General features: G+C 46.6%; 2 protein-coding genes and 1 non-coding gene across 3 annotated transcripts; 2 read left to right on the top strand and 1 right to left on the bottom strand.

The window, feature by feature from the left end:
• Positions 1 to 10,233: 10,233 nt before the first annotated feature.
• On the bottom strand, positions 10,234 to 10,305 carry TRNAT-CGU (transfer RNA threonine (anticodon CGU)). Its single transcript has one exon. It is a non-coding gene; the product is annotated as a tRNA-Thr (tRNA).
• Positions 10,306 to 18,074: 7,769 nt separating this feature from the next.
• LOC149352289 (complement inhibitor CirpT1-like) lies at positions 18,075 to 21,156 on the top strand. The gene is made up of 3 exons (XM_089577137.1): positions 18,075 to 18,177; positions 20,190 to 20,301; positions 21,033 to 21,156. Exons 1-3 carry the CDS (start codon positions 18,075 to 18,077, stop codon positions 21,154 to 21,156), a joined length of 339 nt encoding a protein of 112 aa, XP_089433263.1.
• Positions 21,157 to 34,726: 13,570 nt separating this feature from the next.
• Positions 34,727 to 65,826, top strand: LOC149352288 (luciferin 4-monooxygenase-like). The gene is made up of 10 exons (XM_089577136.1): positions 34,727 to 34,894; positions 37,978 to 38,185; positions 50,450 to 50,556; positions 53,586 to 53,797; positions 54,972 to 55,143; positions 56,052 to 56,223; positions 59,192 to 59,292; positions 62,886 to 63,030; positions 64,937 to 65,200; positions 65,702 to 65,826. The coding sequence occupies exons 1-10, from the start codon at positions 34,727 to 34,729 to the stop codon at positions 65,824 to 65,826; spliced, it is 1,674 nt and encodes a 557-aa protein (XP_089433262.1).
• Positions 65,827 to 71,573: the final 5,747 nt, after the last annotated feature.

The raw sequence follows: 71,573 nt of genomic DNA, 5'->3' as shown, positions 1-71,573 counted from the left end.
ATTTGTATTTATGCAGATGCGAGTTCGCTACCACAAACATTTGTGACACATGCGAGGAAGTTGAAACAATAGAACATTTTCTCCTCTCTTGTCGGCGGTTCACACTTCTGAGAAATACTTATCTGGAGGTCTCTATCTCTCTCGAGTTTAGGGCTCCATTTGTCACTCCCACTTCTTCTATAGTTCAATGCGAGCGCCAAGGGATTCGCGTTAAGTAGGGTTTGCGGATACCTTCACGACTACATTATTGCAACTGTAAGGTTATCTTGTTTACTGTGTTCAAAATTCTTCCGCATGTCTAAAAATATGTATTCTTCAAAATTGCTTTGTTTATTTTTATTTGTCAATGTTTTTTTTTTCTAGTCTCCGTCATTTCACTATTCTACATATCCGTCTCATGCCTCTCTTTTCCTCGCAATCGCCTCAGTAATTTTCCTTGACATTCACTTCCAAACCCTGGCCAATCCTCCCGCGTGGGTGTGCGCCATGTCTGTTGCGGTCTACAACATCAACAAGAGCAAGAGCTACGTGCAGAATACTTCTATTTTACGTTACTGCCCATCTCATATATTTCCCTATAGAGGCAGCTTCGAGAGACCCTGGAAGCACTGAGCTTTTGAAACGCCTTCGGGACATGCCAAAGAAACAGCCATTTCTTTTTCTTCTTCCTTTATTGCTGTTGTTTTTTCGAACGTAGAAAAAACTGATACCAAATTGATAGCAAGCTGAAAACCGCAGAGCATCCAGGACAGTCGATAGGGCGCCATACAGCGTTCTAAGTGCAAGTTTCGCCCCAGGCTCATTGCTTGTCCAGTCGGTTAATTAAATTTGGCTAATTGCGTATTTCGATGAAATTAAAAAAAACTTTGCTTTGTAGCGACCAAGAGACATGCCTTTGGTTGAGTCCTGCTAGAGTGCACTGGTATATTTTTAAATATTGACCAAGTTACGTGGGACGCGCCGTAAAAGACACCTTCATACGAATCGCCCGTCCTCTAGGCCTTTCATTTATAAAATTTTTAAATGGTGAAAACCGTTGCGACTCCTCTGATTCTGATCCTCAAACCGCTGTGCGCTACTGATATAATTCATCACACGTCGTTTTATTTATGCCGGCTTAATCCTTAAAATTATGAAGGTATCAAAGAAAAGAATCGTTACTTTCATATTATGGTAGCTAATATACCTACATTAAAACGCCAATATCAAAATTTTGTTAGTGACGCTAAAACTTCAAAAATCGGTACATCGCCAGTTGACAAGAATTATCATTTACTCCAAATTGTGCCGCTAGTCAGAGTAGCGTGAAAAATCAAATCAAAGACCTCGAACCAACTTGAAGGCTCAGAGACAGTGAACATTTTTTTGCGTAACACATGACCTCCTATTTTTCCCACATCACTTGTCGGAAAATGAGGGACGAGGAATTGCTGGATGCTGACTGGAAGTCGCACATTCGCTCCAACTTCTTCCCACAGCTTGCTCGCAGTGCCGTCAAACATTGCGTCCGGAAAGCTTCGGCTGCTACTTGATGCCCCTTCAAACTTTGTATGCAAGCTCCATGCAGTAAATAATACTCGGCATGCAGACAGTACGTTGCGAATTCACGACACTGGGCATTAAAGGGCTACTTAGCGGCTCGTACTATAAGCTAGGCCAATGTGACAATGTCCAGCCAAACAAACAACGATAAAGATGACGACGTAAATTGTTATGTCAGCGTGAGAAATCTAAACGAACTCCCGGAAGGTCTTCGTACTGCAAAAAGAAAGCACCTAAACGTGCCTGAAGCGCATTGAAATGTAGTTTTTGGAAGAAAGTGGACGATGAGTAAAATTCTCTTCAGTATCCTTCTGAACAATACCTCGCATGGAAGTTCTTCCTCGCTGTTCAGTAAGCTCAGCCTGCCGCATTGGCCCAATGGCTGTTTCGTTCGGTTGCTGATCGCGAATGCTGGTTCGATACCAGCCGCGAAGGCTGCATTTCGACGTAGGTGTCATCAAAACGATTTACGCCATCACTGTCATGCTCGGGGAGTTCAGGTGTAAAACTAGTGCGCGGGTGGCAACGCTGCTCGTGACGTTCCCCCGGTTCGGGTGAATCACGACAGCAGTTCTGGAACAACTCTGCGTTCGATTCACAGTAACCCTTTATTTTGAGAGAGGAGGAATAACCATATCCTTTACTGAGAAGGCCGCCTAGTCATGAGGAAACGCTTTTGTCCCAACACGCACCAACACGCAACGCGCATACCCGGCCCTTAGTGTTCTACGTACTGAAAACTAAAATCTTTCAGTCAAATTAAACTCAAGCTCAAGTTGCGTCACGGCTAAACAAAACACGGACTGTGTGATCTAACTGCAGTGGCGTTAGCAGTTTTAGAAATTTCGGACAGCAGAATACCACGGCTCGAGTGGGACACTGAAATGTTCACGTGTGCGTGCACGGTGTGATCGCGGAACCCAAACTGCATGTTAGCACACTTTGTTCTTAGAACCGTGTTCCATTTCCTTCTGGCACCACATGTATACACCTTGCTGCCTTGTCGCCGAGATAGAAGCACCCTTTCCAGGAGGTGCAGGTCGGCACTGAGGGAGGATGAGAAGTGGGTTTCATGGTTTCTTCTTTTATTTATTGTTCATTTATTTTTTTCATAATACATGCCAATGATTTGACTTAAGCAGGTGGGGCAATACATCAAAAAACACTAAAATCGAGAGGTTATACCACAAAACGACGATCTATTTTTATGCATACGCATGCCTGACGTACCCAAAGTGTGAGTTTCTTATTTAGGTAGCCGTCATCTTCGCGTCCTATGCGTGTGAAACCACGTTCAATTGCACAGAGAGCACGCCTGGGGGGGGGAGTTTGCTATCACCCACATCTCTGATTGAGACCGCGCACCGCCTACCGCGGCCGTATCAACGCAACGTCCTGTCTCGGCCAAGGACTGCAGACACAGCGGTGTTTGCGCTCTTTTGTGGGCCACACGCGATAGGACGACCGCCACCGCTCTCGTGCATGCACTGGGCGAAAGCGCGACGACGACCGGATCCGGGAAACCTGGCGCCTTAATTCTGCCGCCACGCGCCAGCCAGAACTTGCGCGCACCGGGTCTCTAAGCACAAAAACATCCCTGGTCGGTAACTGCGCAGGGTAGGAAAGATAAAGAGAGAGATTGTTGGCGAAGTAATGACTCGCATACTTCACCAAACTAAATACTTGAAAGAAAGGTGGTTAGTCGGGCAATCTGTCGGGTACACATCCATGCGAAGAAAACGGAGCGAAAAGACGGCGCAGAAACACACGAAACAGTTGGGTTGAGAGGACGAGGAGCAGTTTACCGCACTGGATTCGAATTACCGACTTCGAAAGAAAACTGGCAAACAATGGCACAGCCGTTTCACTGGACAAGTGTTTTAACCACGGACCTGTTGCTTTTCCGCAGGCACTGTTACCCGTACCGCTTCTACGACGCGGGCACTCTTCAAGGGGCGAAGAGGACACAGTACACGGCCCTGACTTCTAACTGCTTGTTACGCAGCTCGTGCGAGTGTTTTTACAATAGTAAAAAAATTACCAGGAAAACTTAAGGAACTTATGTGCGAGTGATGCGCAAGCATTGCCATTCTATTCTAATTCCATTCTAATTCTAATCCAATTGTATTTCCGCCGCCGTCGCGGTGGCTCAGTGGTTATGGTGCTCGGCTGCTGACACGGAAGATGCGGGTTCGATCCCGGCCGCGGAGGTGGAATTTCTATGGAGGCGAAATTCTAGAGGCCCGTGTACTGTGCGATGTCAGTGCAGGTTAAAGAACCCCAGGTGGTCGAAATTGCCGGAGCCCTTCACTACGGCGTCTCTCAAAGCCTGAGTCGCTTTGGGACGTTAAACCCCATGAACCAAACCAAACCAAACCAAACCAAACCAAACCAAACCAAACCAAACCAAACCAAACCAACCAATTGTATTTAAATTCTTTTTTAATTCGATTCCAAGTCTATTCTGATTATAGTCTGTTCTTTTGTAGTTTGTGCAGTTGTAAGCACTAGTACTGACTGTTATTGCTTGACATTTCGTATTTTCTCGCCTTTGATGTCGTCGCACCGTTTCGACCAATCGCGAGCTTTGTAACACAACTTTTTGGCCGACGCCGAGTTTTTGCATTGTTGCGCCACCTAATGCTTTAAAATAACGCTTTTTGTGTACGATAGGTCGACTAAGCACTTCTGTAAAATCGAGGCTTCGGAGCAACTCGTAAAACTGCACTCAAGGAGGTGATTTAGTCGCTTGATGAAATTAAATAAGGTGTGCTGATACGTTTATCACAGTGGCTTGTTTTATTTTCCTCTTTCGTAGTTTAAAATGACTCTTGGCCTCTTCTGCTGACGAACATGGATTTTCCAAACATACGGGTGAAAGACGTCGTGTTGTATATCTGTATTGTAATTTTTTTATTGTCTTTTTGAAATCATGCAATGTTTGCGTTAGTGCTAGTCGATTTTGTGTTGACCCTCATTTGTGTTGACCCTTTCTGAACTGACGAAATTTGTGACGTCGCAGCGTGCGTGCGCGCGTCCTAGTGTTGAGGTTCCGCGTGCATATCATTTATTGCTTATTACTCCCTCGTATCCTTATTTATTATTACTTATTTTATTGAGTCCTCTTGAATTGCTCATATTATTGTTTAATTATTTTTATTGTTTAGTGATGATTGATCGTGTGTTTATTGATTCATTGCCTGTTAGCAGTTATCAGCAGTCCACTCGGTTATTATTGTGGACCAGGTACGCGGCAGCTGGCCAGATAGCAAGAGAAATAGGAAAAAAAGTAAAAAAGACACTCCTGGTGCTGTAAAGATTTTTTTTTTTTTTGTAGGGAAGGAAAGACGCAGTAACTACTTCATTTCTGGGCAGACACCTCAACTGCGCCGCGAAGGAAGGGAGGAAGGAGGGAGTGAAGGATGAAAGAGAGAAAGAGGTGCTGTAGTGGAGGTCTCCGGAATAATTTCTTCCACCTGGGGATCTTTAACGTGCACTGACATCGCACAGCACACGGGCGCCTTGCTGACGGGGAAAAACTCTTACGGATTACAAATGCCAGCACACACGCACGGACGTGTCAGTAATTGAAGTTAATTCAAAGATAGTTACATGGAATCTTCCCTCAGATACTCAGTGCGGCGCTTGGTTGCATAATCAAGTCAGCAATGACACGGTGAAAAAACCAGCTTTTGAAATTTTCAGCGAACCTGACCTTCTCGAATTTTCCAATCATAGCAGCAACAACGTGGCACCAATAAGGAACCAGTGCGTAAATAATATCTTCTCAGAATTGTCGTGTGCAGCTTTACATCACTCCATTAAAGCATACTGCAATATCTCTCAGATGTTGGAACAATATTATTGCTGTTTTAAAGCTGTGTTAGGGCTTTTCTGGTGCTTTATAAAGTTAGCGATTCTGCTTGCCTTTCAAGTTTATAAGCATTGGAAAAGGGCAAAAAAATTTTCGGCAGAACGTTGCTTAAACGATACGTATTACACAGAGGCCCCAAAATAACATCTACCGCGGGGCCAACTAACAACAAGCACATTACGAGGTGTTAGAAAATGCAGCAAACAGTCCTAACATACTACATTGCTTAAATTTTCAAACTAGCAATAGAAACCAAACAGTCAAATGCAGTGAAGTCAAAGCAGTCAAGTTCCTCATGAAATGGCTGTTTAATGCTACTCTGAAGTGAATGTAAAGCCCACGATGATTTAGTTTCAAAGGACAGAGTGCTGTATTATGATATTCCAGCAAATTCAGTGGTAAATTTTTCGTAGTTCTAACGTTAGGTAGAAGAAAATTTTAGCGTTCGGAAAACCTTTTTTTTTATTCTTAAGGTCACCAATGTTCCCAATGGGAAATGAGGAATGAATGGAATAGAGCGATTTAATAATCAGTACATGATGAGCGATAGCTTGAAAGGAATTTTCCTTTCAAACGGTAAGATATTTCGTTGAAGGTAAAGTGGGGCACAGGGAGAGAGTAGTGGGCTAAATGTAGTCTAAATATGAAAGTATGCGTTGCCCCAGGCAAGCAGTAAGAGAGACGGCTATGACTATGAGCACACATATATATATATATATATATATATATATATATATATATATATATATATATATATATATATATATATATATATATATATATATATGACAGAAGCCAACAGCCACAGAAACCAAGGGGCACAGGGGATTTTTTTAAAGTTATTTATTTTGTGGTGTTGATCAATTTAGAATATTACTGAATATGTTATCGTTTAAAGATAATTGATTAGAAAAGCAGAAGAAAAACAACCACCTGCCGCCGGTGGGATATATATATATATATATATATATATATATATATATATATATATATATATATATATATATATATAGTAAGAACGTAGACCAACGTTTGAAACGCTTGAAACAATTTATTGACGTTTCGACCGTGGAACGGCCTTCGTCAGACTGTCTGGCCGTTCCACGGTCGAAACGTCAATAAATTGTTTCAAGCGTTTCAAACGTTGGTCTACGTTCTTACTGCTACATACCGTGCCAAGATTTCTTTTTTTTCTGGATTATATATATATATATATATATATATATATATATATATATATATATATATATATATATATATATATATATATATATATATATATATATATATATATAGGAAGGGGAATGAGGGTCTCGTTATAAATATGAAAGAAGCCAACAGCCACAGAAACCAAGGGGCACAGGGGATTTTTTTTTTAAATTAATTTATTTATTTTGTGGTGTTGATCAATTTAGAATATTACTGAACATGTCATCGCTTAAAGCTAATTGATTAGAAAAGCAGAAGAAAAAACAACCACTGCCGCCGGTGGGATCCGAACCCACGACCTCCGAATTACGCGTCCGGTGCTCTACCTCTGAGCTACGGCGACGGCTGTCAAATCTTCTGCTTTCGGGGGTATTTATGTTTACAAGTAACCTAACCTTGAGAGTGTTCATCAGCGCCACCCACGTTCATAAGCGGCGGACGTAGAACGTCCTGAGTAACCGCAGGTAGTGACGTAGAACGTCATCGAACGGAGAGGGTGGAAGCTGCGTGAGAACCCTCTTATGCTTCCTAAGGAGTCAAGGCTGCCAGAACCGAGGCCCTCGCTAAGCATTTAAGCAAACAAGGGAAGGGGAATGAGGGTCTCGTTATAAATATGAAAGAAGCCAACAGGGAAGCCAAAGGGCCTCGGTTCTGGCAGCCTTGACTCCTTAGGAAGCATAAGAGGGTTCTCACGCAGCTTCCACCGTCTCCGTTCGATGACGTTCTACGTCACTACCTGCGGTTACTCAGGACGTTCTACGTCCGCCGCTTATGAACGTGGGTGGCGCTGATGAACACTCTCAAGGTTAGGTTACTTGTAAACATAAATACCCCCGAAAGCAGAAGATTTGACAGCCGTCGCCGTAGCTCAGAGGTAGAGCACCGGACGCGTAATTCGGAGGTCGTGGGTTCGGATCCCACCAGCGGCAGTGGTTGTTTTTTCTTCTGCTTTTCTAATCAATTAGCTTTAAGCGATGACATGTTCAGTAATATTCTAAATTGATCAACACCACAAAATAAATAAATTAATTAAAAAAAAAATCCCCTGTGCCCCTTGGTTTCTGTGGCTGTAGGGCCTCGGTTCTGGCAGCCTTGACTCCTTAGGAAGCATAAGAGGGTTCTCACGCAGCTTCCACCCTCTCCGTTCGATGACGTTCTACGTCACTACCTGCGGTTACTCAGGACGTTCTACGTCCGCCGCTTATGAACGTGGGTGGCGCTGATGAACACTCTCAAGGTTAGGTTACTTGTAAACATAAATACCCCCGAAAGCAGAAGATTTGACAGCCGTCGCCGTAGCTCAGAGGTAGAGCACCGGACGCGTAATTCGGAGGTCGTGGGTTCGGATCCCACCGGCGGCAGTGGTTGTTTTTTCTTCTGCTTTTCTAATCAATTAGCTTTAAGCGATGACATGTTCAGTAATATTCTAAATTGATCAACACCACAAAATAAATAAATGAATTTAAAAAAAAAAATCCCCTGTGCCCCTTGGTTTCTGTGGCTGTTGGCTTCTTTCATATATATATATATATATATATATATATATATATATATATATATATATTTATTTATTTACAAAATACTGCGGACACTGAGTCCAAGCAGGGTGGGCGAACAAAGTCAATCAAGAGAAAAAAAAACGCAACATTTCAAAAAAGAACAACACAATATAGAAAAAATAATTGGTTAAAACTCTTGGGATAATGGTTTAACTAGCTCATTCCAATCTGTTATTGTGCGTGGAAAAAACGAAAACTTGTAAGTGTCTGTTCTAGCGAATATAGGAGTTAGAGAACTGGGATGGTGTTGACGAGTTTGTCTGGTTGGTGCCGGCGTTAAGTATGATGAGGGATCCAAACCAAGTTTGTTATGTAATAAAAGAGAAATAAATTCTAACCTAAGCTTTCTTCGCCGATGTTCAAGTAGTTCAATTTTATTAATCTCCATTAAAGTGGTGGGGGAGTCAGACCTTGCATATTTATTAAAGATAAACCTGACAGCTCTTCTCTGTATTCTCTCCAGATTTTTTACGTTAGATTTAGTATACGGGTCCCACACTATGCATGCATATTCGAGTTTAGGTCTAATTATTGAAGAATAACAAAGTAGCTTAATTTTAGAAGGAGCATTTTTTAGTTTATGTCTTAAGCAGCACAATTTCCTAAATGCCGCAGAGCAGATATTGTTTATGTGCAAGTTCCACGATAGATTGCTACTTATTGTTACTCCTAGGTATTTGTAGTTGGATACTTGTTGAAGAGGGAGAGAGCCTAATTTATATGTGTAGCTATGAAGTATGGTTTTTCGGGTTATCGGCATATATACACTTTTGTCAGCATTCAGAACCATGCCCCATATATATATATATATATATATATATAGATATATATAGATATATATATATATATATATGACAGAAGCCAACAGCCACAGAAACCAACGGGCGTAGGGGATTTTTTTTAATTAATAGGTATTTTTTATTTTGTGCTGTTGATCAATTTAGAATATTACTGAATATGTTATCGCTTGAAGCTAATTGATAGAATAGCAGAAGAAGAAACAACCACATGCCGCCGGTGGGATCCGAACCCACGACCTCCGAATTACGCGTCCGGTGCTCTACCTCTGAGCTACGGCGACGGCTGTCAAACCTTCTGCTTTCGCGGATATTTATGTTTACAAGTAACCTAAGCTTAAGAGTGTTCATCAGCGCCACCCACGTTCATAAGCGGCGGACGTAGAACGTCCTGAGTTACCGCAGGTGTGACGTAGAACGTCATCGAACTGAGAGCGTGGAAGCTGCGTGAGAACCCTCTTATGCTTCCTATGGCGTCAAGGCTGCCAGAACCGAGGCCCTCGCTAAGCAATTAAGCAAACAAGGGAAGGGGAATGAGGGGCTCGTTATAAATATGACAGAAGCCAACAGCCACAGAAACCAAGGGGCATAGGGGATTTTTTTTAATTAATATATATATATATATATATATATATATATATATATATATATATATATATTATTTTGTGGTGTTGATCAATTTAGAATATTACTGAATATGTTATCGCTTGAAGCTAATTGATAGAATAGCAGAAGAAGAAACAACCACATGCCGCCGGTGGGATCCGAACCCACGGCCTCCGAATTACGCGTCCGGTGCTCTACCTCTGAGCTACGGCGACGGCTGTCAAACCTTCTGCTTTCGCGGATATTTATGTTTACAAGTAACCTAAGCTTAAGAGTGTTCATCAGCGCCACCCACGTTCATAAGCGGCGGACGTAGAACGTTCTGAGTTACCGCAGGTGTGACGTAGAACGTCATCGAACTGAGAGCGTGGAAGCTGCGTGAGAACCCTCTTATGCTTCCTATGGCGTCAAGGCTGCCAGAACCGAGGCCCTCGCTAAGCAATTAAGCAAATAAGGGAAGGGGAATGAGGGGCTCGTTATAAATATGACAGAAGCCAACAGCCACAGAAACCAAGGGGCATAGGGGATTTTTTTTAATTAATATATATATATATTTTATTTTGTGGTGTTGATCAATTTAGAATATTACTGAATATGTTATCGCTTGAAGCTAATTGATAGAATAGCAGAAGAAGAAACAACCACATGCCGCCGGTGGGATCCGAACCCACGACCTCCGAATTACGAGTCCGGTGCTCTACCTCTGAGCTACGGCGACGGCTGTCAAACCTTCTGCTTTCGCGGATATTTATGTTTACAAGTAACCTAAGCTTGAGAGTGTTCATCAGCGCCACCCACGTTCATAAGCGGCGGACGTAGAACGTTCTGAGTTACCGCAGGTGTGACGTAGAACGTCATCGAACTGAGAGCGTGGAAGCTGCGTGAGAACCCTCTTATGCTTCCTATGGCGTCAAGGCTGCCAGAACCGAGGCCCTCGCTAAGCAATTCTCATATATATATGTTAGAAGGCACAGACAGGGAGGAGCGCTACTTCCAACTGTTTATTTTATGAAACCGCAAGTTCTTTATACAGTGGTCAAACGCTACTATGACACGGCAGAAGACTGCACGTGCGCGATGAAAAAATCAAGGGGCCGAGACTGACAGAAACCAGAAGACATGGGCAAGATTAATGTGCATTTAATTTGCAAGATATTAAATGTCAGACGCGCACCAACTAGCCCGATACGCCACTCTTCTCATAATGATGGATCCCGGCCGCGGCGGTCGAATTTCGATTGAGGCGAAATTCTAGAAGCCCGTGTACTGCGCGATGTCAGTGCACGTTAAAGAACTTCAGGTGGTCGAAATATCCGAAGCCCTTCACTACGGCGTCTCTCATAGCCTCAGTCGCTTTGGGACGTTAAACCTCCATAAACCAAACCAAACCAAACCAAACCAGCCCCATCTGGAACCCACTTCAGATATGCCTAATAAACGCACTCGAACCAATTCACAGCCGTGCCGTACGTTTCGTGCGTCATGCATACTCATATTCCATCGGCGTTTCATCTCTGAAGGAAAATTCCAGCCTTGCTAGCCTGTTCACCGCATTGCCAGCCTTTGTTTGCTGTACGAAATTCTTCACCGTTGACTCAATCCAGCACCTTACATTGTGCATCGCACCCACATATCTCAGCGCGCTGCGCATCCGTTTCAGATAACTCGGCCTGTTGCTGGCACAACACCGTTTTTAGGCTCTTTTTTTCCCCGAGCAATTGTGGAGCTGGAATGCCCTTCTCTATGAAGTCGCCACTATTGCATGCCCATCTTCATTGCTTGAAGCCATGAGAATCCATTTTTAAAAGCAATTACCTGTACCTCTTTTTTTTTTTTTCAAGTATCTGTAACCCCACCTCTTACGTAAACCTCCAGAAGGAGGTCTTGATGGAAAATAAAATGAAGTGAAAGGGCTCAAGACAGATCCTTGAACAACTCCCATGGCTTAGCAGACAATATTTGATTGTTTACTTGAATGATTTGTAATTAGAGAAATTAGCTTTGAATGAGTTGTAGAAGTGGACCACGAATTGCAAAGCATGTGAGTTTCTGCATGAGGATACAGTGGTGAATCGTGTCAAAGGCTTTGGTTAGATCGACAAATACTGATCTAAGGACAAAGGTTTTGTCAGTAGAGCGAGTTCAGTCGGAAATCTTTTACCGAAACGAGATTGGTGAGGTGAGGATAACTTGAATTTCGATAGATATGCTACGAGTCGCGTAGAGGTTAGTTTTTCGATAATTGTGCTGAAAAAAAGGGAGAATACAAATTCGATGGTAATTGGTGTTAAATTCACGATCACTTTTCTTAAAGGCAGGAATAATTTTGCCAACCTTTAGAACATTAGGAAACATGCCAGCGCAAAATATTTTGCTAATTTTAGCTGCCAAAATCGGTAATATAAAATAGGTCTTCTGCCTCAAGCCTATATTTAAAAGTGTGGATTGAAACTAAACCTGGACCGGTTGTTCCGAGAGAGAAAAATTGGTTTTTGCACTTCATCTGCTGATGCAAGTGGAACGAAAATTCACAACGGGACAGGTCAAGCAAAGATGGCTGCTCAGGGAGCTCTGCAGGCGTAGACAAGCGGTTACTGAAGACATTATAAATGTCATTAGGGCCAGCGTACGTGCACGTGTCGTCTTTAGCTTTAGTTATATGAAGTTGAAGTTAATTAGCTGACACTGGCCGCAGGTGCCGTTGGCATTTTTCACTTTTTGACTTTGATAGTAATCATGTTCTGCGCATTTTAACAGTGCTGAAAGCGCCTTAAAATACCCCCGGAACTTATGCCTAAAGGCAGTGTTAAATTTCTGCGACTTTTACACTTTTACACTTTTTATTTTTACGGTGTAAACTTGTTTTGCGTAGATTATTTTTCTTAGTTATGGCTGGCAGTAAGCGATTGGTCACCCTAGGATTTCGGGGCGATCAACATGGTGATGTGTCGCGTGTAGTACTTAATGCAGTCACGAGCTTTTGCTGAAAAAAAAATAGGAAGGGACACTTAAGCTCCGCCTTAAGAGTGCACTAAAGGGGAATCTGAACTCGTCTTTTTAGCGCGGGAACTCGATCTACACGTTGCGAGCATCCTTAGAAACTTCGAATTGTTGTCCTGTGTAGCCGATTTCTTTAATTTAAACCGGATTAAACGTCCCGGCTCCCGCCTTTTTTTGAACTCGCCGCAGACGGTAGGAGGAGTCGACTAACGCGTGGAGTGCCTTTCAAGCAGTCGCGTGGCGGTTTCGCTTTCGATTTATTTAGTTTTTTAGGTTTCCGTGAATAAATAGATGCAGTCAGAGACTACATAGCTAAAAATTAGGCCAACGGAAATAAAAATACGCGTGGACTCTTTGCTTTCGCCGATCACAACGTATCACTCCGCCGATGGCAGAGCGGCGAGCCGCCACGGGACTGGTTGAAAGGTTGGCTGACTCCTCCTACCGTCTGCGATGAGTTGAAAAAAAAAAGGTCGGAGCCGGGACGTTTAATCCGATTTAAATTAGGGAAATCGGCCGCACAGGACCGTAATTCAAGGTTTCTAAGAATTCTCGGAACCTGTAGATCGAGCTCCGCGGTAAAAATATGATGGTTTGGTTTATTGGAGTTTAACGTCCCAAAGCGACTGAGGCTATGAGAGACGCCGTAGTGAAGGGCTCCGGAAATTTAGACCACCTGGGGTTCTTTAACGTGCACTGACACCGCACAGCACACGGGCCTCTAGAATTTCACCTTCATCGAAATTCCTCTTTAGTGCACCTTTAAGGGTATGACGTAATATCTTGAGTGGGTTAACTCCCTTATATGAAGAAGGTCATTCTCTACCTTACATTCATGCATCCCTGGGAGCCCTCATACCACTCCTGGCGTAGTGGTGCAGCGGTTAAGCGATGCGCCACGGGCCCTGTGCGACCCAGGTTGCTCTTCCCGAGCGAGCAATCATTAATTTAACTGCCACGGTTTGGCAGTTTGCTCAGTATGCGGTGGGCAGGTTGTGATGACGCTGCAAGGTCACGTGACCCTAGGTGGCCCGCCTGCCTCCTTGGTTGCTCTCTTGGGACCACCTGCCAGAACCATGCCCGTAATTTTTCGCTCACAGCGCCGACGTCGACAACGCCGACACCGGTTTTTTCGGTGAACGGGGCCTTTAACGCTGTCGCGTTAATGAACTGCAGGCTTTGCTAGGGCAGGGTTCAGTATAATGGGAGTCCAGCCAACAGTACGAATCATCATGACAATTTCATCAGAGTTAAATAATTGTTTAGTGAATGATTTACGATTACAAGGCTTTGCAGAACCAGTGAGTGTAAAAATAGGATAGTTATCGGTGATAGGGCGCACAATCACGCCAGCAGAATGATCCAAGGCAATATCAGAAAGGGCATGGCCACTGAAAGCGCTATGACCGGGTGGCTCACACCTTTTTGGTATACCAGACTATCCGGAAGCTGCCGCGTGGGCTGTGAATGGAAGGCTTCGCTTTGATTTCGACCAACTTGGCTTCTTTACCATGCACTGCCATAGGACAGCACACGGACAGCCGCCGAGGCCGAAATTCGATCTCGCAACCCGTCGAACGCTATGACGACTGAGTCAGCGCGGCAGGTCATAAGCGCTGAAAAGAAAAAAAAATTGCAAGCAAATTTTGTTATTTACTTACCTTGCTTAGAGATTGGCACCTTATGCTTCGAGACTGGAGAAAACGCATAATGGCGATTTGTTATTGCTGATCATAGCCGGGTCTGCGAGAGATCATATAGTACCCTACGTTATTTAAAAGGAAGCCAATCGCTTTTGCTGCTGTGTTGTACCGCTTTTTGGAAATGTTGTCGGGATTCATTTCTTTTTCATTCATTGTAATGATAAGCCTATTATTGAATATGAACTTGGTTTAACGAAAAAAAAATGAAGTTTCAAGAAAGCAGAAGTCAAAGATCTACATTGCACAGCTCCACTTGCAATACATGTGACCATGAATGTGTGCTGTGTCCTGTTTGACTATGTCAATGACTACACTCAAGACGGTGCTCATCCATAACCCTCGACTACATTCTCCCATTCGGGCGTTACACCGGAAGAGCCTTGCTAACACTTAATATATTATATATCTAATATTTATCCGAAAGTTAATTTTTGCCCTTATACGATGTCTGTCTATTAAATACCCACAGTGATAAATTAACTGAACCTTGTTTTACACATTGCAGATCTAGTGCAGGCCCTTCAATATACTCCCTGTTCGCACTCGCGCACAGACGCAGTCCTGTTTTCCCCTGGTCCAATTCGCGGGGCAGATCAGCTTCTCCCGGCTGCTTCGGCACCTCTGCTATTTTTATAATACCGGAGTAATTACTTTTTGGCATCGACCCAAACGCAGCCATACGGCTACAATACAGCTTCCACAGAAACTTCGTAGTTAAAGAAAAATTCGTTCTGGTTTAGGGTTCGAACCTGGGACTATCGCTTCACCGAAGCACCGGAGAGCTTGGGTGGATGCCAATGAGTAATTACTCCTTTATTACAAATCAACTCCACCCTGGGAGATTCCCCTAAACATTTGACCATCTGCCGTTTGCTTCTTCACTACATCAAGTGACTCAAAAACGCCTTTCTTTAAGAGCTTATTTCTCCTTAGGGAAAATAAAAAAGTCGATTGGTGCAAAATCTGGCGAACATGGAGGATGTTCCGAGTGTAGCAATGTGGTTGTTGGCCATAAAGTGCTTCACTATAAGCTAGTTTCTGTGTATTTTATCCATGAAAAATGCTGTGAATGCCGTATAGTGTAACTGAAGAGATGGGTGGCGAAAACAGAGACATTATCTGTTTGGTTATTGGTTATTGTATGGTTATTGTATCTAGTATATCCTCGGCGCACTGTCATCCTCTCTTCTCCTGCAAATTTTGCCGCTAAACTGCAGTTGCCGTTCAGACTGCCGGCTGGGCTCTTAGCTTATTCTTGTAGACCAACAACCAAACAGAAGGTTTGCTTTACGTCGAATCTCAAGGCCAATTGCTGAATGGATTTCGAGGTCGTAGAGCTATCGATTGCACTCTGACAGCGGGTCACAATAATCAAGTGTTTATCTTTTCTGAACACTAAACAACTATAAGATAAGCTTGCATTTAACTGCTTCTACCATTGTTGTCTCATTGCACTGCGCTGTATTACATTTCATTAGCATTTGGCCTGTCCTGTGTTCAGGTTTTTTCGCCTTTGTACTTGTTGCAGCGCATTCTTGTCACTAGCAGTTTGTGATAACAGCAGTAGAGCATGTAGTTGTCTGAGTTACAAATTATTTTTGCTGCTTTGTTTCCCTGCCTGCGCACGAGTTGATCAGCCCACTTGCATGCCTGTTGTTCAGCTGTAATCTGAGCGATATCACAGGTTGATAGACCCTAAAGGGTTGATAAAGGCCCGTTCCACATGCATGCGATTTTCGCCTGCGACGCTGCGAATTCTGTCGGTCTGCGACAGGGTAGGGCCGTCGGTCTAGCCGCAGACGGCCTGCGATCGAGTTCCGTCCGGTTGGGATTCAATCGCAGCATCAGTGTGTTCGCTCTGCGACTGACCAATGGGGAACGCCGAGACGGCATGCGACGTATGGTCACGTGGGAGCTGTTCTCACAGCGGAAGCAAAACTGTTTATTCTAATCAAAACATACGAAATATTGCCTTGAATCTAAAAACACACTGGTCATAACATCATCAACACATTCCGTGTAACTTTTCTGTCGCGTTTAATCATGGGTTGCCTATGCGAACATCAAGCAACCTTGCGTGTCCCTACGACCAATCTCCGACCGACTTCGCTGGGTACGCGTGCATGTGAAAGCGCTGACTGAAAATCGCACCGCGGCGTCACCGAACACGCCGAATATTTTCGTTCTAGCCGCAGCATGTGAAACAGGCCAAACCCGTTTAGCGTCAGGTAGAGCGCTTGCCCTTCAACGAGAATGTCTAATTTCACTGGGTTTATAGTGTTGTATACTTCGGCATGAATTGCCAATTCGTTTCCTGTGATGTCTGTGTCTTTTTTTAGCTGATTGCGTGACATCTCAGGATATTCACAATTGCTTCAGGCGAAAATTATATTTAGCATCGTAGCGCAACACTTTCTGCAGACACTGGCTTTCACACAAATAAAATTTTACCGTTTTTTATATGTCCCCTGCGTAACTCATTTGCGCCTGAAAGGCTTCGTGTAGCTCCGGTTTGAAAATTATGAAGATTCTAGCTGGAGCGAAAAAATTCGGAGAAAAAGAAGAAAGCGGATGCCGGTCTTTTTTTTTTTTCTGCTTGCGCCTGCCTGTGTGAAGCCTCGTTCGGTCTGGGCGCCCACCGTGCCAGAGCTTCCACCCACCATCTGCCACCCTCCACCCACTCTCACCCTTCAGAAGGCCACACAGCAGTGGAACGAGAAAACGACAGCGAAATTTAATTCAATGACGAAGTAGGAAGGCGATCATAATAGAAGCGAAATGTATACAGCCAATACAGCTAACGCAGACTTGTCGTATCACATCGTACGATTGGCCGTCAATTTTTAAATTAATGCCCACACCACGCCCCGTGCTGGTGCTGTGTGCTTTAATCAGCTGTCTAAGTGAATCACGTGACCACCTGGCCGAAGTAACGTTGTTAGTTATCCCCGCTTTCTTAACCTTCGGTGCACTTCCGAAAACCCCAACCCTCTCTGCTTAACGATCGAATATCGAGGTTGCTACCACTATACACGACTTGTTCGACTTATTTAAACATTGATGCTTATTTTGCAACGACAGCTGTTAAGGCCACGTTTACCGTTTATGCGGCGTCGGTGTCGTTGGCCTAACACACCAGGTGCAACGCATCACTCTGATTGCTCAGAACGGGGTGGCATCACGTATGACGTCATGACAGAGCTTCACGCTGATTAGCCACGCTTATTGCCAATCCCTGATTAGAAATTCCTGATTGGTACGACCACTATAATGTTGCTCGTGACTTCACTAGGCATTCACAAGAGCCTCATCATCATCACCATCATCATCATCAGCAGCAGCAGCAGCAGCAGCCTGACTATGCCCACTGCAGGTTAATGGCCTCTCCCATGTCTCTCCAATCAACCCTTTCCTTTGCCAACTGCGGCCACCGTATCCTCGCAAACTTTTTAATTTTATCCGCCTACCTAACTTTCTGCTTAACGATAAGCTCACTAATGCGAGTACAGCGGCATAAACGCAACAGACATCCCATATATCCCCCAGAGTTACTAAAACACTCCGATTGGCGTCGGAATTTCGCACGAGCCGAAATTTACATTTCCACAATGGCCAGTTTTTTTTTTGTTCGAATCCATAACGCGTGTTTATCAATCACTCTGCACGAAACATCGGGTGCAGGTAAGGTGTTAGCGTTTACCAGGAACCGCAGAACAAATGGGGCACCTTTGGAGACTATCGGCACGCAGAAGGGCGCAGCAGAGAGACGACGACGTAGCGGAAGATGCCGCTGTGGTTTGCCATGTGTGCTGCTCTCTTGGTGGCGGCAGGCGGAGGTGCGCTGTCCGACGCATCCAGCCTGGAGTCCCAGTGGACGTTCGTCAAAGGTGCCTTCGTCTGGTTTACGCACTAGCGCGTCGCCCACTTGCGCTTGCCACGAGTATGCGCTGAATTAATTATCTCGTCGCCTGTGCTGTAGTAACAGTAACGCTGTAATTGCATAGTCGGGTAACATTCACGATAAAAGAAGGATACTGAACGGAGTGTTACTGGCTGTTAAAATGGATTCGCTACTCAAAATTTGCGGGTGTAAGGAAAATAGTGGATGCCGAAAATTGTGTGCTGAGGATTCGATAACTTTTGATGCCGCGTTTAGAAGTTGGCCGTGTACTTGGTCGTTGCTTTCTTAGTACGGGCCTAAAAATACAAGACTGGTTCTTAAGCATCGTTCCTGATACGGTTCATGCGTTTGGTTTCCCATCTGACTTATTCCGGCGGCTGGCGCGCAAGTGCCATTGTGGCAGGGGAGCAACGAATAAATGCGAGTTCAAAACATACTTTATTTCAGGCGCTCAGGACGACTTGAAAAGCGAGGGAAATGCTTTCGCAGTTCTGTGCAACCACAGGAACGTCGAGACGTTGTGGTGGCGATTTGATTCAAAGATTACGTCCAGACTTTTTGAGTCTCTAACTGCCAGCTCTTTTAGTTTTAAGCCGCGTCTCATTAGGGTTCTTTTAAATGTTTGGTTCGGTTTATGGGGTTTAACGTCCCAAAGCGACTCGAGCTATGAGAGACGCCATAGTGAAGAGCTCCGGAAATTTAGACCACCCGGGGTTCTTTAACGTGCACTGACATCGCACAGTGCACGGGTCTCTAGTGTTTCGCCTCCATCGAAATTCGACCGCCGCGGCCGGGATCGAACCCGCGTCTTTCGGGTCAGCAGCCGAGCACCGTAACCACTGAGCGGCGGCTCTCTTTTAAATGTAGCGACTGTCAGTTTATAAGGCTTTAGAGGCTTTAGCTGTCGGCATATTGTTCTCTGATCTCTTGGTCTGAATGACCTTCGTTGGGAACATCTAACCGTCGCTCGACAGTAATGGAGTACCTTGCACCGTTTCCGGGACAAAATCGCCGCTCCAGTGAAACTTGCCGATTTCACAAGCAGCTTTATGGGGCTCTGACAACCACGCAAGAACGGACAGCTTGAAGCAGAGCTACCTCATGGCGCCGCAGTGATTAGGTCCGGGAAATTTCTGAACTAGTTTTTTTTTTTTCATCGACGAAGTAGCTGGCTACAGGTGGAGCATGCAGTTGGAGCTTACAGGAAAGCGTACACAAGTTTGTTTTCACCAGGAGCACCCGTCGGGAGTGGAATTTCTTATTCGTATTTTGCCGCTTTTGCGCTTCGGGTTTTCAACGCGAATACATGGTCGATAATAAGAAATCTTGCGCTGAGCCCCCTGGAACCTCTGGCGACCTTGGTGCTGAGCAGCTCAACGCGACATCTGACTGTGGCGCCCACCGCAGCGTCGCCGCCTCAAAGGGTGCGCGGTCCAGACTGGAGACCCCGACTGAAGAAAGATTTTTTTGCATTGTTGGCGGTGATAATCACGCCAGCTGAGAGGGATTCGTGTCAAAGCCCAGGACGCAAAAAAAGCCTTTTCGTGGTGTGCGAACTAATGTTACTTGCTATCGATTTCGCCTACATCCCGCCGGATACAGCCTTTGCCAAGGTCGGGCATGGCAGCTAGGGTTCGTCTTAGCGGTTCAAGTGTCTTATATGATGACAGCGTCTGTAGAGAGGAAGCTTGCGAAAACATGTCGTATTTGCAGCTCTGACACAGTGCACCGGTGTCGATAAGGTCTCCCATTGTCCTCGTCCCCAGGGCAGAAAACTGCCGAGTAATTGGCCGCCATTATTCAGTCTCGCCTGCAGGAGAATGAAGGACTGCGTGCTGGCGCGCGAAGCGCTGTTTTGGTCACTCTGGGGTGTTTTAAGCGCGCATGCGGTGCCACCATTGGGTTCTGGTCCTGTGGACGTGGTTTACGCGTTGCTTGTTTACATCTGAGTTTACTGCTGCTGCTGCTTCCAGCTCAATTTGGCGGGGCGTCACGCAGGAGCCTGCGTCTACCGTCACCTGCTGTTTCCCAACGGTGGAAATTTCACCTTCCGCAACCCCTGCGAGATGGTGATCTGCGACGCACGCAACCGCGCGATCTTCGTCAAGCGGTCAGTCCGCCTCGCTTTCGGGGCAACCGAGAACGCGCCGGTCTTTGTGTTACATTTACCTCCGTGTTACCTCGCACTTCACGTATACAGCTCTCGTTCAATATCCTTCCTTGGCTGTGTTCATACCTGCGGTGTCGACGTGTAAAGGTTATGCGTCAAGCCGATGAACAAAAAATCTAAAGTTGTGTAGGTCGCTTACTAAAGAAAAAAAAAAATGTGTGCAGGCGTTTCCTGTGGTGTGCAGTACGCGATTGACACGGCTGGTAGTGAATAAGTGTGGGGCATTTCTGAAATTTCGGGAATGTGCCGAACATGGATTTGACCGAACATAGAACGTGTTTTCGAAACGCTGGGCTTAATAATAGATGTATCACGATATGGCTGTTACTAGCGTTCAGGTACCGATCTGTACAGGCAACCGTTGGCAACGTCTAACTGTATCAGTTGAAAGTTAACTATCAGAAATTATTCAACCATCTTAGTAATTAACATGATTGACCCTTTTCTAATGTCCATCAGCAATGGTATTACTATGCCGCAGAATCCATCTTTATACCTCAAAAGCTAATAACAAAAATAGTTGTCCGGGCGAGTCGAGCTCTGCGTTTTACCGGCAGACCGGCGCATGCTGGTGGAGGCGGCGTTCGGGGACCGCCCGCAGAACGAGCTCTGTCGTCGGTCCCTGGTGGCGGCAGCAACAGCAGTAACAGGCCATGCTCCGTGTCCCGCAGGTGCCCCGTGGTGAGCTGTCCGCACTGCGACCAGCGCTGCCGAATCGTCTCGCTCAAGGGCTCCTACCCGCACTGCTGCCAGCAGGTAGTCTGCGGCAGTGAACATTCATTCAGCCTCTCCTGACTGCCTGGGCCGCCGCCGCACCAGCACGCGCAATCTGCTGACTTAGCGCCCAGTGCACGGCCCTGCACTCGGCGAAGAAAGACCGCCCTCCCTGGCTTGCGACTGATGCACCACAAGACCGCTCCTGATGTCTCAGGCATTTTTGTATGCGCGCACGTGATTGCTATGGTAGTGAAGTTCACGTATTAAAATGCACCACCGTTACTTCGCCGTTTTCTTTTTTTGTAGTGAGAGCAACATTACCAGCAGTCTCACAGTCTCGCCGTTTCGCTGTGGGCCTTCGGCGCCACTTGTGCGCATGCGCGAGGAGCCGATTGACGTCACAGCCGCGCAGCTGGTGCGCGCGCAGCGCCGCTCGCCTCCGACCGAGAGGAGCCGCCGAGTGACGTCACAGCTGCCGGCGGCGCTCGCCTCCGACCGAGAAAGAGACTGCCATGCGCTACACGCAGCTGGCGCGCCGTGCTCTACTGCGCATGCGCGGCAAGGGGAGGAGGAAGATGGCGGTGTATAAATGATGGTGATGCGGTGGTGGAAAAAACACACTGTTATGGCGGCCAAGGAGAGCGAGGCCGATGCTGTGCAGCGTAGGAGAGAGGAGAAACTCGAGTCGTCGGACCATGACGATAACTAGACGTAACCAGAGATATACCGTGCCTCTCGCTACGTTTACCCTGGCATAGCTGAGCTAAGCCACTGACAATTTTTTGCTTTGACTGTTTTCTTAAAATGACATGCGGGGAATTTCTTCTGGCAGCGATCACGAAAAGGGGAAGCTTGCAAAGAAGTAGGCATGAAGGTTCACTAAAGTCTGGGTAAAAGAAACTTGGGGAAAAAAAATTGAGTTACAACAGGTGTACATACCTCAGTATGGTCTAAAGCGGATTTTTAAGATGAAATTCGTTCAGCAATCTAAACACTCGGTGCTTGCAATGTTCTGTGAGTGGAAAATTCTGAGACAGCCTTAGCATATCGAGGGGACACCAAAGAAGGAACAGGATAGGAGCAGCTAGATAAGGAAGAGAAATGGGAACCAGTGAGAAAAACACGGCCTATTAAAGCTTCCATTACAAAAACTACGCCGCTGAAAGTTTCTTATGGCACATTACCTCTTTCTATTGCACACATTTAACGTATCTTCGGTATTAACCAGGTGATTATGAAAGGAAAGAAAAACACTTCTTGTGTTAGGCGGCCATTAACAGTTGCGTGCCAGTTTAATTCCCGAAATACAAACGAAATACAAACAGTTTAATTCCCGAAATACAAACAAAGATACTAAAAATATCTGCCTCCCATTACGTGAAGTACCCTACGCACATCATCCCTTATCTCATAGCGTCTCATTTGACCATTGATTGCACCAGATGCAAGCTTTCGGAGTTTAAGTGGACTTCTCTGCATTAAGTGTCTACTTGAGGTAAAGCATGCTTTACAAGAAGGCTGAATGACCTTTGTTGGTGTTGCTTTGTTTAAATTCGGCATTTCCTGATTCCTGCTTACTACAGGCGCAGACTCACCGCAGGATGTGGAAGTTGGCTCTCCTTGGTAAGTGATACTGTAGGCATTGCTAACGTGTTTCAAGGCACACGGGCACGCCGCGCGACACGTACGTACAACGCATGCTTTCTCAATCACTCATATATGCCGGCCTTTAATTTCCGGTTGGGCAGTTAATGCCACCCTGGCATTATAGAAGCCATGGGTGTTGCTGAACGATTGAAAAGAGCCCAAGAATAGTTCAGGAAGAGTTTTTCAGCGGCATTTCGCTACCGAGGAGGAGCCTGACTCGTCATGGCGAGTTATAGAAATACAGCCAGTGACGATAGGATAGGATAGGATAGGATAGGATAACTTTATTTGGCTCTAGCACAAGTTTTTTTTTATGTAGTCAGATGAGTCCATCCGCAACGGTCGGTTTCTCCTAATCCGGGGCTCCGCTGGATGCCGCCGTCAGCTGAGCTCGCCGTATCAAACCGATCTGGTCATCGCGGCAGTCGCTGGAGAGCAGACCCTCCCATTGCTCCACACTTGGGTTTTGTATAACTGGGACGATGTCGACTTTTTGACATGCCCATGTGATGTGATACAGTGTAGGTTTTTCATGGTACCACGGACAATTGTGTGCGTAAAGTGTGGGGTGAATTTTACTTAGTGTGTTTAGATTTGGATATGACCCCGTTTGAAGTTGTCTCCATGTGACAGCCTCTTCTTTGTTTAAAGATTTGTGCGGTGGCGGGTACCGCATCCTGCTGCCTTTGTAGTTGTTGAGTATGACCGAGTATTCCTGAGGTACTGGCAGGGATTCCTCAAGGTCGTTGACGTAGGATGCTCGGTAGCTAGTATATCCTCGAGCTATCCTGTCCGCCTCTTGGTTTCCTGCCACCCCCGTGTGCCCCGGTACCCAGATGATCTTATGTTTGATCGGCTTGTGTGGTTTTGCATGTGTTTGTTGCGTCTTGCAGTCTACAGAGCGGAGTATGCGGAGCGCTCTGTGACCGACTCTGCCGCAAAGATAGTTGCGGCAGGCTGCTTGTGAATCAGTAAGAATTGTCAGTGACCGCCCAGTCAGATAGCCCCCCGCTGCCGCTAGAGCGACGGCTGCTTCTTCAGCCTCAGCTATCGTGCAGTCTTGCAGTGAGGCGCTGGTAATCTCGTGTAATTCCGAGTTGACTACAGTTGCCACTGCGTTGTTGGTGCCTTGTCCCCTTGTCATGGCATATGTGGCAGCGTCGACATACACTGTTGTATCCTGGGATGCGTGTGTTTTGTGTAAGCGGTCGGCCCTTGCCTTTCTTCGGTCTTTGTGGAGGTTCGGGTCCATGTTTCTTGGTATTGGTGCCACCCTGAGCGTGCTGCGGTACTCATCGGGGATCGTTTCAGTTCTCAATATTTCTCGAATTTGTTCGGTGTAGCCCAGTTTCTTTAAAAGAACTCTGCCTGTGGGGGTCTGCTGTAGTCTGCGCATTTGGGCAACATGCTGCGCTTCTCGTAATTCCTCGAACGTGTTGTGCAGTCCCAAGGCTAAGAGTTTTTCAGTTGAGGTGTTATGGGGTAGTCGAAGCGTGGTTTTATACGCTTTGGGTAAAATCGCGTCCGCCTGTTGTATTTCACTTTTGATATGATTGTAGTACGGGAGACTGTATGTCGCCCGGCTGACCACTAGGCTCCTGACCAGCTTGAGTGTGTCTTCTTCTCGCATGCCATGACGTCTGTATGAGATGCGCGTAATCATGCGGGCCACTTGGAGTGTAGATGCCTTTAATAGCGCAAGGGTGTTAGTACAGCGTTGATTTGACTGTGTGCACATCCCTAGTACCCGTATGAGTGTCTTCTCTGGTATTGGTTCTCCTTCGAGGTAAACTTGCAGTCGAAGTTCTTTACTGGTAGGGACTGTTCGGCTCTGTTTTCCTCTCCAAACCCGTAAGAGCTCAGATTTTTCGGTCGAGCATGCTAGCCCTCTTGCTTTGACGTAATTTTCAACGCAGCTGGCCGCTTCTTGTAGCCTATCCTCTTTCTCGCCGAGTGAGCCAGTGTTAGTCCATATTGTGATGTCGTCGGCATAAATGGCATGGTGGATGTCGTCGATTTCTTTTAGTTGCTTCGCCAGTCCGATCATGGCCACGTTGAATAGCGTGGGTGAAATGACCGACCCTTGAGGTGTTCCCTTATCAGGCGTTCGAAACTTCTCGGACCGAAGTTCTCCTATACCGATGGTTGCAGTTCTGTTTAATAGAAATGCTTTGACGAAGCTGTGAATCCTGCGCCCGCAGTTCAGGTTGTCCAGGCCCGTAATGATTGCTTCGTGGCTCACATTGTCAAAAGCCCCTTTGATGTCTAGGGCCATTATCACGTTTTCTCCGTCCCTAGGAACGTTCCGAAGTACACCTTCATATAATTGGAGGAGTACGTCTTGAGCTGATAATTTTGCTCTAAAATCGAACATGCTGTGAGGGATCAGTTCGTTGTCTTCCATGTAGTTTTGAAGTCTCTGCGTTGCCACTCGCTCGTATAGTTTTCCCAGGCATGACGTAAGCGAGATCGGCCTGAGGTTTTCTATCTGCAGTTTCTTGCCTGGCTTGGGTATCATCACCACTTCGGCATGTTTCCACTCCTCGGGGACAGTTTCAGCTTCCCAGTGTTTGTTGAGGAAGTCTGTAAGTTCAGCGACCAGCGCATCGCTGAGGTTGCGGATGAGTGCGTTGTTTATTTTATCCGCTCCCGCGGCCGTATTTCTGGTGGTGTTTCGCATGGCCGCGTAGACCTCTTCTCGTGTGATGGGTCTGTCCAGATTAGCGTTATCGTCTCCCCGGTAGGTACTCCCCTGTATAGGTCGGCGGGTTCGTGCTGCCAAAGCATTTGGCGCGCAATCTGTCGAGGAGTTCCGAGTCAGTGCCCTCGAACTGGTGAATGAACCGGTATATGGATTTATTGTTTTCATCTTTTGTCTTAGTCGGATCGAGGAGCGCTCTAAAGATACGCCAAGTCCGTGTCGTGCTTAGCGTCCCACTAAGAGAATCGCTGAATTGTTGCCAATTTTGTTTTGCCAGCTGTGTGGCGTATTCCTCTGCTTTCGCTGTAATTTCGGCGATTTTAAGCTTGAGTTTCCTGTTATTTTTTTGTTTTTTCCATCTCCTGGTGAGACTGCGCCTAGCATCCCAAAGCTTGAGCAGCCGACCGTCAACCTCGGGTGTTTCCGCTGTTCGGTTTATGGTTTTGGTGTACCTGTTTTGCGTATCCCTTAGCATGCGTCCCCATTCCTCTAACGACTGTAAGCCATTCTCGGTAAGGTTGCTGTCGCATGCTTCGCGGAACGCATTCCAGTCCGTTATTTTTGCCGCGCCCAACTGGCGTCTCAGCCTGTCTGAGGTTACTTGCGTCTTGAGTATGTAGTGGTCGCTGCCTAAATTTTCCAATAGGTTCTCCCATTGTGTTTGTCCGAGTCCTCTTACGAATGTGAGGTCGGGGCAGGTGTCGATGCTGACGCTATTTCCAACCCTGGTAGGGGTTGCTGGGTCCGTGAGTACGTTGCAGTTGAAGTTATCTGCAACCTCGGCTAGCGTTTTGCCTTTAATGGTGGCCTTTTGGTACCCCCAGCTCTTGTCCATGGCGTTGAAATCCCCAAGATGATTAGCGTATTGTTTTTCGAGCTCTAGTTGAATCCTTGTTCTTGTGGTCACAGTTCTAAACTACAAGCGCTCCGTTTAGAAATTGGGGGTTGCATTTTTTGGCCACAGAGACAGTAGCGCAGAAAAATTAAATCTACCTGCTCACTTAGACTGAATGGAACTGCGCGGAAACTGGATGTTTTCACCTTATTCATCGAAGGAGAGCGTAGCAGAGCTCTGTTCTGAAGATGAGAGTGACACTGTTTCTAGCCAAGAGTGATAACAGTGATTGTACTGAAGGAGGGGCACTTGTGGTCGTTGCCAATGAGTCACACGCCGATCTGTGTAATCCGTCGGTCATATCGCCACATTTCGCTTTTTCTTAAATCACATATATAAGCAAAACACCAGCTAATGTGGAGCGTCGGGTTGTGGAGTGGCCTAATCATTTTTTTCAATGAGGAGACCAGCGGCATAATTATAAGCAATCTACTGAATTGTGCGGAAAATGTTAGCGTGTAAATAATTTATTGTAGGCATGATTTATCTTTGTGTAAGCAATTAAGACGATTTGCAAGATTGCCAAGCACTGAAAAATATTTCTACTGGGTGTAAAAAAGTAACGGTAATAGCGGCACAAGTGTGGCCATTTCTCGAAACAGAGAAAGAATTGAAGGTAAAAAAAAAACTAAAAACAAAAAAGCCATTGTTGATAAGTCATCACGTGCACGGGCCACCCAGCGGCAGAGGCACTCGCATTGCGGACGTGAAAAGCAGACCACGGCATTGACGGAGTGAAATAAATGTGGGCCGTAATGATGCGCCGATTTGAATATGTGTTGCCACAAGTCGTAGCAATGCTTACCTACATGCCGGAAAAGTACTCGTGCACTGCCGTTGCCACATGTAGCAGCAATGTTTACTCTGAAACCGCCGGCGGGAGTCTTGACCTTCACTGTAGTATAAAGAACTAGAAGGCGGTCTTTAGACAACGATATGGACAAGAACATTCATGTCTTTAGCGACATGCAAACTAGTTAAGGGACGGGGTAGATTGGCACCATTCGTGGCCGCGCTAAAAATCATTCGAGATGACTGAAACAAAGACTGGGCCGTAATAGAGATTACGCATTTGAACTTTTTTTCCGTAATAAATAAAACAAATTCCGTAATCTGTATTTCGGCCCAGTCTTTGTTTCAGTCATTAGGAATGCTTTTTAGCGTGGCCATGATTGGTGCCCAACTATTCCGTCCCTTAACTCGCTGGGCTATTCTTCATTGCCCTCGAATGAGGCGCACACGTCATGAACAAGTCGCATAAACGGTCCGTGGGTTAAAAAATACCACTGGGTAGATCGAATGAGTCTGCCCTAATAGCGCAGATGTTAATAGCTGTCATTTGTGCCTTTTTTGCAACAAAATAGTGCTAATCCACTCTAGGTCAGTCGCAGTATTCTGCACTGTAAGGATAGTGACATCGTGCACGGACGAGTTTGCCCCTTGGCGGTGTTTACAGGCGTGCTGGGACTATAACACCCTCATGACACTCTATGTCATAAATATGTTGATTACTTCCATTCTACAGACAAGCGCCATGGTATTTTCACCAGCCAAAAACAAAACGTGTTTCACTACTTTTTGAAGGGAGCAACGTAATTCGTACGATTCAATGCGCTCTGAATGCACTTAGCAGCACAGCCGCTGCGGTGGCTCAGTGGTTATGGCACTCGGCTGCTGGCCCGAAAGACGCGGGTTCGATCCCGGCCACGGCGGCTGAATTTCGGTGGAGGCGAAATGCTAGAGGCCCGTGTACTGTGCGATGCCAGTGCACGTTAAGGAACCCCAGGTGGTCGAAATTTCCGGAGCCCTTCACTACGGCGTCCCTCATAGCCTGAGTTGCTTTGGGAAGTTAAACCCCAATAAACCAAGCAACTAAACCAGCACTTAGCAGCACGACGGCATTGCCATAGAATCGAGCGCATTCTTTACTCTCTTCAGCCTCCTCCCCCTTTCCGCAGCAAGTGTCTAGTCGTGGAACATCCGCATCGTGTGCGGGAGACGCTGCGCTCGAATCCCTGTTCCGCAAGGGACCTACCGTTTTGCAGCGCAGCTGTTAAGCGCCCGCTCCGCTGGTTGAGCGTCGGTGATGTCGGCGTAACCGTCTGAGAGAGCGCAAGGGGGTGTTTACCTGCAGTGACTTTGTGGTTACCACGGTAACAGTTGACAGTATTTACCGTGGTTGCCGAGGAGGGAGGGTGGAGGGTGGTTTGAAGGGTGGTTATGGCGAGATAGGAGGGATGGGGCACACTCCGTCTGCGGCAGGTGGTGCGAAATGCGTCGCCCGAAGAGAGGGTCAGCTGCGGCGGCGCCGCACGCCTGGAGCAGCGGACAGTGAGGTTCCATGCTGGAAACAAAAATTGCCCCAGTTATACCCAAAAGTCCCCATTTCTGGGTCTTTTTATCTGCGGTGGTTTGGAAAATCGAGCAGTTCGGAAAAAGCGAGAAAATTTTGGTTCTCACAATTCCCCGAAAATCTGCGGATTCCCTTTCTGCCCAATTTTGCTCCTAAAATTTCCTGAGAAGGATTTGGTTTGGTTTAGGTGGTTCAACGTTCCGAAGTGACTAAGGCTATGAGGGACGCCGTAGTGAAGGACTCCGGAAATTTCGACCACCTGGTGTTCTTTTTAACGCGCACTGACATCGCACAGTACACGGGCCTAGAATATCGCCTCCATCGAAATGCGACCGCCGCGGCCGGGATTGACCCCATGTTTCTCGGGTCAGCACCCTGAAAAAGGGAAATTCTCCGATTGGAACATCACTGGCGGCGGACAGAGGAGCAAAAAGCGTTAGTCGGTAAATTAGTATTACTGTAAAATAAAAAGAGAGGTCTACAAATACACAGATGCACTTATAAAGTGCGTGAAATTTGAATCGTCGGAAGTGCGGTGTCACATGACACACCATGTGATGTACCACGCGATTTGCCCACGTGACCGGAAAGGGGGGCGGAGCCAACGCGCGGCGCGAAAGTTGAATGTCCGAAATGAATACCGAGGTGAAACGATGGGGGCTTTGGAGTTAATCGAAATCTCATCAATAACAACAAATTAAGGAAACGCCAGTAGTAAATAAAGATGAATTAAGGTGCATTCGAGTGAATTAAGACGAATTAGTTATAAATTAAGGTGCATTCATGTGGGTATAATGTGACTTAATGATACACTGGAATGAATTGAAGGCGAATTAGAGTAAATCAAGAAAATTAAAGAATTAAATGCCGTCTACTACGGCGTCCCTCATTGCCTGAGTCGTTTTGGGACGTAAACCCGCAAACCAAGCCAAACCAAACCAAACAAAACCAAACCGAAAAAAAAACAAAGCTTGCGCTTTTTTTCACCTGGCTTTGATCTTTTCGGTTCGAAATTGGTATTTTATTTTCTTCTTCAATTTTAGAGTTTGATGACTATCACCACCAGCGTAACGAAAAATATTCATCATGAGACTTGTTTTCTTTTTTTCTGCGCACGCTTCATTCATATATGCGACCACAGATGAATGCGGAGTCCGCTCGAACGGTGCACTCGCGCAGCGCAGACGCACACCGGCGCTGAATGCCTGGGTTGGCGTTGGTTCTTTCTTTCGCCTGGTTGCGCTAACGAAGCGCTAAATAAAACACAGCCTGCTTCAATAAGCGGGCTGTACGCGACCGTGGCCATTTCCTCGGCAGCAGCACGTTCCGCGAGGCAACTCCTTGTATTTCGCTACGCGCGCTCCAAGACTGAATGCAGAAGCGCTGCCGGCCTTGCACCACGACGCTCTGGCTTCTTTTCGCTCGGACGAAAGCCGTCGCCCGCGCAAGAGGCGCTACGAATATTCTCCGCACCTCTCCCGCCCTGAATTGTTGACGACGCCGGTGGCTGCGGGGTGCATAGATTGGTTTGCAGCCTTTCTCTCTCTTTTTTTTTTAGAGCATCATCTCTGACCTACAAGTGGCGGAGAAAATTTAAGTCAGAGGGTCATTTTATGTTGCCTTATCAGTGGAATTATACGGCGCTTCCGAGCGTTCTCGCGTGACGTCGATACCGGGAGGTATATCGCATTTGAAAGCGGCTCAATAATTTTTAACCTAGGCGATTCGCAAAAGCGGGACAGTTTTAGGATAGAATGCGTAAAACATCGAGTCTCCTCCCGCCAGCCTGACTTGAATATGAAGCGTCCTTATCTCGCTTACCAAGGGGAGCTTTATGTGCGCTCGATTTATGCGCAACGATATGCGCCCGTGTTAGCCTTTCGATCGCGAAGCCGTGTCACGCGAAAACAAATCAGAGCGGAGCAGAATCGACCTCGACTCCGCATCGACGGCCGCATGGTTGGTTGTCACACGCCCTAAACGCCCGACAAGGCGCCTGATGAATCGCCCGCTGTTCCCGATCCGGCCGTCCCTATCGTGAGGGCGCCGGAGCAAGCACAGTGGCTTCCTCTTTCCCCCGTCTGAGCCCGCCATTAGGGATGACGAATGTGGACGAAAAAGGCAACCGATTTCCTTCACGAGACGGGCCCGTGGAGGGGTGTCATTAACGAGTACCACTGTGGCATGGTTCATCCTTATTGCAGGCAGGTGAGTCATAAACTCGAGCGCGCGCTGCAACACGCTCGACTATGACAGCGCGCAGATTTGGGTCTAAAGGTCACGCTGTGGTGAACGCATGTAACGCCTGCGTGACCTTCTCACGTTTGAGCTATAATATGACCTTGTCAGATATTTGGGACAGCTTCTAGCTAGCGCCGGTGAGCCTTGAGGACTACTTTTTGGTGTAACTAATCGTGGAGATAACGCACTGAGATTTTTTTTACAGGATTTCAGCTCTAGATGACCTCGGCGCCTCGTTGCTTCCTCTGACGTCCGTACCAAACTCGTTCAGAGTTTAAACAATGTCTGTTTATGAAAATGACGGAAATTTAGCGCCTTTCTGTGGGACAAAACCCTATTTCTGAGCCATCTACGCCTCTAATCGTTTTTTTTAGCAGCTCCAAGTAGAACATGGACTTAGCTTTCCAGTGTTCAATGCTGTGTTTATCGAAACAAAGAGGAAAATTGTCCAAAACTGACATTTTCACAACATGGTATCGCCATCTCACGCTGTAGGGCTAGAAGCCGATGCGTCCACACGTACTACGTATGCGCCGTACTGTAGCAGAACGGCGTAACTCCTCAACGCACAAGTAATGAGGTTCTCATATCAAACCTACGCTACCGTCGTGTATTCTTTTACAGAAAATACAGCCCATAATTTCTTTTCATGAGCCACGTGGTGGGAAAACAAGCGAATTGGACCGCTGTCCCGAATTGCCGATGACGTCCAGCAATAGCTGCGTGTTCCTCAATTTTGTTCCAAATACAATTTTTTCGCGCCAGAGTTACACCCGGGCTATGAGGTGCGCCTAACAGTGTTCCCTCATTATGAACTGGAACCTTAGAATACGTTGCCTGACGTGAACAAACTGTTCTGAATAGGGCGCATGTTGCAAGAAGCGATCGACAACTACAAGGGGTTGTTACATGACGGCGTTGTGATGGCATGGTGGATGGGATTTAAAGTCCCGAGGTTGCATGAGGGATGCCATGTAGTGGAAGGCACAGGATTAAGCTGGCGAACATCTCGGATCGTTAACTTGGCGTTAAATCCCGCAGTACAGGGGCGTTTTGTACTTAACCTTCATCTAAATGTGACCGGCATGGCTGCTGTTCGATCCCGAGACCTTGGGCTCAGCAGCCGAACGCCATAACCACTGAGCCACCGCAACGAAGGAGTGCGGCTGCATGAGCGTGCACCAAAATGACCTCGGTTTAGTTTCTTGTTGAATAGTTTGCGTTTCCAGCAAAACAGATACCTCAGATTAATGACAATGGAAAATGAGGGTGGCAAAAGGAACTTGAAGAGTAGCCACTTGAGAAAAAAAAGATAAATTAATGAACTGCAATAAGACTGTGGGCTAAGTTATAGATGCTCTTGAAACTTCCGTAGTCTCGTTTATTAGGCCGCCCTATTGAACCCGCTTCTGATTTCGGCTGTACATGTCTGCTTTACGGATTTACGGCTTTACGGATTTCGGCGTGAGACTGATCACATAAGTGAATAGAATCCTCTTTGGAAAGTGAGCAATCAAAGGCATGCTTATTAAGACGTCGGTTAACGTAGCCCATACTTAGTGAAAAGAAGGCAAGTTTTGACGTCTATAGCGGGCGAAGTGTGTGTCAGCGTCAGGAGGTACTGCGAGTCGCCAAGTTTCTGAGGAAGGGAGGGAACTCTCTGTGACGTATCGGGAACGTAGCTTCGCGGCGTGCCAATCGCGTACGCATACGCACACTCCTAGACCCACCGCGGCGACCTCTGGGGGCGCATTCGGCTCGCCCAGCCATCGGCAGTGACCCAGGGCATGCGCGCTTTGCAATGCGGTGGGCCGAACAGTCTCGACGTCCCCTCTCCCCCGCGACCCTTTCTGATGAAGAGACGAAACGATTAATCGAGTTTCCAAATAACGACAGCGGTCGATAGCTTTTCGGCCGGTGGAGGAGGCACTTAAAACAGGCTGCTCCGCCCACGTGACGGTCAGTCGGCCAGAAACCAGGCAGCGACACACTTCGGCATGTTCGATAATGCTTCCGGAGCGCGCTTCGGCCGTCGCTGTCGTCTGGCTTGGCGCTAGCTTCGGCCGAGGGGACGGTAGCCGTGCCAGCCGCTCCTCTGTAGGCGCGGCGGCTGTCTCCTTTGTTCCCTGCGAGGTACGTGTTTCGGGGAGAACCTGTCGGACGAGGAGCCCCCGCTCGATAAGCCGAGCCGTAGAATGCACGTGCAAGAATGTAGCGAGCACGAGCACGCGGCACCTCTAGTGGTATTCCTTTCGAAAGCTGCCCGGTCATACCAAACGTTAGAAGCTTGGTACCATTTTCGGCACACCTTGGTGGCGAGCTAATTGCTTTTATAGGAACATTTCGAATCCCACGGTAAAGAAAGTGTTTTTAATAAACTACATAACTGTAAAATTCGATCGTAAACCCACCACAGTGGCAGGCAAAGTGAAAAGCGACCCGTGCACTCGCAATATACGCTGGACGCCGGATAACGGTGTATCTGAAGTTAGTTACCAGTTGTGTAGTGTTTATGGGCATGTAAGCAACTAAGGCTGTGATGCGCTAAACGCAAGTTTAAAAATATCGTTGCCTTCGGTACCTGAAAAGCACGTCAGCGATGTTATTGAGCCAGATTTCGCTGATGCGGCAACAGTCGAAGTTTTCGATTACGAAAAGGCGATATGTGGTCCATACACTGTAAGAGGCGAAAGAAAATGTGCATTACACCTGTTCTATTTCTGTAGAGTCGCTTATATTGTGCGCGTCTTCTTGTAATTGGAATAAAGCTTGTGAACTGCGGCTGATAGAATACTTAAATATTCGGAATGTTTTATACCACTGCATATTTGCAGTAAATTATACTAAAATAAAAAAATTAAGTGTTATTATCTTAAGGAAGTAAAAGGTAAGAGATACTGAACTGTAAACAGCACTAATGGTTGAAACGAGACGTACGTCTGAATAGTCAAGCATAAAATACCGAACGTTTCATAAGTGAATTCTGGGTGAATTATCACTTCGCTGTTTCGAAAGCGATTACTCTCTGACAGCTAGTAGAAAAATAAATTGAGACGTAGTCGTGAGCAATATGTGAGGGAACAAAATTTTTGCACAAAACTGCGAATTTTCTGGCTATGTCTATACTAAATTTGAGAATGATTTTTCGATATTATACGCCAAGAGGAAAACTAGTTATAAAACAGGAAAATATGTGCACGTCGCACATAATTCGTCGCATGCTGCTGTTTGTTCGATCACTGCACCCATGCGGGAAATTTAATCATTTACTACATCGCAAGCTTCCATTTGAAGCTATGTGGTCCTATGAAAAAAGAAAAGATAAATATATGCTGCTTTGCGACCCCTGACTACCAGCACACACTCCCGTCGTGGGTTTATCTTTTTGGATGATAGAGCGAATAAACGCTCTCTTTTTCTCAGCTTCAAACATCGAGGTAATCTTGGTTCAATGATTGAATGCTGTAGCAAAAATTGGTTTTCCGAACATTTTGTTTGAAATTCCAGCAGTCGACTTTGTATTTAGCACCAGCGTTTCTTCGATCATGTGTGTAGTCTCATAGTTAACGAGCTCGGACCTTTAAATACTCCATAAATTTGACGTCCGACAAGTGGAAGAGTGCTTGGTTGTTCCTCTTACCTCACAGAGACCTGGCTTTGTTACTGGCATGGTTACTATGTAGGTAATTTGAGAAAATACGTGCTTAGCAAGGACCCTCTTCTGGCATTAGCGCTTCGTCAGCTCGCGCTTGACGAGTCGCTCAGCTGGTTTTCGAACTTGCCTCTCTTTCCCGTCTTCTAGTGGTGAACCATGCCGTGGGGTTGCTGCGCTGTGCGAGACGTGGGTCCCCCGCCCAAGGCCACCCTGGGCGACGACCTGGTGGTTCGCTCCAGCAACGTGGACCTCAAGGTGCCCCTGGTGTCCGTCACTGAGTACCTCGAGCCCATCTGTCGTCACTACGGACCAAAGGCGGCCTTTGTACGCAATTGATTTCTTTTTTTAAATGTTGCCGCTTGTTGTTGTCCTTGACGATGATCGCGGTCCCTGTCACGCAAAGAGCAGGCTGGTAGTGGCACAGCACGTTGAGCGATGACATTAGTGCCATTTATAATGTCGCCAAGTGTGGCGAGGGCATAAAGAAAGCAACCAGGAATGTGTTGACAAAAGTGGGTAAGGCCCCTTGAAAGGCACATAATGAGAGTGCACAATCATTGAGTATACTTTTCTGAGGACTTGATCCTTTTGGGAGTCCGTAGGTACTGCACACAGTGTTTGAGACGGGATCAAGGGGTCGGTCCTAGGAAGCAGCGTTCTTCCACCAGTTCGCAGCGATCCTGCGCAACATTGTGCCTAAGTTCGGGGCAGTGCAACACGAAGCGCTCAGCCCAGTAGAAGGCCGACGTGCTCACGGAGGCACATGCCTGCAATGGGCAGTGGACAGGCACGCGGCCCGCATTTCTCCACGAGCGCGCTGCTAGTGCACGCCTGGAAAATGACATGGAAGTGATAATGCACATGATGTCATCCATGAAACGTGGCTCCATCTCCTGAGATATGAAAGGTATTCGCCGATGTCAGGATGCGAGGTCAAAGCCGGATACTAAATTAAAGAAGAAATTTTTAACGGGAGCGGTTATTTTTCTGAACACCACTAGGAAATGGAGAGCCAAAAGATATACAAGGTGAACGGCCTATTTTGCGGAAACAGCATTTAGTCTGTAGTGCGCTTTCGGTGGTGGGCGGGAGTAGTGAGGAGCTTTGTTGATGCTTCCCTTGTCTTTTCGGCATTAGTGCTCATGAACGCTGGGGTGCATAGTACAGCAAAAAACAAAAAAAAGCACTGAAGAGCTGCACAAGTATGCACCGTTTTTGTTCGTCACTCTTACGGACCCCTACAAGGGCAGTTACGTAAAATACAAGAAAATTTTACAATATTCAACTTTATTATGACAATGCCAGCAATTCTGCACATTAAAAGTTTCAAAATTGTTCCTTAATATCACGATGTAACAATAGCGCACATTGAACACGAGGAACGGAAAGGAAACGACGTAGACAAGCGCTTGTCTGCGTCGTTTCCTTTCCATCCCGCGTGTTCCTTGCGCGCTATTGTAACATCATGAATGTTATCCAACTTGCCCAACTTTCGGCTTTGCTTATCGTTAATATCATTTGGCATGGCTAGTAATATCCTAAATTTGCTGCGAAAAGAAATCAAGAAAATTTGTACAGGTTAGTACGTCATACCCCGTTATTACAACCCCCGTTAATCTAGACAGTTTTTCTGGAGACCAAACTTTTGAAATGCATTTACCTCTGGTTAACATGGGAACTCTTTGCCCGGCAATGGAGAGGGTGAAAATAGACGGAGCCCGTAGTGGCCCGTGTATGTTTGCCGCATTAATGTGGACAGCGATGAGAATAAAATCCTCACTGCCCCAACCAGAGGGTTCCTCTCCTGTATTTTGATTGCAGGACACCAGCTAAAGGCAGTGCGCAAGTGTAAATCCAATACGCGGTGGCCCCTTTTTTTGTGTTTTCATGCTTTGCAGTGTCAAGGTGCTCAGTCGACGCTCCTTACCACTTTCCATATTGCATGAAAGGTCGTTACGCAAACTATCTCCGAAGCTCGTGCTACGTTGACAGCCTTATTCCGCAGCTGTCAGCTGACTGAGTACAGACATGCACTAGCAGCTCGTGGGATGTGAACAGTCTTAATGGGTGAAAGGCCATCATGCCATGAGACGCCATCACGCATGTCATGGACTGATAGACGCTTCAAGCTGTACCGCAATATTTTAAAGATAATGGTTGCTATAGTATAATGCATTTCGACTTATCAAGATTCTATTTAATTTCCATTTCACTGCCCACCACTATGCACAAACTTAGACCTTAATCACTGTGCCTTCTTGTTTAAAGAATTTTTATTCACGATTTGTTATTATGGACGTCTCGCTCTACGGACATTTTACTGAGGAACGAAAGCGTCCATATGAACAGGGCACGACTGTATATATACGTATATATACTGTATATATACTTTTAGCGGATGATCGATGGGCCAGGAAATGTGCGGTGCAGGATGTGCGTGTTTGTCTTTAAGAACGGAAAATGTACAATTTGTATAATTTGCAAAAAAAAAAAAAAAATTGAAGCAATGAATTTTGTCGCTGTTGCTGCAGTGTGAGTAGATTTAAATTGGTTTATGAGAGCGGTTGCGCTGCCACGCGTACAATTACGTAGTATAAAATGAGCGACTTGATTTTGAGCTGCTTCGAGGAATTGTGCAAGGAATCCCTCATAAGCCACCTTAATAAATTATGAACGTTCTAGTTCGGGTCTTACAAGCGATTCGTACATTCCCTGTGATTTTTACAAATATCCCCAAAAAAGCCTTGAAAAGAACTCGGCCTTGACTTTGAGCGATGTTGGCCATCATGTTTCTGGCTCTCGCCGAGTTCTGATTGGTGCAGTCGGCAACCGTCTTGGCCGTTAGAACGGTTATGTTAGGGCTGAAAGTAATATTTTTTCTTTAGGCAGCATAGTAAAAAAGGTAGTTTACACTTTCAGCCTTTCTTTCTTATATAGTCCCACCATATTGCTAGTGCCCTGGCGGGTGGGCGTCTGTTGAAGTCTCACTATTTTCGCCTGGATAAAAGCACTCTGTAAAGTACCGTCTTGCTTACTTTGGAAACTGTCAGGATAAAGTTTTAGCTCTCTTGCCTTGACACCGCAGCGGTGGCCTACTGGTCTGAGCATCCGCCTCGCGTGCGGGAGGTGCTGGGTTCGATCCCCAGTGCCCCTGGCTACCCACCGGTGATGCAATGGGTACAAGCTTCCCACTGGTCTGGTGCTCGGCTGCTTTAGGGTGAAATGCTTGGGATATGGGTCCTTGACCCCACCTTGAGCAAAAACGAAAAAACCTTCTGCCACGGCGCTCTTTGGCCACAGATGCCCCTGCGCCATAAAAATCCACCATCATCATCATTACCATCTCCTGCCTTGACGCAGTATTTCTGAGATTTCCTTGCAAGCGTTAACCGGGGCTCCACCCGCAGATCGACGTGACAACGGGTCTGACGACGAGCTACGAGGAATTATGGGGGCAGATAACCGCTATGGCTTCGGCATTCCGGAAGCGAGGCCTGACGCCTGGCGCCAAAGTCTGTTTCCACTGCTCGAACCACGTCATGATGTGGCCAACGTTCCTGGGTATCGCGAGCATCAACGGAGTGCTCATCATGGCCAAGGCTTCCCTCACACTTCGTGAGTTTCGCATTTCATGTTTATCAGCTGCCGTGCTCGACGCATCATAAAGCACTAGACTAGTAAAGGGAGACCGCATAAGGACGCCTGTTACCATTTCAACCGGACCGCCGCCCTCATAATAGCAGTCTTCCGGTTGGAACGTTAACAATGCCATAGATAGGTGTGTGTTCCTTTTGGCGTATTTCTTTTCTGAACTGTTGCACAGAATGCACTCCTTGTGTACTATCGTTTTGTAATGATTTCTGTTTCCAAGAGCCGCGTGATATGCCTAAAATTTCACCGAATTCATGGTCGTAAAGAATATATGCTAGACGTCATCACGTCTGGTGATTCGTTATGAACTCGTCTTTTCGATTGGCACAACATGAAATGTAGTTTACTCCCAGTGAATACTAAACATTGTCGGTAAAACATGATCCTTGCGCGCAAACTTGCCAGGTACAGAGCAAAAATTTGCAAATGATAAAGGCCATCGAAATTTTAGCCGCTTGGTGCTACTTGCAGGCTTTCGTGCTCATAGAAACAGCGGTAATGCCTTTGTCCTACTCAGTACGAAAATTGAAGTCCTTAAAAATTTCATTTCACTTTGCAAGGAAAAAAAAAAAAGGAAAGAGAAGGATACGACCCCTAGAGTATACCCTTACAAAAACGTTTTAGACAGTCTGTAGAGCGTCTATGGACTTCTGTCTATAAAGTCTATAGACTGTCTATAGACAAAAGTCTATAGGCAATACAAATGCCATAGACAGTCTATAGACAATCTATAGATTTATGGCCATACACTTTTGGTAGACTTTTGTCTTTAGACAGTCTATAGACTATGAATAGACAAAAAGCAATATCTATAGGAAGTCGATAGAGCCAATAAGAAGTCTATAGACTGTCTATAGACCATTTTTATAAGGGTATAGTCTCGTCCAGCATTCGCGGCCTTGACTGCAGTTTTTTGTCTTTCAATGGACAACCCGGCCTTTTGTTGAGGACTATTATTATTGTTAACTCCATCATTTTTTGGTTGCCGCCTCGACACCCGTCGACAGCCATCGTGTTGTGCCGGTAAAACTGCTTGGCGGGACTGTTCGCTCAAATCCTCAAATCCTCCTATTGAATATCAAATATCCTCCTATTCCATTCGCCACAGTAAACAAGTGGCGCATATAGAAAATTATTCGAAACTATTTAAGTAAGTTTTCGAATAATTTTCTAGCAACTGCCATGAAGAAACGCCGTAGTTTTCTTCAACGACTGTCAAAAAAAAAAAAAAAGCACCCAGTCTGAGGCCGCACAGCATACTGCCACGATGAGTTTGCACAGGATAGGGGTATCAATGATATGAGGCGGTCATTCGAGTAGCGATGCTCACAATACTCATATATGGCCTCCAAGGTGGCCTCCACAGGGTTTAGCCAACTTGAGCAAACCTTGCCCCGTTGCCCGATATCAGAGTCCTGGCTCACAGCTCGCGCCACTCACGTTTACCGCGTGATGTGAAACTAGTTTATTCACTGTGATCATCAATGGCAAAAGTTAATTTTCTTATGTATACATCAATATGGTATTGTGTCTCCCGATCAACAGCATGGCTGTTCACAATTAGAGCTGTGACTATGAATTATAGCGCCGTAACGCAGCTCCGGCGCTACCCTTCGTTGTTTTCGCTCAGAAGCCTCATTACTCCGCAAAAGAATTGAATATTCGTACCAATATTCGATTTGTGTTTAATCGCCGATTCTTTCACTGCTAGATTCGTACTTGACCCGGTTTTCAGGGACACTATTCCCTATCGATGCGGTATTAAACTGCCCTATCCGTATTCGACACAGTGCTGAAAAAGTATTATTCGCACACCCACCGGCATAGGCCTTGCGTAGGCCTTCTTTCTCTGAAAGAGCCTGTTACGTGAATAAATTGCCACAAAATCCATGACGCTTGAAAAATTCACGAACTATTATGCTAACACGGATTATTCCAGCCAAAAACTGTTTTCGGCAGAGACGTCCCCATGTCCTCCACGTCGTCATGTTTAACGTGCCCTACGGTGTTCGTGGGTGCCAGTAATGAAGGAGCAGTAGGAACGCTGTGGAGTACTTTATTGGGCTGCAGCTAAGACTATTTGCTCGCTGCGCTCTGCTGCTGCTGTGACCGTATGACGAAAGAAAAGTGCACGGGCCTGTCGACTGGTTTCAACTGGGGCCACAATAACTCCCGCGCGCAGGCAGAAAGGAGTTGAAAGAAAGAGTTGTGAAAGGATGGAAAGGAAAGTTGCGCGTCGCAACAACCGCGTCGGTTTCTCAGTTCCCATTCACCTCCCTCGGCTGCGCTGATGCTGGTAAAAGCGAGCGCTGTGCTCATGCCGATGCTTGCTTTTATAGAGACCCGCCGATGACGTCATCTCTCTCGCCAGTGAGGAACGGACAGCGCGTTCCTTTGACCTAGTTTTTACAAACGCTAACGCCCTCGATTCACGACCGCTGCGTTTGCACTTGGCGCACGCCTCTCCTGGACGCGTAGTATTCACCACCGGTCCGCGTATGCTATACTGAACGCCACTTTGAACCAGCCTGCTCGACATTCCGTTCAGAAGCTATGGGTGTTTTCGAGCACCTGTCGGAACCTGGCCTTGAGGTAAGAATGTCGAAATCAAGATGATATCGAGGTTGTACGCAACGTGCTTCAGTTCGACCTCGGCACTAACCTCAGCGAGGAGCTCCGAACAACTAGCTTTCGGGATTAACGCTCTGATTTGCTGGCTGCATTTGGTTATACAAGCGTATTACTGGCGTGACGGGTTAACCTAGCGATGTGACTCTTGTATACTGTGCTAAATTTTACGGCTGAATGCTCAGGAGTGATTTAAACCTTAGTGCGGTGTTAACGCATTCGGCAGGTTGTTTTACCGGAGCCACTGATGTGAAGTGACAACGGACGATGTCATACCTCCTGAGCACGAGGACAACGTGCATGCTGTTTTTTGGACGACGTGTAATGGAGCTAATGAAGAACGGCAGATAAGAAGTAGTAGACCGTAAACAGCAATAGCGTAAATTACGAGAAAATGAACGAAGCATTGATAGAGCTTCGTTACTATCTTGAGCGAGAAACCATGACTTGCAGTTCATACACTATTAGCGCATTTTCGCGTCTTTGTGCAGACCTGCTGCAAGTGTTGGCTCAACGTTAGACTGCCGTATACAGTGTTACGCAAAAAAAAAAAAAATCGTCTTATGAACATGCTATTTTCTTTTTCAGTTTAGGAGGCGTGTTCGCGTAAAATATTGTGCGGCTAGTGTTTTATGCGTCACGCGTTAATTAGCTGACAGTAAGCCAGGGGGGAAGTAAGTTTTGTTATTTCTGCTATAGCTGGTTTTATTCAGCTCTGATGACTATGTTAACGTCATGGGTATATGGCATACGATCCTGGAATAGGTATGGTGACAAGTCTCAAAACCGTGAATAACAGACAGAGGAACACCAAAGACAGTTGCCATTATGAGCTGCACGAGCAGGGAATGGATCGACTAATACATCCTTCAGAAGGTTGCGTGCATATCGAGGAGGGTCACCGCGCACTAGAGAAATGTGGCGAGCACATCGCCCCGCTGCTTTCGAGAAGCGAACCCTTGAACCGTGCATGTTTACCTGCCGCTGCACGCGCTCTACACAACTCGACACATGCTCTTGATCGGTCAAAAAAAAAAAATGAACCCAAACTTTGCACCAGGCGCCGAGGATTTTAATTACAAACCCCTCGGGAGTAGGGAGGGATACGGAGGTGCGTTGCTGACGCGCGTCGAGTGCGCGCTCCCGTTCTCTCTGCCTTCATCCCCCTTTCCCTCGCTCCTCTCACTCTTGTCTATGGCGCGCACCTCGTGACGCTAAGCAGAGAGAACGGCTCGTGATTGAGAAAGCGGGGAGCCGCGTGAACTCTTCTCCGCGAGACAGCTCGATGTATCGACCGCATATCGGGGATATTGCTTCTTCGTCCGCTCCCTCTCGGCGGCGTGGCGTTGTACACCGTCCCGCGCGCAGGCGTCAGCGAGCCTCTGGCTCTAAAACGAGCCGCAGTGGACAGGCATCCCGAAGCTCCGCGATAAGGGGAATGCACGGCGCGCGCGGGTGTAGTAAGAGAAAAGTTTCGATGCTGGGGGAGAGAAAAACAAACGAAGAAAAACAAAACAAAACAAAAAACCTGGCTGCGTTGACCGGCTGCGCGGCCATGTACTCTCCGCACCGTGCTTTATGCTAATGGTCCGGCGCCGGCGGCTTGGTCTATATCTCGGCCTCGATTTGGACCCCGAGCCGCCGCCTAGGACCACTTGTCCCAAGATAATGGCTACGGCGACCGCTTTCAGGAAAAAAGCGGGTGGGTAGGGAGGAAGGGGGGAGTGCAGAGAGAGAGAGCGGGAGAGGAGCCGTGATAAGCCCCGATCGTTTCGTGTTTGACATGTCCGACCGCCTCATACCCTCCTCTTGCTTCCAACCACGCGCGCCGCGTTTCGCGAAAACGTCGCGGACCCCGCGCAGGCTGCGTACGGTCGTCTGTGTGGCTGTTGCGAAACGAAAACGGCAGAAAAGCAGCAGAGTTGTACAAGCTCGTTGGGGTGCTCCCGTAGAGGGCCATGTCTCATCGATGTCGAGGACTCTTTGAGGATCGCCTCTTTCGACGAACGGGCGGGGGAGAGCCCAGGAAAAACAACAACAAAAGTATGAATAAATCTGGGACAATGTGGGTCGTCCACGTAAAGCGGCAGATAAAAATCTAAAAAGGCACTGCGAATTAAAATGAAACGACGCACTTTACTTGTCTTTTGTTCGGGGATGTGCTTTAAAGGGGAGAGCAAGTAGAGAGGCAAGCGTGTATCGGCACACAAACAAGGGGCTAAGTAATTACTAGAAGATTAAGAAAGCGCTTCATTTTGTGCATATATATAGTGCATTCGGTGCAAGCACTTTTCAAAAATTCACCGAGAAGCACCAGTTTTCTTTAAAAGGTTTTAAACTGCTCCCTGTATCACTAGGGGGAAAGCCCACTAACATAGGGATCGCATATTTAAGTAGGTAGTCTTTTTTTTCCCCTAGACATAACAACTTGATTACAATAGCAGACGCACTCACGTTATAAGCTAAATGTAGGCCAGCCAAAATGTTCAGTGGGCTAAAAGTAAACAGAAAGCCCTACTTTGGAGCAATTTCAGATTTTATTTAGTCGTTTCGTGGAGATTCCTGCGTAATTTCAGTTGCCCTTTCTTTCTTACCGGCGAGAGCCAGTTCTCAGATGGAATGAAAACGTCGTCCGAAGCCGGCACGGGCATGATGGATGGTCCTGCGAGCCGCGTCAACAACACTAAAATAACAGCGAAAGGGTGCGACCTAGACGCGTCCTCAGGTGTCTGCCACAGCGCAGTAACAAATAGAACAAAATAAAACTCGCTGCTCGCGAGTACAAAAAAAATAAACTGCACACATCCCGCGAAGCGCATTTCATCCGTGGAACTTGAGCTGAACTGAACACGTGCCGAGGCTCATGCTGCAGCGCTGGTAGGTGTTCACGTCACGAAGATATACACGTGGGCTATGATTAGGGGTTGGACTTTACGTTTTCTTTTCCCCGAAAATTTGGTGGACTTTCTTCGATGTTTATTTCAGAACGCAGTTTGCGTTTTTTTTTCGGAGAATATTTATTCCTACGGATGAGTTACCGTTTATTTTAGTGATAAAATGTGGTATTCATGTGCCGTGAAAAGTCCCTGAGAGTTTCTTAGCTTCTTTTTAAGCTTCAGCATTTGATTTACCTGTAATTAACGCACAAATGATTGTCAGTTATTGGTAAAGCGCTTATAAACGGCTTGCACCTGACGTCACGGGCGCCAGAATGGTGAACCGCGCCTAGCTTTGGCAGCATGCAAGCCAGAGAAGGTTTCGATAAGAGGATTTAGAAACGCGCGCCTTTTAGCAGTGCTCCTGGCTCGCCAGCATGACGGCGACTATATGTGGCGTCGGCGCAAGCCATGCATAGCTGTATGGCAGAAGGAAATGCTATCGCGAATGAAGAAAGTAACGAACGATGAAATGATCGGACCTTTCTTTATCATAAAAGAAAATGGATATTAATTTCGAAACGGTGGGTTACCGTGTTATCTGGGTTGGTTTGCTAGCTTGAGCGAAAGTGCAGGGCATCACGTGGTCTAGGTGCTGACCACAGCGATGGGACTGCCGCTTAACCGTCGCGGCCGCCAGAACCTCTACGAGATTCTCAAAATTGCCTGCTTTCTTGAAGAGCATTTCATCCACCAAGTACACGCCGGGAAGATGAGGTTTTATATTTGGATTCGCTAGTGTTGAGCCAAAAACGTGCATCCTGCCTTGGAGTTGGTGGCTGCGCCGCGATGCACTCCTCTGTGGGCAGGTTAAGTTATTTTAATAGTGCGTTTTTCAACTTGTCGATGAATTGAACGCAAGTGAAAGTTTAGTCTAAGGCTGGCATTGAAACTTTCCCGGCATTTCTTGTAGTTCTACCTTGATAAGAGTGGTACTAGCATAAATGAAGCCACGTTTTCGTCCTAGCACTAGCGAAGCCAAATACGAAACTCCACCTTGACGGCATGCCCTTGTGGATGATGTGCAGAGTTGCCAGCTTTCCGTCTAGGTATGATGAGAAATTCCGTGGCCAGAACATAACACTTGTTACACTTGTGCATGGTTTCGAGTGTCTTCGAATGCGAAGGAGACACCTGCTTAACCAAGTAACTCCTCCGTATGACGGTGATGACAGTGAACAGCACTACGCTTGAAGAGGACATATGGCGACGAGGTAGGGTTTCCCATCATGTAGAAGCCAGTTAACTGTGCGATAACAACTTCATTCATTTTATTCATTTTCTCCTTTGTCTGAGGGTAACTGCTACTCGATAGCCAGCTAACGCCTGCGCCCATGTCAAGACTACTCACCTTTCTCGGTTGAAACTGAATGTAGAAAAGATAATTTGTCGTAATTTTGTCGGTGTATTTTCGGTTCAATCCGAAAAGTCCCAACCCTACTTATGAAAGATGCCGTAGTGGAAGGCATCGGATTAATTTTGACCATCTGAGTATTTTGAAGTTACAGTCTACTGACATTTTTCGACCATATTTACTTTTTTGCACGATTCGCAAGGTTATTCACCAAATAAACGAATGCCTGCCTGTGGCGCTGAGAAACACGAAAGAACAATTTGAAATCCAATTTTTCCATATCGTAGCCCCGATTTCTTGTATGAGACAGCATATGCAAACCCTGGTGATGGGGGCACGATATACAAGGTGTTTCACCTAAGACTTTACACGCTTTTTAAAAATAGGCTTTTTGAGTTAAAAGAGCTCTTTTTTTCAGCATAGCATTGTCAGTCGTATAGTACATCAAAATACAGCTGAGACGTGCTTACTAGCAGGCTGGTTAACTAATATTAAATACTTAACTTTTTAACTATTAGTATTAGGTTCTTTAATTATTGAGAGGCGTGTAGCCCACCGTAAGTAATATTTCGAGTTAAGAATTTAGAAAACGCGGTTACTCTCGCCGCTGTAGTCCAACAAATTTTGGCAATTTGGACGAGTTACATGCACTGGAGAGGTTGTTCCGCCTGCATGCTTCTCGAATGCGCATGTATTTTGACCCGATGTCGTTGGCCCACAGCGCCAAGGGTAACTGCGTTTTCAAAATTCTATAAACTACTATACGCCTGTATATACTTAAGGAGCCTAACAGTAATAGTTAAAAAATTAACTATTAAATATTAGTTAACCAGCCTGCTAGTTAGCATGTCTTAGCTGTATTCTGTTGTACTACACACCTGACAATGCTACGTCGAAAAAGTTCTGTACTAACTCAAAAACCCTATCTTTAAAAATTGTGTAAAGTCTTAGGTGAAACACCCTGTATAGTCAGTCTGTGCAACTCTATAGACATGATGACTGCCGCGCCTCCTAGGTGGCATGCAGAGGCAGTAATGAACGTGACGTTAACTGGGATTCGTGGGTTTTTTAAAACTGCAGCTGAGAGCACTATAGTAGTTTGAAAATGCAATAAATAAAACAAAACTCGCTATCAAATACCAGCAACCTCTTTTGCCGGTAGCAGCGCTGTCGACTGCAGCGCCATTGGCAGCATAGCGGCAGTCTGCCTTTCTGAAAAACATTACAAGAGATGACGAGAAAGTATGGTTAAACCGTGCAAGAAAAGGTGACTAGCTGGAAGGAAAAAAATTAAGGTGTCTGAAGTTTTTAACGCTATGTATTCCTATTCATAGGCTGTAGAACATATCAAGTACAAGAGCCATTGCTGGAGTACTTTGAGAGCTGCGAAGGTTTATCACAGCACGGCGGTACCTTTGGCTCTAGCTTGACTTTCATTGCTAATTTAAAATATAAATTCGTCCCAAAGTCGCGAGTTCTGCTCCCGCTGTAGTCATCATAGGTAAATATTCACGAGAATATGTCGATATATTTTTTTTTTTTGCTCTCTAACGTACATTGACATCACACTGCGCACGGGCGTTTTACAGCGATAGCTGTTAGTGCGACGTTCCTCGGTTTGGCGCAGCCACTCGTCCGCACTGACCGCAGAGAGGACGAAGGCGCGCATGGGGATAGTGCCAGGCGCGCGCAAACGCGAGTCTTCCCGTCTCTCTTCGCCCCTGTGGGGACACCCTTGAGTGACTGCTTCAGACGCCACGGAAATACGGGGCCCTGTTAACGCACAAGCGCATTGCGCCGGACGAGAGAACGCGAACGGAAGTGCATAGTCCGCAAAGACTTAGCTCGTCGTGCAGCCGAAGCCGGAAGCTGCAGTGTAGCTTGGCGGCCATAGATGCAGTTGAGAGGAAGCGTCCTGTTCGGGACGCTGCACGTCAGCGGTAGGCCAGGGTTCGGAAACGTGCGGCGGGTGCAATAGATGAATGCGATCGGAACGCTGGTCGCAAACGCGCTGCGCGACAAGATCCCGCAGATCTCGGGATACAAATGTAACTTCGTGTCGCCGACACTGAGGCAAAGAAACGTAGCCGCGAATACTGAGTGACACATGCAACCGTAGAAATCACTGAAATTCACGTTACCCGCAAGTGGTAACTGTCCCGTGACGTTTTTTGTTGTTGCATTTCCTGTCCATTGAAATGCGGCCACCGCGGCCGGGAGTCGATACCACACCTTAATTTTTAATACCACGATAATTTTCGTTTCCGCTTTTTCGGTGTGCAGTGGTACAGCAAGAACATTCTTAAAGCCATCAGATACTGCTTGCAGTCAGGAATAGCGAAGAGGGGCACGTTAATATGTTTTTTTTTTTAGAAAAACGACAACAATATTTCAAAATTGATGACACAGAGGATTGTTGCTTTTTGTACTATTTTTATTACAGCTTTTGTTGACGACAGAAAATTTATTCCGGAATCTTCCATGCAAAGCGGAAGAAGTGCTGTTTGTTATTCCTGCTCGGTGTCTGCGTGCCCTGGCCAGCCGAAAAAAAATAAATGCATTGAATTGTTTTGAAAATAAGAGATATAGCACCAATGTTACGAGAAATAGTTGTCGGTACGTTCCTACGTTCAGGACCTCGTGAACGATTAACAACTTCTCATGGCTCTTTCTGTAATTTTTTTTTTGATGCCATGAAGCTTGCATGCAGATACTTAAGCCCCTCTGACCGGAGCAGGGCGTATGCTGAGACTCTCATGGCATTTTCCGGGCGTTCTACTGCTGAGAGCAGAAGGTCGGAGGTTTGATATTATGTAGCGACAGCTATGCTGCGATGGAGGCGAAATGCGAAAACGCCTGTATGCTGAGATTTCACCGCACGTTAAAGAACCCGAGGTGGTCGAAATTAATGCGGAGTTCTTCACTACGGCTTTCCTTGTTGCCCATAGCATAGCTTTCACAGGTCACGAAGAGAGGGAGAGGGTAAATGTTAATTCGTCGACAAAAGTGTGGCGGGAGTCTGTGAGGGTGCAGCCTCTTCAGGTGGCCTTGAGCCTTTGGCGTTCGGCGACCTCGATGGCTCTGCCCACGACCGGCAGTTGAACGCCCAGGTCGGAGCCAAGTAACGCGGTCTCCCATTGTTCCGGGTTTCGATAGCTGCAGGCCCTCCTTCAGAAAGTCCTTGGGGCACCCATGCAGGGTGGCCACACAGCTTATAGGAAGGGGTGTATTCGCCCTTATATATTACGGAGCATATATAGGGGTTAGGGAAGGTCACGAAATTTCCCCAGAAGTTGCATAAGGATAGCGCAGACTGTTAGACCATTTGGTGAATGATCATTGACATAGGAGAGAAACACAGACAAGTGTCTGTGTTTTTGTTCTAAGCTCCATGTGTTCTGCGCAAAAATCTCCGTGCAGTGGTCATTGAAATGAATTTGCTTTAAACGATTGCATAAGGAACAGAACGAGACACTATGAGACGTGCAGCGTGGACAAGAGAGGATCAACCTGCATTTCTGTCGGAAAGGAAGCATTGCACAGGCCGATAGATAATGTTTGGATGGCCACGAAGAAAGATGTTAGTTTGGTTAAGCCAGTAGTGGAATGCTGTGCTGCTTATTGATTCATTTTTCGCAAGGAAAGTTGCCATTTAAACACCGGTTCTGCGCTCTCACAGTGCTCTTTTAGGTTGTTTTCATACGAGAGTGAGAAGTCGGTTATATCTGAAGCCATATGTGCATCGAATGGTGCCGATCGCTTTTTAAATGGGACGCTGCGAGGACTGATCGATGCGGCGTCACGGAGAGTTCAATCTGGGCAGCGTCTAAATTCTCCCATAGCGGTACGTAGAAGTTTCACGACTAGTAGTAAGTAAATTGTCAAAAAACGTTGGCGAAGCTTTGTGAATGAGGAATACCTTATTTCGATTTATTGATCTTAGCTGCGACTTCAGGATATTAGTGCGAGAAGAAACTGGCGCATACTAACAATGTTCCTTTCGCCCTTCATCCTCAAGGAACATATTGCAAGCTGCGGCAGTAAACAGTTATCATTTATGTGAGCATAAATGTGAGCAGTAAATATATGTGATGCAAGAACGAACAAACGAAGTCATAAGCAAACTATGAATTTGACCGCACACTACGCCATGCGTGTGAAAGCTGATGGAGTGTGCAAGGAATATTGGAAGCACGAAATTAGCTGTTCCTCTTCGAAGTCCATAATGCGAAGATAATTTCGAAACAGTAGTTTTTCGTCTTTCTTAGAACACGAAGAATTTTCAGTGCTAGGTTTAACTTTGTTTAGCAGCTTGCATGCAGCTCACGCCTGTACTCTGCATAAAGAGCCCCTCATTTTATTTCTGACCTTGAAAGCTTATGAGGCAGTTTAAGTCTTTTGCGGCATAAACATCGGCCATGGCTTTTTGCTAGAAGTAAATGTGTTCACAACATGCTTTAGCACATCTATGCTCCTTATTGCAAAAGAAACTGACTTGCTCAGCTTTGTGCGCTATCAAACTGACACATTTGATTCGCGTTGTAGGCGCCATTCATTCATTCATTCATTCATTCATTCATTCATTCATTCATTCATTCATTCATTCATTCATTCATTCATTCATTCATTCATTCATTCAAAAGCCTACAGTGCCAAAATTAGGCATTATTGAAGGGGGGGGGGGACAGAAATAACATAACAGGCAGCATATCTGCAGTTACAGGTAGTTCATAAATATGTATATTTTTTGGTGCACAAGGATCCCTTCTCAGCTAATGACTTTAGCCCGCCAGATATTAATATATTTAGAACGACGGTAACAACTCGCCCTCCGATAAAGCTTCGCAAACTCGATATCGTTCACGGTCGGCATTTATTGAGTAGTTGCACGCCTCTGCTGTGGTACTCTGCGATGCATGGAAATCATGTGCCCAACATAGAGTGCTTTGAAGCGACGGTTTCATTTAGCCCTTTCGTTGCAGCCGCAAGTTTACCACAGTTGCTACGCATGCGCAAGGAGGGCTCATAACGCGCTTGCCTACACCGTTATCGTGGCGCTCCCAGAGCATTGTGCGCGAACTGCGACAGCCATGACGTCAAGCAAAGCATAAATGCCGCTTTTCGCTTCTATATCCAGGCTTAACCAGAGCTAAGCCACTCCCAATTTTTTGCTAGCGGTTTGTAATAATAAATTGCGGTTTTCTAGTGCAGCAGCCGTAAAAGGCTGTCACGCCCCAAACGCGACTCCACCGGTTTGCTTTATGCCATGTGAAGCCCCGTTTGACGATTCTACGTGCTCTCTGCTCGCAGGGGAGCTTCTCTACCAGCTGGAGGACTCGCAGCCAATGTTTGTCATCACCGAGACGGAGCACGTGGCCAAAGTGGAAGAGTGTAGGGAATCTGTGGCCAGCATCCAGGCAGGTCTTCTTTCTCCCTTCAGCGCACTAGTGTGGTCAGTCAGTTCTTGGTCAGGTTAGTAAGGAGACGAAGATCATGTCGTGCTCGTTTTTAACGCATAAATGCATTTAACGGCTACATTTTCGCCTTTCTTTTTCCGAAAATTTTTGTATGTCTGTTTGTCCGCACTTTTTAGGCACCAGTATGGTTGGAGGCAACGCACAATGCTGAGGCTGTTTGCATCAGCGAGGAGCCGACAGCTATGCTGCTGCTTTCAAATGGCATGCAGGCTGGAGAAGCTTACGCAAATGACACCTGCTTTTGTAATAGCTTGCAATAAGTGCGACATGAACAACAGCGTTGACCAAAAAATGGTGCTATTTCGTACGCAGCGAAGCACAAAAAGGATTCAGATTTATATAAAATACACCGTACGAAAGAGAAATCTTATCCTTTATGAATGCACGACGTCCTCGATAGATGACCAAACAGACTCCTTATATTGTTCCTGTTGTTATATTGTTCCTTATATTGTTCGTTGTATATGCATAAGATCAAAGCATTGAACAACATGCATGAAAGCCTGCAGTTAGATAAGCGTAGCACGGATTAGACCGCAATTCGTTTTTTTTTTTTGTTTTTTTTGCGAGAAGAATAGGGTGTTTGTAAGCTACGGGCACTTATAGCAACCAGCTGAGCAGTTTGATGCTTTTCCGTGCGCCTCTTTTTTTGTTTTGCCGTACAGATGGCGCCGACCTTGAAGGATAGGAGGTTAAGACTTTTCGGATTTCCAACGAAAGCCTTCTTCACTCTCCGTTTCGTATGGTTGACCATGCGCCATTCGCAGTTTGATGAAGTAAATGGAGGGACGAAATCTCGCCTGACCTGATGTGGAAAAAATTTTTGAGTCGGGTTCTTGCTTCTTTCTAACACCGATCCAATTGGTGATGGAACAGAGCAGAACGACGGCACAGGACACGAGACAGGCGCTGACTTACAAGGAGTTGTAAGTCAGCGCCTGTCCCCTGTCCTGGCTTGTTGTTCTGCGCTGTTCCATAATAAATGAATAACTCACACGCCCAAGCTGCTGCCCTGAATAGTCCAACACCCTAGCGGACGAGATTTCGTGGGGCCTTGGACTTCACCTCTTATGGCGGCGCAGGAGTACATGTTTCTTATTAGTAAACAATCAGTTTGAGTCGGAGCTAACTCGTCCGTTCTTAATGCGACATTCGAGATCTCGTTCCCGAGAATAGCTGGAGTCCGTCGTTCCATGTCACGAGAAAACACGTGTCCCACCTGCCTACCAGGTTGTGGGCAACGTGTCCACCATGGCAGGTGTAAATAAAATTAATTCAAATAAATTAATGCCACTGCCACCTACCCACCTTGGCAAAAATAAGCCTTACGGTTGCTCGGGAACAGCAACCTGGGTCTTGCAAGCCCCACCGGTGGCTGTGTTTGAAACAGCCCCCTGCCGGGGCAGTACCGCATTGCTTAACTATAGCACCACTGAGGCAGTAGTGGTATAAGGACTCCTCAAGATAATCAAGGGGCTGAGCAACATAAACATGGACGTGAAGAGCACAAGGACTATACCTGTCATTGTGCTCTTCACGTCCATGTCTTCGTTGCGCAGTCACTTACTTAACGATGTACGGCCGACTTGCCCAACAATGTATACTCTTGAACTCCCCACGATCTGAGTTCTATGAAATAGAAAATTACTTTCGCAGGAGGGATCTCTAATTTTATCGCTTTGTACTTTTAAGGGGAAGTTGAAGGAATCATGAAATGGGTATTTGCTGAGGTTAGGAAAAGAGCACGAGTGATCGACATTTTATCACTCGTCTCCACAGCGCAAACATTTTTAAGCTTGCTTTATTAATACCGAAGATATCGGTGATTAAAAATGATGTTCCGCCTCAGCCCTTCAGCTCACTCATGTCGACACTCCAGGAGAAAAAAAAATAAAATAAAACAGGCTGAGAGTGCATCCCTCCGTGCCCCATCTAGTCCCATCCCGCACACGACACCTGGGCACACCCAATGAGAAGGCTCGCCCAAATTGCCTGCTAGCGTCATCGGGGCAGAGGCGGCTAAGAACTCGCGGTGAGGTGTAGCCCTAATCAGTTGCCAGCTTCTGTGAGAAGCAATTTTTTTAAAATTATTTGTAAATTATATGACCCCCCCCCCCTCTACAGATCTGTGGCACTAGAATACAACCATCAACATTATTTCATGGTCCTTTAAGCATCGTCCAACTTTTGTTCTTTTGTTCTTGTCTAATTTCAATTAGCTGTTTTATATAACGAGAATGTTTTGCTGATGTTTCACCTTTCTGCAACCCCAGCTACCTAGTGTGCGGCTAATTACCGCGTTCTAATCAACAAGACGAACAATTTCTGTGCACGTGTACGCATGCCGACGGCATTAAGATGTAGCCACACACATAAGTTCGAGCTTGACGCAGATGGGCCGTTTTTAGGCCAGTGCGGCTCGCAGATGTACCTCGTTACATCTGGAGAAGGTACGTCCCTCCTCCCTCCATCCGGCGCTCCTCTTGCTGCAAGACGAGAAAAGTACGTGAGGCGTTTAATACCGCTGGTATAGAGACAGCGTCAATGCGAAGCCTTAAGAGAACTTTTTGTTGAGGTTAGTTAGTAATTGATCACTGTAATTTAAAGGCGCCAAAAACCCGCCTTTTTGTCTTATGTGTGTGTGTGTGTGTGGGGGGGGGGGCGGGGTTGGCACCTTTAAATTACAATATGAAGCTGATCGCTTCCATGTAGGCCGGTCAAAACAAATGTTTTTGTTTTTCTGGTATCGCGATCCTCATTCTGTGAAATAACTGGCGTTGAAGGTATACAGAGACGAAATAGCCAGCTGTACTTGGGTATTTTGTTCGCTTTCCTTGTGTATATGAACTACGGAAGAGCACTGAGAGCAAGTTTGCTTCAGAGTGATCACCTCTTCATATTGATAGCGACTGTATGCCGCAAGGGGCGACATCTCAAGTTATGCGCATGCGGCCTCGTTTCGCGAGCAGGACGTGTTCCTTTTCGACGAGAGCAGCGACTACACCACGCTGGAGGAACTCCTGGAGGAAGGCCGCGCCGCCGGCGCACTGGACGAGCGGCCCCCGCGCACCGACCCCCGGGACACGCCGATCACCGTGCTCTACTCGAGCGGCACCACGGGGCTGCCCAAGGGCGTCGTCTCCTCGCACTTCAACTTCGTCAGCCAGATTAGGCAGAGCGGGTGAGCGCCACCGCCGTCGCAAGAAGCAGACAGGCGGCAACGGCGGCCGCAGTCAGCCATGTTCTTCGGCTAGCACGCAAACAGTGCGTACTTCGCGCAGCAAATCCTAGACATCGGTATAAGCGCGAGGGTTGTCTTTTAGATTTTCCCGTTTTCGCGGTTTTCACTGTTCACAAGCTAACTGGGCAGAGGTGCGTTTTGGGCTGTGTCCGGTGCTTAAAATCTGGCTCTATCAAAGGCGGGTCTCTCGTGATTCAAGCACAGGTGGAGAGAGAAATAAAGAGGAAGAGAGAGAGAAAGTGGCTGGCAGCTTGTTTTACACATCATTTTGTACAAAGGGGAAATCATTTTTTAACGTCCTTGTTTGCTCAATTTATGACACAGACCTGAAAAAAGCGATCCCCACGCTCTGCAATTGTGCTCGCTGTTGTTGCGTTGCCTTGGAGCTGAGTGGCCAAGCTCTGGACTGACTTGCGGTGTGAGGGCATGGGTTTCCCTTTTTCTTCCAGTGCTTGGCCTTTTATTTTTCTCCGTCTCCAGTTTTAGAAAACGTGTTAACGATTCTTAGTAAAAATCACGGCGAAATTTTGCGAAACGATGGAGAAGAAATGTTCCGACCACCACAAACAATGCGAATAAAAAATGGTTGCCTGCTTCGGAATCTTGCAGTCCCTACATCCTACCATGGGAGGTCTGCATTCCTTATCAGTACTGATGGGGGTTCTGAGACAACCTATAGTTTCTCGTCACTTGGTGAGAGGCATTCTACGTGTTACAGTCCGAGAGGTTGATTCGCACTCAGTTACTGTAAAGCACGTGCACATGGTTCTTTAATTTTCCCGATACTGTTCTGGACTGTAACTAGCACTGTGCTAGCGCAGCTGGAACTTACTGAGGCCTCTACTCGAAGCGGTAGTTTCTGGGTCGTTTTCAGAGCAACTGACCCTCATGGCAGCTTGCCTACGGCTACAGAACTAGAAGAATACGCAATAGTTTGTGAAGCGGGTGGTTTCTCGCTGGATGGAATATCCGCCTTTCGTGGTGCGCCTCCAATGCTTGGTCCTTTACTGAGATAGAGCGGGGTCAACCTTGCGTCGCAGACTTGAATTATTCGCGTTCAGAGGCAAAGAGGCCTCGACTGACCTGGAATAACATGTCAACGCTGGTGACGCAGGCCCGACGGCGAGCAGATCATGCACTACACAGACGTGATCGCTCAGTGGATGCCGTGCACGCACCTGTCGGGAGTGTTTTTCACGCTGATATCGCTGTCCGAAGGCGCCACTGTGCTTCTCCTGCCGGGATTCCGCATCGAGCTGCTGCTTACGTCCATCCAGAGGTACCAGGTGAGCGTTGGAGCAATTCCCGTTCTCCGGTTTTCGTTGCTGCTCGTTACTGTCAGGTTTGCCTATTTTCTGAATTGAGTAGCAATTATTTTGGTATTTTAGAATCTTGATGCGATTAGAGAAGAAGAGAATAAGCCGCAACTGAGGTAGACTTTAAAGGAATGCGTGACAAGGAGCACCTTACAGAGCGACGGACTGCAGAGTAATTCCAGCAGAGTAATTCCCATGCGAATGACGACGTTGGCCATCCACTTTCATCACACTAGTATAGAGTGGAGTATAAGGTGGCGTGATAAGCGGTATCATTTGCACTACGATTTTTGGTCTTCTTGAAGTCAAATACGGTGGAGACTGTATATGGCCCTGCGATTTTCTCGCACCACACAAGGAAACAGCAACAAAGCATGACCTCTGAAACTAGCTAAACATGGAGCAATAAAAAATGTAATAGCATGCAGAATCTCACGTCGTTAGAAGGCTTTTTTTTTCAGCTTCTAAAGCAGTCTGATGCGTATTGCGCGTACACCTTCACTTTTCTGTTCATTTGTTGTGATTAGGTTCGGCAGGAGGTGAACGCAAACCGAAAGACACGCGACAGACTGGCCAGAACGCTGTGCTTTTTGTGTCCGCAGCCTCTTGGTCTTAACATCATTTCAACAGATTCTCTTCTGCTCTGCTACGTTCAATCAACCAGACGAGAGCTGAGCGCAATGATTTAACGCAGAATATGTTGCGTTGAGTTTTAACAGAAGTCAGCACATCGGCTTTCCGGCGGTTTCGCGTGTAACTGTGTTCCGCACATTTGGCCGCACTAAAGAAAGCAAACGCAGCCATTTTTGTTTCTGCCGACGAGATTCGGAAAGGGCAGCAGGCAGATGGCGCTGAAGACGGGCGGCGTGTGTGCGCAGGCCACCTTCCTGCCGCTGCTGCCGACGTTCGCGGTGATCGTGACGCAGTCGCCGCTGGTGGAGCGCACCAACGTGTCCAGCGTGCGCACGCTGGGCATTGGCGGCAGCGTCACACCCGACGTGGTCATCCGGGACCTGCAGCGCATATTCAACCTCGAGACTCTCTTCCACGGTGCGGTTGTCGAGCCCCACCTCACTGGTCTTGCTATTGATTTCGGCCGAAGATGGGCATGATATGGGATTGGGTGTGCGTTTGCTTTTAATGCGAAAGCATTGTATGGTTCATTGACAACGAGACCCGGCGTCGGCGTTGACCAGCAGCAGTGGTCAAATCCTAGATGACGTCACCGCGGTATCAAAATTTCTTCCGATAGTGCGAGGAATTGAACCCAAGGACCTCCAGATTGCGAGGCGAGCACGCAACCCATAGGCCACAAGACCACGCTGCTTCTTGGCGAACAAAGGTGAACCTAGTGTATGCGTTGCCTTAAGACTGTATGCTAATGAGTAGGCTTGTCATTAGAAAGGAGGTAAAATAATTTAAAAAATTAAAAGTAATTTAGAAAGAAAATTAAATATAAAAATGCTTTCCCATTCAAAGCATGTAAGTAGTCTTAAGTGCCCTCCGCAATTTATTTCCTGTCCACTAATGCGGAGAGCTTGTGTATGCTATCGTGACACCAGCACATGGCACCTTTTGTGTTTAAAAAGTTTGGAGAGTTGGGCGAGTTGGTTCATGATCACAAGGGACAAAACCAGCGGAAGGAATGCGAAGCACAATGGAGTAGAACTGAGGACATGCTATAGGACATCATTTACCTATACCAGATGCGCTTCTTACCTAACTCCATAGCACAGCCTCGTACAGCTATACCTGCAAAAAAAGAAGGCAAAATAATGTTTGGGCTAGTCATCAGCATATTTAGTGATGTGCAGCGCGAGTGAAACGGCTGACGAGAAGAACGAATGCTGCAGCGCGTGCCTTTTGGGATGTGCACAGCCCTAGAGAAATGGTTGACGAGAAAGAAGAACAGAGGGCAAGCGCTGTTAGAAGTCAACTGCACCAAGCATCACGAATAAAAGCCCATTAAAGCATATTACATTACTTGATGCAATACGGGGAGCGCTGCCAACTGTTCACTGAAAAAAATGCACAGGAGCAACCCCAAAGTGTTTTCTGTGGGTTGGCCATGTGTATTTGTGCGCACTGTACGTCGTGAACGTTTCAAATGGCGCCCCGGGAGGGTTGGCCAAGTTTGATGTCGTGCAATTCATACCTCGTGCATGTAGGCAAACAAACTCGTTTTGTGCATGACGAACACCTGCTATGTTCTTTTTGAAGCATGGCGAATCTTCTGAGCTGCATGATGATGTAATTGAGTTGCCGCATTCCAGTGATATGCTAAGTGATCAGAGTGCTCTGTCAGCGGTAACAGCTGCATCGCCCAAGCCACGGCGTAACACCCGCATTCGGAGGCCTCCAGACCGGCTGACGTATGGCCGGCTCTGATCTTGTTTAGGCAGGTGTGTTGCATTATATTACGCAGAAGCGTTGCGAGGCAAACGCGGGCAACGCTTCCAGGAGAGAATACTGATTAGTATAGCCAAGGTTCCTGTATTCGTGCATCTACCCACGGATGCGACTAGTGTTTATGTTACCGCTGCGCATGACTCGACCGCGTTGCGGTGCCGGCAGCCGCGATTGCGATGTGATGAGCCCCGTGTTTGCTCATGTGATTGTTATCGCATATGATTGGAAGGAGCGCTGTTCCTGGTGTGTGAGAGTTGTTGGAATATTGTTGTCGAAGTAAACGGTTGAAATACGCCAGCGTATTCATTTTTAACACATACCTTTTGGAGGCACTAATGTGAACCAACTGAACACCGTCGGCACCCATCAGGTAATATAGCCGCGCTCTCGCTCCTATTCGATCCAAACATAACTAAGTAAAGTGATCACTGCAAATTCGGCTGCCTGGGGAAGGTTTCCACCTATTCCTTCTTAAATAATTTATCCCCTATTGGTGGTATAACTTGAGCTTAGAGCGTGGGAATGCGCATCACAATTAAGCGCAGCGTTGGTGACAATAGCGCACAGCACGACACAGAGCTGAGGACAGGAGGCTCTGTATACGTGTTGTGTGGCGACATTCTGTCGTCTGCTCGCATTGTCCCATTGAGATGAAAAGGACCTGTCTTTTTTAAACGTCTTTCCAGGAGACTTAGCTGGTCTCGTCATGCACTTGACAGCGCAACAGATAGGCACTGTCGTGGAAAAAGACAAGAACGACAAAAAGACAAAATTCCAAGTGAGAAACGCCAACTGAAACTGAAAAACCATGCTGATGTCCCATTTCGTGCACTGCCGAAGGCTGACTTCCGGGTCGAGGTCGCTTACTTCCGGTGGCTTCACCTTCGGGCGTCCGATGCGCCATCCAGCCTAGTGGAAATCATTCGATCGAACCAAAGCACTGATCGTCCAAAGGCGGCTCCTGCTCCTCTGCACCGCAGAGCCGAACAGAGGAATTGGTCATGATAAGCTTGGTCATGATAAGCCTGGTCATGATAAGCTTGACAAGTTTGGTTGACAGGCTACCACTAGTGGCATAGCAGTCGTTGGCTGCGCCTGAGATGTTCGATGATCACTTACCTTGACGTGAGGGGGGATAATGAGCTCTTCGCTGTAAAGCAGAGAGAGAGACAGAGTCTTTCATCTTGGGATAACTAGCGGAGAAGCTGCCATGACACCACTGCAGCTGCTCTTGACTCAACGCATCCGCGGCACCCTGGATGGGGAGTGGTAGTCCTTTAGCAGCGCCCGCACGTCGCAGGCTTACCATCTGAATCTTGACATCGATGTGCGTCTCAGGGCTCTTCCTTTCTGCTCGCTTGGCCTCGCAGTTCACGAGCCACAGCAATAGCCAACACCAAAATCCGCGCACCAAAACACGCAACACAGGTGCGCTTAGCTGTGTCTCAACTGGAGAACAAATGTCGCGCGTCGTATTGCAGATGTGCTCAGCATTCTTTTATGTCGCAGAGGAGGAACGCATCACACAAAAAGAAAAAAACATATGATCTACAATAACCTGTGAGAGTGCCTCGCCCCTTTTGATCATTTATCGGTGTTATCCACGCAGTGTATGGCATGACCGAGATGAGCGGGATGGTCAGCATAACGCCGTCGCATCAGGTCACCTCGGACACTGTCGGCTACCCAATGCCGCTCACAGAAGTGAAGGTACGTATGTTCAATCAATCAATCAATCAATCAATCAATCAATCAATCAATCAATCAATCAATCAATCAATCAATCAATCAATCAATCAATCAATCAATCAATCAATCAATCAATCAATCAATCAATCAATCAATCAATCAATCAATCAATCAATCAATCAATCAATCAATCAATCGCCAAACCCATGAACGAATGAATAAATCAGTCAACCAATCAATCAGTGTTGATTGACTGCATGCAATTTTGAAAGCTTTCAACCTTAGTTACAAGTAAAAATAATTCGCTTCATCCCTGTGATGTCCTGCGTATCACGCACTGAAAAATTGAAGATTGGTTTTGAGGAAAGAAAACGGTGCAGTAACAGTCCCACATAACTCGGTGGACACCTGAACCGCGCCGTAAGGGAAGGGGTAAAGGTGGTAGTGAAATAAGAAAGAAAGAAAGAAAGAGGTGGTCGGGTTCGAATCCGGGTACTCCGGATCAGTAGCAGAGCGCCCTAACCACTGACCAACCACGGCGGGTAGCACGCACTGATACCTTTTATTTATTTCGAGTGCGCAAAAGAATATCAAATCCTCGCGCGCGGTGTAGTGCCAAAGCGTGTCGCAGTATCAAACTATTTGTGCGCTGTCAGTTCAGAACTTCAATTCCAAATTTTCATGTTCTGAGCATTATAGGGAGATGTACACCATATTGATGAACTTCCCGAGAACAGAAAATTTTGAAAATGCACATCACATGCGAGACAAGGCACAGACACTTTAAGGAACACAGTATATGTAACAAGGAACCCAGACGATTTTTGGTAAGGTGCACAGAATCAAATCAATTATTTTGTTTATACATACTCGAAGTTGCAGCTGGTGTAAGCGAATTAGGGACCTTTGTCAAACCATCCCGCAGGTAAGAGCGATTCATGGCTCTTTCTCCCCCCTGACTCAAGAAATCGTGACAGCCTAATACCAAGGAGCCGCGGTCAATCACGTTCTGTTGTAACTCGTGAAACGATTTCAGAATTCCGCTCCTACTTCACCAGCGCCGGCTGTAGCTTCCACTTCGCTGCCGAAAAGTTCTGAGGCAGAATGTAGGCACGACAGAAACGAAGTGAGGACGCTTAATCACTTATTGAGTCAAGAAAGTAACATGCAACCTACGTACTATACAGTCAGGCAGTTTCTGTCAGTGTTATAAATGCTTCGGTTTTCGTTCGACATGCCTTTCAACCTGTTCTCGTTAGTTAAAAGTTCCTACACAGAATATTTTGTATTTTCGTCTCCCCATTCAGTACTGAGCCAGCAACGTTTGTTGTTTTATAAGCTATATAATGAACTCAAAAACCATAAGAAGTGTGTCCTACATGAAAAAAAAAAAAGTATTGAGGGTAAGAATCTTTGGTGCATTGAGATAAAAACAACATTTCTCTGTCCTTAGTTCTCTAATGCAGATGAGACTACATTTTAGTATCTTTATTGTTGTATAGTTGCAGTTACCGTGGCTATAATGGGTGAAGAAAAGGAGAAAGCAAGCCCAGAAAATCTGGGCAAACGATTCTTGTTTGTACGGCTGTCATCACGTGCTGCATGGCGCTGAGCATCAAAAATCCCGCGGGAATTTGGAATGTTTGGTACACCCCATGGATTTCCTATGGCCGTCAAAACTCTTCGGTGCGAGCGCAAGAAGCATTTCATAAGCCAGATTCTGCAGCACGCACGGCGAGTAAGCCATCAGTATGAACATTTTCGGTCGCCATTTAAAGGGAGACTTTGGTCGTCTCTCAATTACCACAGAAAATACTGCCATTCAGTTACGCGGTGCTCGCTGTTGGCTGCCGACACACGAAGTCAGTTGGTGACATCCAGGAAAGCTGGCATGAGCGCCTTGCATGAAGTCCACAGAAGATTGTAAAGACATAATCTGCGAGTGCGCCCTCGTCACCAGCGGGATTAAGTGATACAGTGACTAAGTCACTAGGATAACAAAATTACTCAGCATGACTGTTTATTTTAGAACGACAGGAAAAAGTGTGACGCATTAAATGCTAGCATCCTTTCAAAGGTACGTGGTAAATCAAGCCAGCATAATGCAGTGACTAGCAGCCTGGCAGCCCAGTCGTAGAGAACGAAAAAAAGAAAAATCCTGGTTCCTTTCTGTATCCTGCAAAGGTATAGGGACTTAGGCAGTGCATGCTCCGCTACACACATATACATATACTGTCATACTGCTGAAACACACACTCCGGCACTATGCAAAATTTATTACTCTACTTAAGAGTTACATAATAATTGAACTGTGCTGTTAAATTTCGGCAGTCTACACTACATATGTAGGTCGTTTCCAAATATCCAATCTATCACGGTGCGATTGGTCGCTACCACCACGGCAGCGTCTTCTACGGCAGTCAACCGCTGCGGACAAGGACGCGGATGAAATTCGACCTTCCATCTGCTACGTCGTTCGCGCGCTGACCATAAAGACACCGGACTAACTCACGACGCTGGAGGTAAAATGCAAAAGAGGCCCGTCTGGTTCGCGAAGTCAGTGCAGAATAAAGGACCCCAGGGAGGCAAGATTATTAGCAGCGACCCTCCACTATACGGCGTATCTTTCTTCCCTTTTTTTTTCACTTTTCTGCTTCAGTCCTTCCTTGGCTGCTGAGACAGAGTACGCGGGATAAATCTTGTCGACGGGCCCACTGTGGTCGCGTTTCGATGAATGCGAAGTGCAAAAGGCTTCCGTGGGCTGTGCAATACCAGTGCGCGTTATACAAAGCGCAAGATGGCCGAAAGTATTCGACAGCCCTCCACTGTGGCGCCTCTTGCTCTTTTCCATATTTCACTCCATCCTTCATCGCTTCCCTCACGGCGCAGTTCAGGTGTACCTCGAGAAGTGTGTCTGTAATTGCTCCTTTCGTTTGGCTCAAACATTTTTCTTTTTCATTTTTCTACCCCGACGCGATTGAAGTTTGCACCAAGAGCGAGACAAGTATACGTCACCTTTCCTCTATGGCAGTTCTCTTAGTTTTCCCTCTTCAGGTCTTTCCCTTTCTCATGTCTCAGATGTTGTTCCGCGCACGCACATGCGTCCATCGGATTTCCTCGCTGATAAAGACTATCACTCTAAAAAAAAAAGTGAAATTTGCGAAACACCTTCGCTGACATCAGTGGCGCCTCCTCAAGCCGCTTGATATATCGCCCTGCTATGGCAGCAAGCACCAGCGCTGTCCGCTTTCTTGTTCAGTGAAAAAGAGGCGATGAGGCGTTTAAAGGACCCATTTGCTAATGACCCGTTTGCTTTCATTTTTTTCCTTTCTTGCTTGTGAACGCCGCAGTTTTCAAAGAAATCCGATGCCGTCGGGTCAAAAACGCGTGTTTTGAGAAGGCCGAAGCGCATTTTCCATGCAACACGGTAATACGGAAACGTACTTAGTTGTGCCGACGAAATGGCTGCGTAGAAATGGACATTGTTTTTCAAAAGTGGACGACTACAGGTGTTGCTGTAACATTTGCCGATTGCCGATCGGTGGCTGTTTCAGTGGCACGCGAAATGGCCTAGGCACTTCTCGAAATCGTTGTCCGTGTCACGCATGATGCAGGTTTTAGATCTGGAAACTGGGAAACCACTGGCTGCTGAAAAAGACGGCGAGATACTGGTGCGCGGACCACAGCTTATGCTAGGATACCTGAACAAACCGGAGGCCACCGAGAACGCCATCGACGCGGACGGCTGGTACCGGACAGGTGGGTGACGAGGAAACACCTCAGCTGCGACACGTTGCTGAGCCACTCGAATTGTCGGTGGCCACAGAAGCGTTCCGTGATGGTGGCAAGCTATGCCAGAAGCCCAGTAGAAATTTTTCTCCACTTCGAACCACGAAGCTGCCCTCTCTCAACATTTCCAGTGTATAGCAGAGGGTCTGGCATTTCGTTTTGGCGGGTTTCAAGACGTTTTTGCGCGTGCTAACACGCCTCCCTCTCTTGCCTTTTATAACTACTAAAAAATAGTAAAAATTTCTCATCCTGGCGACAGTTAGCTGGCCTCTGCTATATTTTGCGTCTGCAGACGTTCCTGTTCAGGCTTACTCAGCTCGATCATTCAGAACTCTAGGAGACAAACAAGCGTTAAAAAGACGCAGACACCTATAGGTCGACGGACGGAACGAAATCTCGACAAGTGGCGTTTGTTGTGCCGACATTTGATCTTACGTCCTTGTATTCACAGAGCCGGCCAAAGTGTATCATCACCAAGCGATTAGACTAGCTCTTTCCTTAAAGTGATGTTCATTAATGGGAAGGCGTTTCCTGGGAAAAAATCCGGAAGCACAACAACGGAAAGGGACAAGGCGCTTACATGGAAGATTCCTTTGGTACGAGTGAGGTATTTCTCAACACAGGACGACGTCCGTAACTTACTTGATAATTTTCGCTATTGAAGGCACATATGTATGAGAGAAAAAGTTTATTTAGCATCTGTGACACCAAAAAGGGAGGTGCGCTCGTATGCGAGGCAACAATTTCGTCCACGCTTCCTAGCAAATTCGCGCATCGGCAGCTTCTTTCTCTCTATGCTTTCAGTGGAGATGTGATATTCCACTCGTAATTGCAGATATTCGTGTTTGGAGCCAGTTGCTTATTTTTAAAACGAGGGATCTTGATACCTTGTTATTAATTTAGCCGTATAGAGCGCTTGGTCTGGGATATGATTTGCTGTTCTGCGAATATAACTTCGATCAGTTCTTATCATATTCATGCCGGTAGATAGTTTACAGACTTGAAAGAAATTAAAATTCCTGAATAAAAAAATACGACCGAAGTCAAAGGCCTCCGAGCGCTGTTTGGTGGCATCCAACTAGGCATGGCCCAGTGTGGTTGACGGCAGCAGGAGTTTGAAATCTTACCTTCTGTGACGCTACACTGAGCTTCTCTGCACTTCTCCGGTGCTATGAGAAAAAGCCTAAAATTTAATCTCTCGATTACGTCACTATTTTAAATGATAGCGCAAAAACACTTGGCATGCTTTACCTACAGCCTATATAGATTTAAACTCTTCAATAGCGCGGAATTCTCAAAAAGTAGTGCAGTTGCCCTAGCACTTAATGAAAAAAAAAAAAAAAAAAACACCGGACGGATACCACTGTTTAACACGAGATTCAGAGGACAGTTGCTTGCGGTGGGGAATGTAAGACTGCTTAGTCGTTGTTATTCGTCTTGTTTTCTGGTATGGTGCACGTGACATCACTATGCTGTCACTGTGACGTCACTGTGTTGGGACCACTCAGCGTGACGCGTTGGGGTGACGTAATGCATGGCGTCACTGTATGCTGACCAATCAGCGTGAAGTGTTACGACAATGCCGCAGGACGGGGAAACGTGCCATAACAGCTGTCAAAGTGAAAGTTACAACCTAGGAGGCAGAACTCGTTCAAGACCCCTCGTAGATAGACAACGCCGCAAGAAGCGGAGCACTCGACGAGCGCATAGTAGCGAAGCGAGGGTTCCAGCGCTGCAAAAACTGGGACAAAAGTTTATGAGCAACGTTGCTCAAGGGTGCAGTGACTGGCGAATACATGGCGCGGAAGCCCCGTCGTTCGCGGGCTTTTGTGGCAGGCCAGTGCGCGCGCTCGAAGAGCTCCCCCGTGTGGTGCAGGCGACGTGGGCCACTACGACGCGCGGGGCCAGCTGTACATCGTGGACCGCGTCAAGGACCTGATCAAGTGCATGGACCAGCAGGTGGCACCCGCCGAGCTGGAGGAGCTGCTCATGCGGCACCCGATGGTGCGCCAGGCGGCCGTGGCGGGTGTCCCGCACCGGCAGATGGGCGAGGCACCCCGGGCCTTCGTCGTGCTCGCCGCCGAGGCGCAAGGGCTACCACCGCAGGAGGTGGCGCAGCAGCTCAGCCAGCTGGTAGCCGGTACGCGCCAGCCTAATACCACAAGGTCAAGACCCAAGGAAATACGTTACCGCTTCAGGTTTCTCGGCAGCGTGCGAAGTCGCCGCGCAGAGCGCTGTCTGATTTCGGAGGTCGTGATCGCAGTGTTACGTGCCACGCCCGGGAGCACTAAATAACGGCATATTGCATTTATGAATGCTTCCTCCTTGTTTCTTTGAGGCTGCCTTCCCTTGGGAGAATTTCACGGAGAAGTGTGGCCGCCAGAAGTCACTCATATGCTTTGTTGTTGTGGTCCGGTACTTTGGACGTTCACCTTGTCTAAACTCAAGTGCTACTTGGAGCAGAAGTGGATGGGGAATATCTTTGAAGCTCATTACTACTGCAAGGGGAAAAAAATATAACAGACTTCGTAAGCATTCTGCCGCCCGAAGTAAATGGGTGCCGCTGTGCACGCATCGGAGGTAACTTGTTTTTCAATATCGGGTTTATACCTTTCTCGGTGTTTTTTTTTTTTTTTTTCAGAGAGTTCAGCGCCCCACAAGCACCTCCATGGTGGCATACAATTCATGGAGGAACTACCAAAGTCGGAGTCAGGAAAATACTTACGCCGAAAGCTGAGGGATCAGTACATGCAGTCCGTTTCCTAACATCACGCGCAACCACTGGACGAGATTAATAAACTTTAGCTTCTCTCCCAAGTTCTCCATGCTACTGCGGTCTCCTGTCTTCTTGACTATTTTTCTTTTGGAAACTACAGAAAAAGTTCTTTCACTGACAGAGCTCATGGCTAATAAACTTGATATTAATATAACTAATTAATTTGGCATTGCCATTAGTACTGATATATGGAATATGGGGTTTAACGCCTTGCAGCTGCTCGTAAGTTATGGGTGACAGCTGTAGTGGAGAGCTCCGAGTTAATTTAGACAAACTGGGGTTCTTTAATGTACCCTGACATCGTACTCGACAGCACACGTGGTTTTTAGGCTGATTTATTTATTTCAAAACCCTCAGGGCCCGAGGACGTTACAGAGGGGGGTTGGGGTTACAATGCAGAAGAAAAAAACACATACAAAAGTACAACGTGCAGATTTGTTAACAATCACAATGGTGCAATTACAAAACACAGTCAATAAGTGCTGATTTGAAAGATGGTGGATACTCAATTGAGACAATGGAGGGGGGGGAAGGCGGTTGCATTCTGTGCAAGTTTAGAGTAAAAATGAGTTGAAAAGAACATTGGTGCGGCAACACGGAATGGCGACCTTAAACCGGTGATCAATGCGAGATGATACATAGGAAGGCTGAAAAGGAAGCTCGCTTTTCAGTGACGGGCAAAAAAAGAAAATTTTATGGAACAGGGACAGACGAGAAAGTTTCCTGCGTAGGGATAAATTTGGGAGCAGAAGATTGCATTTAATTAAGGCTACACTAGCTGTACGATGGTAGTTGGAGGTAATGAAACGAGCGGAATGGTTTTGCATAGATTCAGTCAGGTCAATTAACGTATGTTGAGCTGGATCCTATATTACCGACGCGTATTCAAGTTTAGGCCTTACTAGAGATGGATACATTATCTGTTTAAGATGTAAAGGCGCTTGAACGAAGTTGCGGCGTGAATAGCCAAGAGTACGGTTAGCAATGGCAATAATGAAATCGATATGCATGTTCCAGGAGAAGTTATTGGTTATGTGAACTCCAAGATATTTGTATGAGGATACTTGCTCCAATTTAGCGCTGCTAATAAAGTATCCGTAACAATCAGGGGTATTAGAAAGGCGCGAGATTCTCATTGCCTTACATTTGTTAGTATTTAAAGTCATTAACCATTTATCACATCAGTTATAGATACTGTTAAGGTCAGATTGAAGGAGACAGCAATCGTTTGGGCTTGTTATTTCTCGGTACAGAACGCAATCATCAATGAAATACGCAATGATGCATCTTCTGTCCAGGCACCTTGTTGCCGTCTTCAATAAGACATGATGGTAGACGGACGGTGCACATACTGCCAGTATGCACTTGCGCTATTCTTACGAAAAAAAAAAAAGCAAAGCTTTTAAAAACTGCAACAGCATATTTCACTGGGCCAATGCCCAAAACTCTTTAACCACGTTTTGCGCTGCAAATAAATTTAAAATATCTATGGGGATTCTTACCGGTCTCACCGGCTCTAAGCCGTCGCCGAATCTGCACCGAAGCTGCTCTCGCAGCACACTCGTATGCATGCACAGAACCACACTTTCAAGCGTGCAACACGCATACATCGTAGCCATACATTCTCGCCTAGACGCCGCGCCGAACAGGCTTCACTCTCTAAGCCATTTGAAATGAAATGAAATGAAATGTTTATTCGGCCATATTTACAATATGCTCCAGGGGAGAGGCAAAAGGAGGGAGACAAAGCTTGCCTCCTGACGAGGCCAACACCCCGTCCCACATTCCACTCTCCCCTATCCTCCTCTCTGCGGAGCACAACGCCGACCTGCACCACCACGACCTAGCCCTAGACAGTCGCGGTACAAACAGATGCCGCTGTAAAAGACAAGCGACGTAGTATGTATGGGATGGGGCGGGGCTTTGTGAAAGCGGTTGTTTCAGTGGAAATTGTTTTCGTTTTAAAGGTTACGTGTGGGGCGGGTGCAAAGCACCGAACACGATGCATAACGCGTCTTAACGAAAACATTCCGCTTAAACCATTGACAGATATATCTTTTCCAGAACTGAAGTAACCGCTGTTTTCCACGGCACAACGCTTTCATAGACAAATTATCAGGGAAGTAGAAGGTCTCATCATTATGCCGAGGGAAAAAGAAATAATTTACCTCTTGGTAATGGCTCTCAAATCGCTATCATGAATTTGGGAAAGCTCCTAGCAAGCGTCCTTAACCAATGCGATCTATGGAGTTTGAACGGGAGAACTGGCGTTTTTTTTTTTTGTATAACTGATAGCGCAGACAACCGACTGAATTTCTCCTCAAGATTCAGGCAGATATCTCTGGTACATTTCAAAGCCAATGTCACCTCAATGCTTCGCCTAACGTTTGTTTCCTAACTATAAAGAGCTGAAACACTGGGCGTCTTTGGAAACTAGTGCCATAGTTCCTGTCAAATACACGCTGTCTGAAGAATCTACTCCTCCAACCGCTTTTTTTCAGCGCCTTCAAATACAAAATGTACTGAACTTACCATTCTTCAATGCTAATTGTGCTTCTAAACAAACAGGAAATTCATCGAAATTATAAGCCAGAGCGTCCACACGCATGCATAAGTCATGCTAAGGATTTTTGTTCCTGTCTGCAGGTTGTTGTAATAGACTTATCTGGCTCACATCAGGTCTGTAGTATTTGAGGCCATAATATCCAAGCGCATATCCATACTGTGTTCGTGACTGCAGCAGATGAGACTGGCCAAGTAGTTCTATTCAGATTGACTCTGCGAAGGCTCTTTTAGAGTTCGTCATGATTTCTTGTTTGCATACTTGGAGTATGCAAACACTTGAGATGTTTTGCTGTTGTCCAACAAATTTTGGCTACTTCGACGAGTTATGTGCACTGGAGGGGTTGCTTTGCTTGCAAGATTTTTTGAAATCGTATGCATTTTGGCGTCATGTAAGCAAAATTTTTTCGGTAACAGCGCCAATGGTAAGTGCGTTTTCGAAATTCTAAAAGCTGACATGGATATTACTTAGGTGGGCTACACGCTTCTCAATAAATAAGAACACTAACTGTAATAGTTCAAAAGTTAGCTATTCAATATTAGTTAACCAGCCTCTTAGTTCTGTATTCTGATGCGCTACACCGCTGACAATGCTATACCGAAAAAAGTTCTTTTATAAATCAAAAACCTATCTTTAAAAACTGCAGAACATCTTAGGTGAAACACCCAGTATGTGAGACCTTTTGCCTCAATATTATTAATAACGCAGTTATTCTTGGTTACTCACTGGCTCAATGCGAACTTAAGATTGTAGCCTATGCTGACAAAGTCACCCTCTTCTGTTCTTTAAAAAAAAAAAGTGCACTTGAGGCTTAGCATTTAACTGGAAGTTTTCGCGAAATTTCAGGCGCGAGGCTCTTATTCTTGATAAATGTAAGAGCTCTTGGTTGGGTCCCTGGCGTACGAAGCCAAGTAATTTTGGTGGCGTAAGCTGGGACTGTGACGCTGTTCATTGCCATGGGGTTCTTCTGCACCAGGTTCGCAACGGTGGAGCCCTCTGGGATTCGCAAATGTTGTCTGTGAAGTGTTAAACACAGACCTGGATGACTCGGGAGCTCTCAGTGTTCACACGGGCACAACTCTGAAATATTTTGTTGGTTGCTAAGCCTGTCTACGTCTTGCACGTCCTGAATTGTGTGAGGAGAAAGGTACAGGCGCTGCATAGCATATTCGCTACCATTATGTGGCGCTCTCAGTGGGAGCCCATGCGTCGTGGCAACTTTTCTTTCTCTACGGCGTCTGGTGGAGCGAGCTTCGTGCACTTGTTCATCGAACAACTAGTCTCTTTTTTTTGTTTTTGAAATCGGCAGATCGTCCTTTTTTAGTTCTGTGCTTAATAGACGGCGTAGTGCTAATTCGTCTTGTCTATTCGCACCGACTGGATATGCCGATGAGAGAATTCTGTAGAGTTTGCTTAAGGAATTTACCGACACTTTCCATTTGTTCACTGTACCCTTCTCTTTAGATTATCCGTACAACCTTTCAGGAAGCCAAACGCCTCAGGTACCTTCAGCCTTACCTTGGGTTTCTTGACACCAAGCGAATGTTCATACAATCTCCCGCAAAAACTTTTTTTTTTAACTCTACATGTCCACGTTGCCTATTAAGTCGAAGCTTCCCGCTAAGATGTTTGTGCCATAGTGAGGGAGTAGCCGCCTGTGTTATCAGCCCGAAACCATATGTCATTATTTTATTCAATGCCGTGATGCTGTGTCCTTCTCAGACATACTACAGCGAACTCTAGGACACTGAGATCCAACCCTACGGTATACTATTTTTGACTGTTGAGAAAAACTCAGTTGTGCCTCCTAAACGTTTTGTGTTGATGGGACCGTTAAGTCTATGGAAGAGCTGTATAATGTACCGACATATCGAAACACCACGTTCGAGCCCAACCGCAGTGGTTCAGTGGTTAGAGCGCTCGGCTGTTGAGCTCGAGTACGCGGGCTCGATCCCGGCCGCGACGGCTGCGTTTCGATGGAGGCGAAACGCAAGGCGTCCGTGTACTTGTGCGATGTCAGTGCATGTTAAAGAACATCAGGTTGCCTGCATTAATCCGGAGCCCTCCACTACGGCGTCCCTTATAGCCCATGTCGCTTTGGGACGTTGCATATTGCATACCGCATCATACCATGCTACACCATATCATACAACTACGTCCGGCGAAGTCTGTTCCAAGAGCCTTTAGTGCAAGGAGTATACGCGGCGCAGGAAGAACCCCCTGGCTTTATAGACGTGTGTGTGCCTCACAGAACTTTGATGTTCATTTTTGCGGTGGAGTGCGAAGGTATAACGGGATCGCATTATGCGGCAAGGTTATGTTCGGGTTTTTGCGTTTCAGTAGTTTTTTCATGCAGTAAAGAAAAACTAAAGAGGCGCCGGAGAAGAGCCGTCTAATGCCACACCGCATAGATAATGAGGTTCTCAAATCAAGCCTTCGCTACCACTTTGTACACTGAGTTGAAAATAAATTCCAGTTTGAGTTGAAAATAAATTCATTCCGCCATGTGCAAGCTTTGTTTAGGAGCTGTTAAGGTCCTAGTACACGGGCCTGGAAAGACTACTTCCCGACGTGTGTCATCGGGAAGCCAGATGCGGTGTCAGGATCGAAGAACGCGGGTCTGGGAGAAATTACCACTAAACGTGGGTCGTCGTTAAGCAAGGTACGGCGAAGGCTAAGCAGCGGCGGAAGCAGCCAGCACACATATGTCTCCCACTTCGGTCTCTCACTTCTCTTACGCTTGTAAATATGTGAATAAACCTTCTGTACACTTTCCTCCCAAATGGAGTTCGCCATCTTCTTTTGGAGCCGGGACCTGCTGCCCTGAACGACACCCTCCACAACTCGCTGGGCCCCTCCGTCCTCAACAGAGCATAGACGGCGAAATGCGGGTGTTATCGCTTCGGTATGATAGTGTGGAGACCGAAGGTGCAGCACTGCAGCATGATGGCAGCATTTCGTCGCACATCGTGCCTCATGGCGCTTTAGCAAACGACGCTGACGGCGCAGCGGTGTTTTGCTCTGCAATAGCCGAAATCAATTAGCGCAGCGAACAGCGAAAAAAAGACATTGCATCGCACCCTGAACTTGCGGCACTTTTATTTGCGTTGTACTCATCATCGGACGACCATACCAAAATAGACAGCTGTGCAACCAAGAAGCGCCCCTTTCTCT

This window comes from Amblyomma mixtum, chromosome 3 (genome assembly GCF_055824585.1).
Source record: "Amblyomma mixtum isolate Tamu chromosome 3, ASM5582458v1, whole genome shotgun sequence".
Classification (NCBI taxonomy): domain Eukaryota; kingdom Metazoa; phylum Arthropoda; class Arachnida; order Ixodida; family Ixodidae; genus Amblyomma; species Amblyomma mixtum.
The sequence above is the reverse complement of the archived record's forward strand: the minus strand, read 5'-3'. Positions and strand labels throughout refer to the sequence as shown.

Excerpts from the sequence above, each read along its gene's own strand:
- LOC149352289 (XM_089577137.1), top strand. The coding sequence starts at position 18,075 with ATGCCGCTGTGGTTTGCCATGTGTGCTGCTCTCTTGGTGGCGGCAGGC. Across the intron at positions 18,178-20,189 it reads CCAGTGGACGTTCGTCAAAG|GAGCCTGCGTCTACCGTCAC; the intron begins GTGCCTTCGTCT and ends GGCGTCACGCAG. Across the intron at positions 20,302-21,032 it reads CGCGCGATCTTCGTCAAGCG|GTGCCCCGTGGTGAGCTGTC; the intron begins GTCAGTCCGCCT and ends CGTGTCCCGCAG.
- LOC149352288 (XM_089577136.1), top strand. The coding sequence starts at position 34,727 with ATGCCGTGGGGTTGCTGCGCTGTGCGAGACGTGGGTCCCCCGCCCAAG. Across the intron at positions 38,186-50,449 it reads CAAGGCTTCCCTCACACTTC|GGGAGCTTCTCTACCAGCTG; the intron begins GTGAGTTTCGCA and ends CTCTGCTCGCAG. Across the intron at positions 59,293-62,885 it reads TGCCGCTCACAGAAGTGAAG|GTTTTAGATCTGGAAACTGG; the intron begins GTACGTATGTTC and ends CGCATGATGCAG.